Source organism: Oncorhynchus nerka, linkage group LG24, assembly GCF_034236695.1.
Source record: "Oncorhynchus nerka isolate Pitt River linkage group LG24, Oner_Uvic_2.0, whole genome shotgun sequence".
Classification (NCBI taxonomy): Eukaryota; Metazoa; Chordata; class Actinopteri; order Salmoniformes; family Salmonidae; genus Oncorhynchus; species Oncorhynchus nerka.
Genome location: NC_088419.1, coordinates 80,238,842 through 80,305,293, shown reverse-complemented (window position 1 = coordinate 80,305,293; position 66,452 = coordinate 80,238,842). Strand labels below are relative to the sequence as shown.

At 42.8% G+C, this 66,452-nt stretch overlaps 2 protein-coding genes and 2 long non-coding RNA genes across 4 annotated transcripts; 2 read left to right on the top strand and 2 right to left on the bottom strand.

The window, feature by feature from the left end:
* Positions 1-8,949: 8,949 nt before the first annotated feature.
* On the top strand, positions 8,950-10,849 carry LOC135564411 (uncharacterized). Its single transcript, XR_010460997.1, has 2 exons — positions 8,950-10,376; positions 10,467-10,849. It is a non-coding gene; the product is annotated as an uncharacterized LOC135564411 (long non-coding RNA).
* An 11,644-nt stretch (positions 10,850-22,493) lies between these two features.
* On the top strand, positions 22,494-24,615 carry LOC115108630 (uncharacterized). Its single transcript, XR_003860369.2, has 3 exons — positions 22,494-22,841; positions 24,106-24,213; positions 24,293-24,615. It is a non-coding gene; the product is annotated as an uncharacterized LOC115108630 (long non-coding RNA).
* Positions 24,616-24,981: 366 nt separating this feature from the next.
* Positions 24,982-45,287, bottom strand: aldh9a1a.1 (aldehyde dehydrogenase 9 family, member A1a, tandem duplicate 1). The gene is made up of 12 exons (XM_029633184.2): positions 45,123-45,287; positions 44,573-44,742; positions 42,345-42,490; positions 38,824-38,953; positions 38,377-38,511; positions 37,887-38,083; positions 35,711-35,851; positions 30,584-30,772; positions 30,086-30,173; positions 26,106-26,247; positions 25,744-25,856; positions 24,982-25,415 (listed from the first exon to the last, which is right to left on the bottom strand). The coding sequence occupies exons 2-12, from the start codon at positions 44,709-44,711 to the stop codon at positions 25,315-25,317; spliced, it is 1,521 nt and encodes a 506-aa protein (XP_029489044.2). The 5' UTR covers positions 44,712-44,742; positions 45,123-45,287; the 3' UTR covers positions 24,982-25,314.
* A 5,675-nt stretch (positions 45,288-50,962) lies between these two features.
* tmco1 (transmembrane and coiled-coil domains 1) lies at positions 50,963-56,066 on the bottom strand. Its single transcript, XM_029633183.2, has 7 exons — positions 55,864-56,066; positions 55,218-55,295; positions 52,265-52,324; positions 52,043-52,089; positions 51,837-51,904; positions 51,502-51,646; positions 50,963-51,241 (listed from the first exon to the last, which is right to left on the bottom strand). Exons 1-7 carry the CDS (start codon positions 55,994-55,996, stop codon positions 51,143-51,145), a joined length of 630 nt encoding a protein of 209 aa, XP_029489043.2. The 5' UTR covers positions 55,997-56,066; the 3' UTR covers positions 50,963-51,142.
* Positions 56,067-66,452: the final 10,386 nt, after the last annotated feature.

The following is a 66,452-nucleotide window of genomic DNA, read 5'->3' as shown; positions in this document are numbered from 1 at the left end:
ATCTTGTCCCACAGTTTTACGTGCACGGATCTACTTCATATAACTCGGCAAGGAGTCAGGTGAAAAAGAGACCTTATACAAAGGTTACATTCATTTTTATACATATAATAAAGTAGGTGGAGTCTTGTCGTTTTGGTCTTCTGACTGGTCACAAAGAGTTGGAGGCGGGCCTTGCTCTAGCCAGAGCGGGCCCCATTGGTGCATAGCAGAGTCTTGTTCTCTGAGCTCCCTGACCAGATAGAGATGGGGGGTAAGGTGTGTGTGTTCATGCAAGAAGGTATTTGTGTGTCAGAAAATCTGATACAGGAGAGCAGAGGGGGTCGTGAAAGAAGAGAACAGAGGGGGTCAGTTTTATGGCTGGGTGTATGTGTTCTTGATGGAATGTCTTTGTTTCCTGGGGTGGTAAGACAACAGAGCTGAGGGGGGTAGTTTTAGGGGGGTAGTGAGCTGGTTCCTGTTTTAGCAGGGGTAAGTAAGATGACTTGAGTCAGGCGGTTTGGCTTTGCGCTGTATAATATATGAGCTATGTGTATGAATGTTTACATATATATATATGACAGTTCCCTCATGTGCTTTATGTATTGATTTGTTGTTAATTTAAAAAAATCTATAAAAATCTATATTTTCAAAGTGTTTTGTGCGTAAAAGACAAATGCGGCCATTGTTTCTCTCTTTCCTACTAAGAAGCGACCTGTCCCGGTTGATATATTATCAAATAGATATTTGAAAAACACCTTGAGAATTGATTATAAACAACGTTTGCCATGTTTCTGTCGATATTATGGAGCTAATTTGGAATATTTTTCGGGTTGTCGTGACCGCAATTTCCGGTCGAATTCTCAGCCAAATGTGAACAACTAACGGAGTTATTTCGGCTACAAAAATAATATTTTTAGAAAAAAGGAACATTTGCTATCTAACTGGGAGTCTTGTGAGTGAAAACATTTGAAGCTCATCAAAGGTAAACGATTTAATTTGATTGCTTTTCTGATTTTCGTGACCAGGTTGCCTGCTGCTAGCTAGGCATAATGCTATGCTAGGCTATCGATAAACTTACAAAAATGCTTGTCTTGCTTTGGCTGTAAAGCATATTTTCAAAATCTGATTAACAAAAGACTAAACTGTGTTTCAATATATTTCACTTGTGATTTCATGAATATGAATATTTTCTAGTAATATTTATGTCCGTTGCGTTATGCTAATTAGTGTCAGTTGATGACAACGCTCCCAGATCCGGGATGGGTAGTTACAAGAGGTTTAAGGAAGACTGAATGTTCAAATGAAAGGTAGAAAATAAGCTTGTCTTGGAATTAGATAAACTGCTATACAGGTTGTTAAATTGCTTAACATTATAGTAATCACAAGTTACTTATTTCTGGATCAACACAATCATTATATTTATCATTCACTTCATTAATATATAATGGATTAAAGACCATGTTATCAGGGTTGATATCCTGCCCAACTAAGAGCGATACACAGTCAAAAGCATACAGAGTGGAACGAAACAAAATGCATGCCTCCCATGTCCAATACAACCATGTGTAGCTTGGTTCGTTCTGTGTTGTGTACTTTTAATTAGGACGCTGCCACAACTGGAGGTCTGCTAGTTTAATTATTTTTTATTTGCCCTTGCTAGCAGAAGGTCAGCAACTTTGGCAAACCTGAAGTATGATCAGCTGGTCGTTCACCCCCCCTCTTGTAGACCTATGGCAAGTGACTCCGCTATTATCCACTGATTGACACACGCACACACACCCAGACACATATTCACTCTACTTTGAAACACACTTGGCCCTCCTGAGAATCTTCTCCTTGTCTATGAACCTGAGTAGTTTCACCACTACAGATCTGGGCCGTCCATCGGGGAAGAAAGTACCATTCCTATGCGCCCTCTCCATCTCGATGAGTTTAGGGTTCAGTTTGAGTTGATCTGCCAGGAGTTTCTTGGCCTTGACTTCTGTGTCATGCCAAGTTAAATAAAAACAATTTTTAAAAGTTTCAATATTTACATCCTCAATTCCATCAATTAAAATGCTTTTGAGCCTTGATTGGTTTTCGAGGTAGTCTCCTTCGGAAGAGTGCTTGTTAATTCTTGTGACTCTCAAACCCGGATCCGGGAGCGTAATCATAGCCTCAAACGAATTAGCATAACGCAGCGGACATAAATACCCCTAGAAAATGTTCCTATTCATGAAAATCACAAATTAAATATATTAAGACACAGCTTAGCCTTTTGTTAACCAAACTGTCATCTCAGATTTTCAAAATATGCTTTACAGCCAACGCTAGACAAGCATTTGTGTAAGTTTATCATGGCATAATGCTATGCTAGGCTCTGCTGGCAGCAGGCAACATTTTCACGAAAATAAGAAAAGGAATCAAATTAAATCATTTACATTTGAAGAACTTCGGATGTTTTCACTCAGGAGACTCCCAGTTAGATAGCAAATGTTCCTTTTTTCCAAAAAGATTATTTTTGTAGGCGAAATAGCTCCCGTTTGTTCTCACATTTGGCTGAGAAATCGACCGGAAAATGCTGTCACTACAATGCCGAACTTTTTTCCAAATTAGCTCCATAATATCGACAGAAACATGGCAAACGTTGTTTAGAATCAATCCTCAAGGTGTTTTTAACATATCTATTCGATAATATATCCGTCGAGACAATTGGTTTCTCATAAGAAGCGATTGGAAAAAAGGCTACCTCAGTACTTTACGCAAGATTTTCTGCGGGAGACATGTGACCACTTGCTAAATGTGGTCCCTTACGGCTATTCTTCAACATAAATGCGTAAAAAGACGTCACAATGCTGTAGACACCTTGGGGAATACGTAGAAAACGTAAGCTCATTCGTAGCTCATTCACAGCCATATAAGGAGTCATTGGCACGAGGCGGTTTCAAAACATGCGGCACTTCCTGATTGGATTTTTATCTGGGTTTCGCCTGTAACATCAGTTCTGTTGCACTCACAGACAATATCTTTGCAGTTTTGGAAACGTCAGAGTGTTTTCTATCCAAAGCTGTCAATTATATGCATAGTCGAGCATCTTTTCGTGACAAAATATCTTGTTTAAAACGGGAACGTTTTTTATCCAAAAATTGCAGTCTGGCTGGTGACATTCGTGCCCTTTAGCTACTCCACCTCTGACTGCGTAAACTCCAAACTGTGTTTAAATTCCATTACATCCTTAAACAGATCATCAACCCTTTTGTTGGTAGAAGTTGCAAGAAGTACTTAAAGTTATTTTCCTGCAGATCTCTTACATCATTATAGAACTATTTTTGTTGATCGAGTAGTTCATGGAGTGTAGTTCTTGATACGTATTCCTCTTTCGCATTGCGGCGTTTTTCTGTCTAGTATTAGCCATGCTACAAGCTTGTGAGCTAAAATGAGTTTGCAAACACAACCCACACCCTGCCTCCCGAAAATATGTTTCCGCCAGTGAAGTGGCAAACACACAGACTTGATTACACATGCACTAGTACGATAAACAGAGAAGGCAGAGGACTTACTCACTGCACTTTACTAAATGAGAGGGAGATCACAACTCACAAATTAGTGCTGTGGATAGGCCTAAATTAAACATGGAATTACTAAAGTGCTGGGCTAAAGAACTTTCAAGGATTTTGAATATACATGGACTTCAATAAACAAATGGATAAGACTGTTCTATTCTCTTTGATTTAGTTCCCATTGAAACTCAGACAAATGACAGAATGGATGACATACTGACAAACTGAACTTAATGAAGGATGAATTAAATGTTCAAATATGTTGGAATGATGAGTTGCAGGCATAATGTGAATAGGCCTACTGTACAATAGGGTATAATGACTATGGCTGCATGCATACAGAAGGGCATCGCATGGTGCTATATGGAGATCACAAGCTCTTCAACTGGGAAGCAGTATGCGATGGAGGGGATAGACTATATGGAGACAACCTAAAACCACTGACACAGAGTTATTGTAAAGTGTGGGATTAAGCTTATGCCAGTCTTAGCCTACGTTTAACCTCTCCCTTGTTCATTTCAAAGTCCATATGTTCATGACCTGATTCATCTAAATGATATACAATTATTTTAAATTCATATTAACCCCGCCTACAGAATATGGCAAGATTGAGTGATGAAATATATTTCTAAATATTATATAAACAAAATTTTGAGTGGCAAAGACTCCAGTTACATAATTTATAGATTCACCAAACATCAAAATATGACTATTCAATATTTCACCCTCCCATTCTCTGGGCTCTGTCTGCAATCATAACCAGTAGCATATACCAGGAATAATGAAACGTAATAATAATAGATAAGGTGAATGCATGGGGATGTCCACATCAGCTAGAGATATGCCCATGCTGTAAAGATACACCTAGCGGACTGAAACGTCACTAGGACAGCGGAGTCAATCACCACCTTCCGGAGACACCTGAAACCCCACCTCTTTCAGGAATACCTAGGATAGGATAAAGTAATCCTTCTCACCCCCCTTAAAAGATTTAGATGCACTATTGTAAAGTGGCTGTTCCACTGGATGTCTTAAGGTGAACGCACCAATTTGTAAGTCGCTCTGGATAAGAGCGTCTGCTAAATGACTTAAATGTAAATGTAATATGTCACTGTTCTAGGCATAATACAGCTAGTGCTTTCTTAGACTTGCGCTGGCAAACAAATCCATTACAATAGCTACCTAAATATGAAGTAACCTCAACTGAGGAGTAATATAGACGTTTAACTTGAAAACCTCTATCCGGTTCCCCTGACTTCCGCTTTGGATATGTAAACGTTATTGAAGTGGCATTGTCTGACTCGTTGGTGACTCAAGTGAGTTGCAGTTAGCCGTAGACCTCTAATGAACAGTCCAGACAGTAGAAATCCTCAAACATTGCGCTGTCGGTCAACCACATTTGAACACAATCAGACCACAATGCGACTTTTATGCGTCTACACCCGTGTTTTCAATGCAATATTCGTATTCTGAAGGCAGAAATCGCATACGTTTCAAGAGTAGACGACATGAGCAGCGACAATCAAGCGAACAAGTTTTTCGCACTTGATCGTTTGAGATCCACACATCCATAATTAGTTCAACAGTCCTGATCCGGGAATCGGATTGGCTATTTGCACTTCAGGGAAACACTGTCACTACTGCTAAAGTAAACTGTCATTATCAGCACTCTCTTAATCTGAGTTTCTAGGCTATAGCCTACTTACTATTTGGGATGTAGAGTATCGCGAAAAGATATTCGCCGATATCACAACCAAGCTAGTCAATGCCATTTGATTTCGGCCATGACCAGAGGTGAAAAAAATATGTAATTTCTTCCCGTCATTTGACTGTGCAATGTGGAATGAAAACATGCAGACACGATGTTTTAATCTGATTGTCAAACACATCACTTCAAAAAGCAGGCTACTTGTGCACATTCATCCACTTTCAAATAATTCCAGCATCGGAATGGAAAGAGACGTCAATTAAAACACCAAAAGTGTAGGCCTAATGACATTCGGGGTTATGCGCATTTGTAGCCTGAAGGGATTGATGTGTCCACTGCTGGACGCGTTTCGTCTCAGCAGGTGACGTGACCGAGCAGCGGGCTTTTGTGCTGTTCCAAAAGTGCACGCCGATAAAAGGCAAACGTCTCTTGAAGTCTTTCCTTGAAGATGGTAATCAAATTGACCCCCGTTCTGTTGTAAAACGATCAACGCGTGCGCTCAATGAGGGGCTTTGATTAAACCTTACATTCATAGACGGTTTTGTTCACGCAGCAATATATAGCCCAGTGGCGATTTTAGCATGTAAATCTTGGTGGGCCCACCCCCAAAAAAGTGGGATGTGTGCCAGCAAAGCCACTATACATCACAACACTAAACAATATATTAATTACACTATAACGGTGACAAACGGTGCCCACAAACTGTTAGGGCCTACATAAAGCTGTCCCAACAGCAGAGTCCCAAACACCTTGGTTTCAGCAGAGCATAGTCTGGCAGCGAACCATGTTCATTCAGCCTCATTTACTGTCTTTAAAAAAGAACAGCTGATATGGCAGACTTGCTTAAACAAATGTGGTTTCTACTGACAATTGAGATGTACAAACTATGGCATAAATGGGACAACAATCGGATAAGAGGCCATCTGTAATTTTGATTAAGACATTAATGAGCAAGCGACAACGAACGTAGTCAATATAACTATTTGTTTAGCACTTTTGAAATGTACAGCGACAGAATTCAGAACATGGGCCATTCTTACAGTGCACTCCCTGTACAAGTCAGAACTGTAGGATAAATAAAGGGGGCATATAAACAGACAATGAAAGCTCTTACAATATTTAATGATTACATTTCTCTAAAACAGGTTATAGGCTATATGTGCACCACCAAGTTAGAACAGTAGGCGAAATTAAGAGGTGAAAATAGACCACATTTTTAGGGTGATGCACATTGAATGCCGTTTGGGTCTTTATGTGTCAAAAAAGATACATGTCATATAACACTATTTGACGCGTTAAATAAGCATTCAATTTGACATGTCAAATAACACAATAACATTATATTTTAGAATGTTGTGTGTGCTGAATTTGCACGTACAAGCCAAGCACCACTGTCAAAGCTGTACAAAAAAGTAGCCAAGCAAGCAAACACCGGGCCATGAACGATATGTGTTTACAATACCACGTTGGTGAAAATAGACCAAATTTATTAGGGTGAGGCACATGGGCTACTAACAGCTTACTACACAACATACACTTAGTATTATTTTCTCAGCTGCAGTAAACACATCTCCCTGGAATATTACATAATTTATGCAGCAGCATACAAGACATTTTTGGACTCACCTTGTGAAGGTGGCGCCAGCGGTCCTTTATGGGCAAATTTTGTCATCAAAGTCGGGCATTCTCTGGATTTATGGTGGGAACTCGGGGGGGACACACAGCCACTCCAATGAACAGCAGCTAACATTAGTGGTTTCTTTGCAATGCTCGCAGTTAGACACTGATTCCTTCCAAACGACTCATTGTTGAATTTGCGATTTCCAACTTGTTGTGTAATCTTCATGTCCAATGGCCGATGAGCACCAATTCGTTTCATCTATAATTTCTCTTAATTATTCATCTTCATATGACAAGGATTTAAAAGGATTTGCCAGTAGATTGTCTACTTAATGATGACTGCTAGCTAAGACTTTGAAAGTAAGATGTTGACATGATCAGTCCAATAAATGCTACTGTAGATATAACGTGATTTGACAATTTTATCTGTGGCCAATGACCTTAAGCCTTCTTGGAAGGGCACTTCTAATCTAAGTCTATGTGAAACGTTATATTTGTATTTTTGCAAAAAATGTGGGGCTCAAAGTGGCGATCCACTGGATAGACCTGTAGTAATAATGTAGACCTATTATTTAAATTGCATATAAGAGCAACGTCAACTTACCAACATTATGACTAGGAATATGACTTTCCCAAAGCGGATCCTTTGTTCAGACCTCCCCCTGGACATTGGAAATAATGCCAGAGGCCGACCCAAAACAACTTCGTCGCCACAGGAGAGGCAGACGGAGCGGCCTCCTAGTCAAACTGAGAAGGCGAGCACACAACCCACCACTTCCGAGCATATTAGTCACCAAAGTCCAGTCTCTCGACAACAAGGTGGACAAAATTAGGGCACGAGTTGCCTTCCAGAGAGACATCAGAGATTGTAACATTCTCTGTTTCATGGAAACATGGCTCACTCGGGATATGTTGTCAGAGTCGGTACAGCCACAAGGTTTCTACATGCATCGCACCGACAGAAACTAACATCTCTCAGGTAGGAAGAAGGGTGGGAGGGTATGCCTCATGATTAACGACTCATGGTGTAACAATAACAACATACAGGAACTCAAGTCCTTTTGTTCACCTGACCTAGAATTCATTACAATCAAATGCCGACCGCATTATCTCCCAAGATAATTCTCTCCGATTATAGTCACAGACGTGTATATCCCCCCCCCACCAAGCAGATACCTCGACAGCCCTGAAACCATATATCCTGAGGCTGCATTTATTGTACCTGGGGATTTTAACAAAGCTAATTTAAGACCAAGGCTACTTAAATGCTACCAGCACATTGACTGCTGCACCCGCTCGGGCAAAACACTGGACAACTGCTACTCTAACTTCCGCGATGCATAAAAGGCCCTTCCCCGCCCTCCCTTCAGGAAATCTGACTACGACTCCATCTTGCTCATACCGTCCTATAGGCATAAACTCAAACAGGATGTACCCATGAATAGAACCATTTAACGCTGGTCTGACCAATAGGAATCCATGCTTCACGATTGTTTTGATCATGTGGACTGGAAAATGTTCCGGGAAGACTCAGACAATAACATCGATTTATACGCTGACTCTGAGTGAGTTTATTAGAAAGTGCATTGGAGATGTTGTACCCACTGTGACTATTGAAACCTACCCCGACCAGAAACCATGGATAGACGGCGGCATTCGCGCAAAACTAAAAGCGCAAACCACCGCATTCAACCATGGAAAGAGGTCCGGGAATATGGCTGAACTTAAACAGTGTAGTATTCCCTCCGCAAGCCAATCAAACAAGTGAAATGTCGGTAGACACATGTGGCGGGGTCTGCAGGCAATTACGGACTACAAAACGAAAACCTGCCACGTCACAGACACCAACGTCTTTCTTTCAGACAAGCTTAACACCTTCTTTGCCCGCTTTGAGGATAATACAGTGCCACTGACGCGGCCCGCCAAGGACTGCGCCCCCCCCCTCCTTTTCCGTGGCCGATGTGAGTAAGACATTTAAACGTGTTAACCCTCGCAAGGCTGCTGGCCCAGACGGCACCCCTAACCGCTTCCTCAGAGCATGCGAAGACCAGCTGGCTGGAGTGTTTATGGACCCACATGCTTCAAGAAGGCCACCATTGTTCCTGTACCAAAGAAGGCAAAGATAACTGAACTAAATGACCAATGCCCCGTAGCACTCACTTCTGTCATCATAAAGTGCTTTGAGAGACCAGTCAAGGATCATATCACCTCCACCTTACCTGCCACCCTAGACCCACTTCAGGTTGCATACCACCCCAATAGGTCCACAGATGATGCAATCGCCATCACACTGCACACTGCCCTATCCCATCTGGACAAGAGGAATACCTATGTAAGAATGCTGTTCATTGACTACAGATCAGCATTCAACACCATAGTACCCTCCAAGCTCATCATTAAGCTTAAAGCCCTGGGTCTCAACCCCGCCCTGTGCAATTGGGTCCTGGACTTTCTGACGGGCCACCCCCAGGTGGTGAAGGTAGGAAACAGCCTCTCCACTTCACTGATCCTCAACACTGGTGCCCCACAAGAGTGTGAGGTCAGTACAGGTGCATCAAAGCTGGGACTGAGAGACTGAAAAACAGCTTCTGTCTCAAGGCCATCAGACTGTTAAACAGCCATCACTAACATAGAGAGGCTACTGCCAACATACAGACCCATATCACTGGCCACTTTAATAAATGGATTTAGTAAAGGTATCACTATTCACTTTAAACAATGCCACTTTAATAATGTTACATATCCTACATTACTCATCTTGTATGCATATACTGCGTTTCATACCATCTATTGCATCTTGCCTATGCCGCACGGTCGTTGCTCATATTACTGCACTGTCGGAACTAGAAGCACACACATTTCACTACACTCGCATTAACATCTGCCAACCATGTGTATGTGACAAATAACATTTGATTTGATTTATTTGTTAGGGACAGATGGCCTACATATCAACAGCTTTGCCCAATGGGTCCAGCCGCAGGTTCAGCCTGGAAAGCCTCTCCTGTACAATTTCTATAAGGCACAGCCTACACACACACCGCCAAGTTACCCGATGGAGCCTATACACATTGATCCTCCATACACATCCAGGTGGTTCATTGGGCTGGTGCCTAGTGGGAACAAAATTTCCTTTTCAGAGGGAAGCGAGATATACACTTTTCCAGATGTTGGTCTAAGATTTATCTTCACTACATTATCGGATAAAATATAGGCTATTATATTGTATAGGTTTACCTGCTGACAGCGTAGCCTACTGGCAATACCATTTTCCCATTGGAATAAAGTTTAGATCATTCCGGATATCGATGCTGGCTTGCAGTAACCTACTATTCGAACAAGTCACAACTTACCATAGATGTTTAGGTCTAGTTAGGACTAATTGTTTGTGAATAACACCCACTGTCTCCCGATCCATACAGGCATGTATCCTGGTCCATCTACTATCCAGCTTGTTCTCACCTCAGTGTCAGCAGTCTTGAACCGGGTGCGAGGATGCTGTGGCCATTATTGGAGACGTTACACCTCAGGTAAGTAGATGGTCAGCAGGCCAGAATTTGAAATTCTATAATTTTTTACCCTTCAATTTGGCATTCATTTTGTTCTACATCTGTTTTTAGAAGAGGATACGCTATCTCGTCCTGTAAGAGAAACCCAACCAGCACCTCTCTCCAGCTCTGTGAGATCCTGGGTTTGGGATGTTCATCATGACCTATGGTTGAACTGACGAAACTGAGCTCTGGGTTTTTTAGATAAGACAGTGAGTGCATTCCTAGGTTTTCTGTTAATTAGAACTGTCAGCTAAGTGGTGATCGATAATGTTGAGGGGTCAAAAGTTACCTGGGAGTGTGTTAGTAAGTTAGAATGAACTTTTCACCTCACTTTGTCCCTGTCGAGAGGAGGGGTTTCTGTTAAGCAATGAAATGACGTCATGTTTTGTATATAAACTGTTGCTCGTGATGAAGTGGCAGCACGCTCCGAGAATAAATTATGTTACCTATTATTGAAAAGACTGGTCTCCGTCTATTTTATGCAAACAAGAATCTTACAAATTCTCATAAAATAGATTAAGGGTTTTCAATTAATGAAAACACATTGGCATAATTAAATTACAGTAACAGGTAGTGGATTTAATATTGGTCCCACTCAGGCCAGTTAAGTACCATAGCTTATATGTGAATTATAATTCGTTGTGAGGTTTTTAAATTAATTTTATATTCTTAAGTATCAAACATCTGAAATGGAATACAATGTTGTGGGGAATAGGAAAACTGAGTATTACAAACTTTTATTCAAAATGTGAGAGATACATCTGCTAGAAAGTGACGGGGAAACGTTTGAACGCTTCTTCATATTGACTTTGGCTAGGATCACAGCTGAAATGGAAAGTATTAAATGTATTGATCAAGTGGGGGAAGACTAGGCTTTTTAGCACTTGGTGACATCCTCATACTTACACATTGTACAGACAGACCAGCCATGTTAGTTACTTGCTGTTATAAACTATCAATAACAATGCTACATTCCTCAGATGCACAAATACACCAAACGTCTCAAGGACAGTAGCGTATAGGTCTTGGTTTTCCTTGGCACTTAATTGGTAAGTTAACAATTAAAGTAATCGTCCACGTCTCCCATCTCCACAACCACAGTCTTCTGGCCAAGAAACAGTGGGGTTATGACAAGCTAACGAGGGTAGTCTCAGCAGCATGGGAAACGCAGGAGAGTCAATAAGGAAAAGACTCATTCTCTCCGTGTGACCCCCCTGCGTCACCATGCCCAAAGGAGCGGTGACCTCCCTAATTAACCCTGACCCTAATGGTCGACTATCTAAGGCGTGAACGGGGAAGGGCACATCTACGGGAACAATGGGGGTCCCTAAACTATGAGCTAACGCTCTATCAATGAAATTCCCAGCCGAGCCTGAATCTACGAGCGCCTTGTGCTGGGAATGCGGGGAAAACTCAGGAAACGTGACAGACACAAACATATGTGCAACAGAGGGCTCTGGATGAGAATGGTGCCGGCTCACCTGGGGTAACGCAAGAGCGCCCTGCCTGCTGCCTCGATTCCCAGAGGAACCAACCGAGCACCGACCGGCAGTGTGACCTCTGCAGCCACAGATGGTGCACGAGTAGGAACCCCCTCCGGTCTCCCTGCGCACCGCCCCTCCCAGCTCCATGGGTATCGGAGAGGGGGTGCGGGAGGATGGAACCACCAGACCCCGACCTGGAAGTCTGCGAGTAGCCAGCAGGTTGTCCAGCCGGATGAACAGGTCCGCCAGCTGGTCGAACGTGATGGTGGTGTCTGCAGGCCAACTCCCTACGGACGTCCTCGCACAGACTGCAGCGGTAATGGTCGATCAGGGCCATGTTGTTCCATCCCGCGCCGGCAGCCAGGGTCCTAAACTCCAGTGCGAACTCCTGGACGCTCCACGTCTCCTGCCTCAGATGGTAGAGGCGTTCACCCACCGCTCTACCCTCGGGCGGGTGGTCGAAGACTGCCCGGCAAAGGCGAGTGAACTCCTCAAACTAGTCCAACGCCGCATCTCCCTCTCTTCACACGGCGTTGGCCCACTCCAGGGCTTTCCTGGTGAGGCACGAGACGAGGGAGGACACCCTCTCACGACCCGATGGAGCCGTGTGGACGGTGGCCAGGTAGAGGTCTAATTGTAACAGGATCCCCTGGCAGTTCGCAGCCCTCCCGTCATACTCCTGGGGCAAGGAGAGACGAATCCCACAGGGTTCAGGTGGAAAAGGGGCGCTTCAGGGGAGACCCCGGTTGTGCTGGTGGAGGCGCTGGAAGAACTCCGTCTCTCCCATTTTCTGGACAATGGTCCATGGTGGTGCCAAGATGGTGTAGTATTGCTGCATGCTCCTGGACACGGTCCTCCACTCCTATGGCCGGGGTACCGTTTCCTGCTGACTCCATAGTTTGGGTCGGTGATTCTGTAAGGGTGATTAACTGGCGGCAGAGAAGTCAGACGCAGGAAAGAAATAACTGTTTCCAACGGCGCAGTTTATTTACAAAAAACCCACCGGAAAACATAATAATAAAAATCAATGGATAACATAACCCGACGCACACCAGTACAGACGTACACATACACTTACAGTAAACAATCACTGACATGAGGGGGAACAGAGGGTTAAAGGACATGAGGGGGAACAGAGGGTTAAATACACAACATGTAATTGATGCGATTGGAACCAGGTGTGATGGAAGACAAGACAACACCAATGGAAAATTAAAAATGGATCAGCGATGGCTAGAAGGTTGGTGACGTCGGCCGCCGAACACCGCCCGAATAAGGAGAGGGAACAACTTTGGCGGAAGACGTGACAGTGAGCAGAGTTGAGCGGTCGGAAATCCCGCTCATTGCTCTCCAAGTCCTTTCTTACTGCTCCACTAAAAACCGCCCCTCGCTCACATGAAAAAGAAACGCCACTCCAAATTCGCTACATTCATTAAAAATCACAATTTAACCAACACCTATCTATTTTTGTGACTGCCTGGACCTAATTTTCCGTTTTGAAGTATTGAAACCAAACCATATGATTTGAATGTAAAATTATTTTAATAAACATGACTATAAGGAGCGCTCATGGCCTCCCGAGTGGCACAGCGGTCTAAGGCACTGCATCACAGTGCTATAGGCGTCACTACAGATCCGGGTTTGATCCCAGGCTGCATTTAATCCGGCCGCGACTGGGAGACCCATGAGGCGGCACACAATTGGCCCATCGTCGTCCAGGTTAGGGGATGGTTTGGCTGGGCGGAATGTCTTTGTCTCTTCAAGCTCTAGTGACTCCTTGTGGCGGCCGGGCGCATGGACGCTGACTTTGGTCGCCAGTTGTATGGTGTTTCCTCCAACACGTTAGTGCGGCTAGCCTCCAGGTTAAGCGAGCAGTATGTCAAGAAGCAGTGCAGCTCGGAAGGTATGTGTTTCGGAGGACGAATGGCTCTCGACCTTCGCCTCTCCCGAGGCGTTGTCAATAAATTGGTGAATTGGGAGCTTTAGCAGTGTGCGGGCCTTCAGACAGGTAGCCTAAGAAAATGTATTATTTAGGCTATATTGTTAGCTTATTATTTCAAGGCTATAGCATTTGCGAGTGCGACACACGTGGCTGGCAGGAATATTAAGCGCTCAGCATTTAAACCCTCCTGTCTCAGCCTCCAGTATTTATGCTGCAGTAGTTTATGTGTCGGGGGGCTAGGGTCAGTTTGTTATATCTGGAGTACTTCTCCTGTCCTATTCGGTGTCCTGTGTGAATCTAAGTGTGCGTTCTCTAATTCTCTCCTTCTCTCTTTCTTTCTCTCTCTCGGAGGACCTGAGCCCTAGGACCATGCCCCAGGACTACCTGACATGATGACTCCTTGCTGTCCCCAGTCCACCTAGCCATGCTGCTGCTCCAGTTTCAACTGTTCTGCCTTACTATTATTTGACCATGCTGGTCATTTATGAACATTTGAACATCTTGGCCATGTTCTGTTATAATCTCCACCCGGCACAGCCAGAAGAGGACTGGCCACCCCACATAGCCTGGTTCCTCTCTAGGTTTCTTCCTAGGTTTTGGCCTTTCTAGGGAGTTTTTCCTAGCCACCGTGCTTCTACACCTGCATTGCTTGCTGTTTGGGGTTTTAGGCTGGGTTTCTGTACAGCACTTTGAGATATCAGCTGATGTACGAAGGGCTATATAAATAAATTTGATTTGATACAACATTTCATTGTATTAAATCATTATGGTCTAAATTGCACATATAGGCTGTGACTTACAATGCAATAAAAATGACGTGAAAATGCCTTATTAGGCTCAGTCTATAGTGCCTTTGAATTCACTTTTAAAAACACGAGTTTGGCCAGATGTGGCTTCAGACTCATGTGATGGTGCCTGGAGAGCAGGCCAGCAGTGGGGATGCTACACACCACGTCACTCTTGCAAGGCTGGGCAGGGATGCGGAGTTATTGTTTTTTTAGTTTTTTTATTCTATTGGTAGGCCTAAAGATCTTTAGGTAAAATAACCCTATCAAAATGGAAAGCTCCTTGAAAGAGGTAATATGTCAAGCCTATTGGCCCAAAAGCAAGCAATTGTATAGATAATATAATGAAAATGAGTGAAACTTTTAAGAGATCTAATTTTTTGTTTATAAATACTTCAATGACACACACTTAGCTAGCTAACCACCAGTACACCATCATACTTTCAGGATATGCGCCAAGTATCACGATACCAAGTAGTGGCCTATACTGTTCGCCCCCAGACGCTTGTTCACTTTTTCTAAACGTCCTCCAAAAACCTTTCACTTGAAAATCACACTTTTCTATGAAAAGAGATTAAACATCAATGTTATCAGATGTAAGTGCAGGTCCTCTCTTACAAAGAATTGAAAACGTTTATGAACAAAAATGATGTTCTAGAGTGGTGAATAATAAGGAGACATGTAATAAAGCAGGGTCATCTCTTCAAGTCAACCATGGTTTCAAGACTGAGAAGACAGATAATGAACAACATGGTCATGATTTTTAGGAAGACTGCAAACTTTCAAATGAAAGGTAGAAAATAAGCTTGTCTTGGAATTAGATAAACTGCTATACAGGTTGTTAAATTGCTTAACGTTACAGTAATCAGAGAGTGGAACGGAAACATAGAAATGCATGCCTCCCATGTCCTATACAACCATACATTTGTGTTAGTTTTATCAATAGGGGTGCACTTCCTATAGAATGCACATTGACACAGTCCACATAACACCACTGAAGACTTCAGAGCGTTATGACACTTAGAGCAACGTGTGTTTTTAGTCATGAAGTTAGGTGAAACACAAATAAAGTAAAGTAAATATGTGTGTGTCAAATCAGTGGATTATAGCTGAGTCACTTGCCATAGGCCTACGAGAGGGGGAGGGGGCTATGTGACACATTTTATTTGTCGCATGCGCCGAATACAACAGGTCTACACCTTACAGTGAAATGCTTACTTACAAGCCCTTAACCAACAATGCAGTTTTATGAAAAATAAGTGTTAAGTAAAAAATCTATAAGTTTAAAAGAAGAGCAGCAGTAAAATAATAGTAGCGAGGCTGGGTAACGGTACAGAGTCAATGTGCGGGGGGCACAGGTCAGTCAAGGTAATTGAGCTAATATATACATGTAGGTAGAGTTAAAGTGACTATGCATAGATAATAAAAAGAGAGTAGCAGCAGCATAAAAGAGGGGTGGGATAATGCAAATAGTCTGGGTAGCCATTTGATTAGCTGTTCAGGAGTCTTATGTCTTGAGGGTAGAAGCTGTTAAGAAGCCTTTTGGATATAGACTTGGCCCTCCGGTACCGCTTGCCGTGCGGTATCAGAGAGAATAGTCTATAACTATGGTGGCTGGAGTCTGACAATTTTTAGGGCCTTCCTCTGACACCGCCTGGTATAGAGGTCCTGGATGTCAGGAAGCTTGGCCCCAGTGATGTACTGGGCTGTACGCACTACTCTCTGTAGTGTCTTGTGGTCGGAGGCCAAGCAGTTTCCATACCAGGCAGTGATGCAACCATGCTCTCGATGGTGCAGCTGTAGAACCCCTATAGGCTGTCTCATCATTGACGGTGATCAGGCCTACCACTATTGTGTCGCAAAATGAATGTGTTGGAGTCGTGCTGGCCATGCAGTCATGGAGTCATGGGTGAACAGGGAGTACAGGACGGGACTGAGCACGCACCCATGAGGGGCCCCTGTGTTGAGGATCAGCGTGGCAGATGTGTTGTTACGTACCCTTACCACCTGGGGGCGGCACATTAGGAAGTCCAGGATCCTGTTGCAGAGGGAGGTATTTATTCTCAGGGTCCTTAGCTTAGTGATGAGCTTTGAGGGCATTATTTACATTTTTTACATTTAAGTCATTTAGCAGACGCTCTTATCCAGAGCGACTTACATTATGTTGTTGAACGCTGAGCAGTAGTCAATGAATAGCATTCTCAAGTAGGTGTTCCTTTTGTCCATTTGGGAAAGGGCAGTGTGGAGTGTAATAGAGATTGCATCATCTGTGGATCTTTTGGGGCAGTATGCAAATTGGAGTAGGTCTAGAGTTTCTGGGATAATGGTGTTGATGTGAGTCATGACCAGCCTTTCAAAGCACTTCATGGCTACAGACGTGAGTGCTACGGGTCGGTAGTTATTTAGGCAGGTTACCTTAGTGTTCTTGGGTACAGGGACTAAGGTGGTCTGCTTGAAACTGTCACATTGTATACATGATTGGAGACATGCGCAGGAATACATAATAGGGGTTTTTAATACTCCACCCAAAAAACAACATGCCATGAAAAGGCACGGGGATGAAGCCCAAAACAAACACATATACAAAACACAGGGATGTAACCCAAACAAAAGAGCAAGGTTAAACCTCTAATAAATACATGGGACGAGAACCGTAATAACAATACAGGGGACGAGACCGGTAATAACAAGTGCACTACAATACACAGGACGAGACCCGTATGTCACGACTTCCGCCGAAGTCGGTCCCTCTCCTTGTTCGGCGGGCGACGTCACCGGCTTTCTAGCCATCGCCAATCCACTTTTCATTTTCCATTTGTTTCGTCTTTGTTTTCTACACACCTGGTTTCTATTCCCAAATGACATGTTCATTATTTAACCCTCTGTTTCCCCCATGTTTTTATGCGTGTTTTTATTTTTTATATATTTTATTTTATTTCACCTTTATTTAACCAGGTGGGCTAGTTGAGAACAAGTTCTCATTTGCAACTGCGACCTGGCCAAGATAAAGCATAGCAGTGTGAACAGACAACACATAGTTACACATGGAGTAAACAATAAACAAGTCAATAACATAGTAGAAGAAAAAAAATCTATATACATTGTGTGCAAAAGGCATGAGGAGGTAGGCAATAAATAGGCCATAGGAGCGAATAATTACAATTTGGCAGATTAACACTGGAGTGATAAATGATCAGATGAACATGTGCAGGTAGAGATACTGGTGTGCAAAAGATCAGAAAAGTAAATAAAATAATAACAGTATGGGGATGAGGTAGGTAAATTGGGTGGGCTATATACCGATGGACTATGTACAGCTGCAGCGATCGGTTAGCTGCTCAGATAGCAGATGTTTGAAGTTGGTGAGGGAGATAAAAGTCTCCGACTTCAGAGATTTTTGCAATTCGTTCCAGTCGCAGGCAGCAGAGAACTGGAAGGAAATTAGGTTTTGGCTTTAAGGATGATCAGTGAGATACACCTGCTGGAGCGCGTGCTACGGGTGGGTGTTGCCATCGTGACCAGTGAACTGAGATAAGGCGGCGCTTTACCTAGCATAGACTTGTAGATGACCTGGAGCTAGTGGATCTGGCGACGAACATGTAGCGAGGGCCAGCCGACTAGAGCATACAGGTCTCAGTGGTGGGTGGTATAAGGTGCTTTAGTAACCAAACGGATGGCACTGTGATAAACTGCATCCAGTTTGCTGAGTAGAGTATTGGAAGCTATTTTGTAGATGACATCGCCGAAGTCGAGGATCGGTTTGTTTATAATGTTCAGATCATTACTTGTCAGCTGGTATTGTTTGCCGGGTTCGTTATTACGCCCGTTGTTTACGAGTAACCTGTATTTCACACACATTTAGTATTTGTTTTATACTGGTGCTGTTCGTGGAATAAATGACCTTGTACACTCATCTCTGCTCTCTTGCGCCTGATTCTATGCACCAGTTACCCACAGCCTGACACCGTAATAACGAGTACACAATACACACAGCACGAAAGCCGAAACAACAAAGCACAGGTGCTCACAAGACCAACGGACATGGGAACAATAACCGACCAAGACAATGATGAAAAGACAGCACACATATACAATGACTAAATCAGGGGGAATGGGAACCAGGTGTGCGTAATGAGACAGTTCAGTGACGCCTAGTGGCCGGTAACGTAGACCTCCGGAACTGGTGCATGGAATGAGCAGCAGTACCAAGGGGATCCGTGACAGAAACATGTTAGTATTACAGACTCGGCCAGGGACAGGTTGAACATGTCAGTGAAGACGGCCACGTCGACCAGCTGGTCAGTGCATGCTCGGAGTATACGTCCTGGTTATCCATCTGGCCCTGTGAATGTTGACCTGTTTAAAGGTCTTACTCACATCGGCTATGGAGAGCGTGATCACACAGTCATCCGGAACAGCTGATGCTCTCATGCATTCTTCAATGTTGCTTGCCTTGAAGTGATCATAGAAGTGATTTAGCTCATCTGGTAGACTCTTGTCACTGGGCAGCTCGCGGCTGCGCATCCCTTTGTAGTCTGTAATAGTTTGCAAGCCCTGCCACATCCGAAGAACGTCGGAGCCGGTGTGGTACGAGTCAATCTTAGCCCTGTATTGACGCTTTGCCTGGTTGATGGTTCGTCGAAGGGCATAGCGGGATTTCTTATGAGCGTCCGGGTTAGTGTCTCGTTTCCTTGAAAGCGGCAGCTCTAACCTTTAGCTGTAAGTCTGTAATCCATGGCTTCTGGTTGGGGTATGTACGTACGGTCACTGTGGGGACGACGTCATCGATGCACTTATTGATAAAGATGATGTGATGTATTCCTCAATGCCATTGGATGAATCCCGGAACATATTCCAGTCTGTGCTAGCAAAACAGTCCTATAGTGTAGCATCCGCGTCATCTGACTACTTCATTATTGACAGAGTCACTGGTGCTTCCTGCTTTAGTTTTTGCTTGTATGCCAGAAACAGGAGGATAGAATTATGGTCAGATTTGCCAAATGGAGGGTGAGGGAGAGCTTTGTACACGTCTGTGTTTGGAGTGAAGGTAGTCTAGAGTTTTTTCCTCTGGTTGCATATTTAACCTGCTGGTAGAAATTAGGTAAAATGGATTTACGATCCCCTGCATTAAATTCCCTGGCCACTAGGAGCGCCGGCTCTGGATGAGTGTTTTCCTGTTTGCTTATGGCCTTATACAGCTCATTGAGTGCGGTCTTAGTGCCAGCATCGGTTTGTGGTGGTAAATAGACAGCTACGAAAAATATAGATGAAAACTCTCTTGGTAAATAGTGTGGTCTACAGCTTATCATGAGATACTCTACCTCAGGCGAGTGAAACCTCAAGACTTCCTTAATATTAGATTTTGTGCACCAGCTGTTGTTTACAAATATACAGACTGCCACCCCTCGTCTTACCGGAGGCAGCTGTTCTATCTTGCCGATGTAGCATAAACCCCGGCAGCTATATGTTATCCATGTCTTCGTTCAGCCACGACTCGCTGAAACATAAGATATTACAGGTTTTAATGTCCCGTTGGTAGGATATTCATTATCGTAGCTCATCTATTTTGTTATCCAATGATTGTACGTTGGCTAATATGTAGTCACCTGGAAAAGTGAATTTGTGGAATTTCTTTCCTTCTTAATGCGTTTGAGCCAATCAGTTCTGTTGTGACAAGGTAGGGGTGGTATACAGAAGATAGCCAGCCTATTTGATAAAAGACCAAGTCCATATTATGGCAAGAACAGCTCAAATAAACAAAGAGAAACGACAGTCCATAATATCTTTAAGACATGAAGGTCAGTCAATACGGAACATTTCAAGGACTTTGAATGTTTCTTCAAGTGCAGTCGCATAAACCATCAAGCGCTATGATGAAACTGGCTCTCATTCGGACCACCACAGGAATGGAAGACCCAGAGTTACCTCTGCTGCAGAGGATAAGTTCATTAGAGTTACCAGCCTCAGAAATTGCAGCCCAAATAAATGCTTCACAGAGTACAAGTAACATACACATCCCAACATCAACTGTTCAGAGGAGACTGTATGAAGCAGGCCTTCTTGGTCGAATTGCTGCAAAGAAACCACTATTTAAGGACACCAATAATAAGAAGAGACTTGCTTGAGCCAAGAAACACGAGCAATAGACATTAGACGGGTGGAAATTGGTCCAAATTGAAGATTTTTGTTTTCTAACCGAGACCCGGTGTGGGTGAACGGATGATCTCTGCATGTGTATTTCCCACCGTAAAGCATGGAGGAGGAGGTGTTATGCTTTGCTGGTGACACTTTCTGTGATTTATTTAGAATTCAAGGCACACTTAACCAGCATGGATATCACAGCATTCTGCAGCAATACGCCATCCAATCTGGTTAAGGCTTAGTGCTACTAAATTTGTTTTTCAACAGGACAATGTTCCAACACACCTCCAGGCTGTGTAAGGGCTATTTGACCAAGAATGAGAGTGATGGACCACTGCGTCAGATGATCTGGCCTCCACAATCCCCAACCTCGTCCAAATTGAGATAGTTTGGGATGAGTCGGACTGCATAGTGAAGGAAAAGCAGCCAAACAGCAGTCAGGATGTGGGAACTCCTTCAAAACTGTTGGAAAAGCATTCCAGATGAATCTGGTTGAGAGAATGCCAAGAGTGTGCAAAGCAGTCATCAAGGCAAAGGGCGGCTACTTTAAAGAATGTAAAATATGAAATATATTTCGATTTGTTTAACACTTTTGGTTACTACATGATTCCATAAGTGTTATTTCATAGTGTTGATGTCTTCACTATTATTCTACAACGTAGAAAATAGTAAAAATAAATTTAAAAAACCTTGAATGAGTAGGTGTTCTAAAATGTTTGACCAGTAGTGTATATATCATTTATAAGTCCAAAACTGGATGTAGAAACTACAAATGGCCTGTTAAGTATATCAAAAGTGTGCGAGTTTGAACATGTGTCCATTAGGCCTATCGATTAAAAAAAATATCAGCATGAATTAGATTGAGCAATAAAAGCCCCGCTTTTATTCCATGGGCCGGGATCCGCACTGGGTAGGTGTTACAAGAGCTCATTTTTCTCTGGCTGTCCACCGGTTTCAAAAACAATGATTGATAGGCAGTTTAAACTGCTTGAATTCAACCATTGTTGGGTTCAAATTCACATTTAGATTTGTGAACAGCCATCCACAACATCCACAATCCGTAAGGCGCAAATAGCTAAATGAGAGAGCAGCGGTGTGAGTCACATCAATGCACTATGTAGATATCAATACGTGATATCCGTATCGCCGAAGACTATACCACTGCTGTCATCCTTACCTCCAAGCGTTTATTTAAAAAATGGGATAATCTTTGAATGCCTACAGCAGTCGTACCATTGGAAGACACAGCTCGGACTGTAGACTACAAATGCCTATTCCTGCTCTTTGCAATCCATCAAACCCATTTGGTGTGTCATCATAGTGTTCACTGATTTGTAGTCAGACTCGCTCAAGTGGAACAAATTTAAATTTGCGCCTTCATTCAATGTTGATTTGAATGTCATTGAGAAAACATAGGTGTCAAATATGTTTTATTTTATTTTTACAAACCTTTCTGAATTTAAAAGTAATCTTCGAAGTAATCACCTAGTTTTCAAAAGTATCTGTAATCTGATTACAATATTTTTTACTGGTAATGTAACGAATTACAGTTACTGGGTTTATGTAATCCCTTACCAACCCTGGTTGTAGTAAAGCTTTTGCAATCCCTTTATTTTTGCTTGCTAGATTTCTGCTGACTCATTACGGACTCAAACGAACGAAACCTCTCTATATCCACAACTCTCAAGTCCCAAAACTATTTTTATTCTGATTGTGGGCGGTGTTCGATGACGTCGCCCACTGTATGCGCTTTCAGTAGAAGTCAGAGGTAGGCCTATAATGAACGGTCCAGACAGTAAAAATCTGCATACATTGCGGAGATGGTCAACCAGATTTGAACACAATCAGATCACAATGCGACTTTTATGAGTCTACACCCGTGTTTTCAATGCGATATTTGTATTCTGATGGCAGAAATCGCAAAAAAATTCAAGATTAGACGCGACCTGAGCAGCGACAATCAAGCGAACAAGTTTTTCGCACCTGATCGTTTGAGATCCACACATCCATAATTAGTTGTTAAACAACAGTCCTGATCCGGGAATCGGATTGGCTATTTGCACTCCAGGGAAACACTGTCACTACGGCTAAGGTAAACGGTCATTATCAGCACTCTCTTAATCTGTTAAGAGTTTCTAGGCTATAGCCTATTTACGATTTGTGATGTAGAGAATCGCGAAAAGATATTCGCCGATATCGCAACCAAACTAGTCAATGTCATTTGATTTCGGCAATGACCAGAGGTGAAAAAAAGTTGTAATTTCGTCACATATGTTATTTAACTGTGCGATGTGGAATGTACACAAGCAGGCACGATGATTTGATGAACCCCCTCCAAGGAAAGTCTGCCTTTTATCAACGTGCACTTTGGGAACAGCACAAAAGCGCGCTGCTCTGTAACCTCATCTGCGGCAGCGAAACGCGACCATCTGTCATTATTCCTACACTTTTTGGTGTTTTAATTGACGTCTCTTTCCATCATCATGGCGGGTACACAGGCCTGTAGTGATGATAATGTAGACCTATTATTTATTTGATACGGACAAATGGCCCACATATCAACAGCTTGCCCAATGGATCTAGTCGCAAGTTCAGCCTGTAAAGCCTCTCCTGTACAATTTCTATAGGCACAGCCTACACACACGCCGCCGAGTTACCCGATGGAGGCAACAGCCCAATGAACCACCTGGGTGTGAATGGTGGATCAATTGATCTAGGCTGTTGCCTAGTGGGAACAAAATAGCATTTTCAGAGGGAGGCGAGATATACACTTTTCCACAGATGCATCTTCATGACATCATCGGATTAAATATAGACTATTATATAGGTTTACCTGCTGACAGCGTAGCCTACCAGCAATACCATTTTCCCATTGGAATAAAGTTTAGATCAGCCCAGATAACGATGCTGGCTTGCAGTAACCTACTATTTTTATTTAACCAGGTGGCGGCAGCGTAGCCTAGTGGTAAGAATGTTAAAATCCCCGAGCTGACAAGGTACAAATCTGTCATTCGGCCCCTGAACAAGGCAGTTAACCCACTGTTCATAGGCCGTCATTGAAAATAAGAATTTGTTCTTAACTGACTTGCCAGGTTAAATAAAGGTAAAATAAAATTTAAGTCAGTTAAGAACAAATGCTTATTCACAATGACGGCCTAGGAACGGGCAGAACGACAGATTTTGACCTTGGCAACTCAGGGATTCGATCAACCAACCTTTCGGTTACTGGCCCAACGTTATAACCACTACGCTACCTGCGGGCCCTATTCGAACAAGTGTCAACTTTCCATACATGTTTAGGTCTAGTTAGGACTAATTGTTCGCGAATAAAACCCACTGTCTCCCGATCCATACAGGAATGCATCCTAGTCCATCTACTATCCAGCTTGTTCTCACCTCAGTGTCAGCAGTCTTGAACCGGGTGCGAGGATGCTGTGGCCATTATTGGAGACGTTACACTCCAGGTAAGTAGATGGTCAACAGACCAGCATTGGACAATTCTAGGATTTTCGACCCTTCAATTTGTTCTACATCTGTTTTCAGAAGAGGATACGTTATCTTGTCCTGTAAGAGAAACCCAACCAGCACATCGCTCCAGCTCTGTGAGACCCTGGGTTTGGGATGTTCATCATGACCTGGCCCCGGCATATGGGAATTCCAATTACCTGCACTGAAGAGAAAATGTGAAAGACTCTTCTTTACTCCGTTTTCATTTTTGTTTATACCCCATTCTCAGCCTACTGGTAGATGATGGGTCTGTTTCAGCCAGATCCTGTTGAGCTCTTGCCAAATAAAACCTACATATAACTCATGAAACCAGGGTATGTACAGTAAGTCTTGTGTATAATAAATGATATTTAATGAAATGTTTTGTCTGGCTAATATCTATGGAGTCTATTTTACTGGGTTGGTGTCAGTAGGTCTGGTCTTAGCTGTAAAGGTCACAACCTACCTCTTTACCTCTGAAGTGTACGTGCATGGTAATCATTATTCCATCCAGCTTTCAACTTCACACACATTACACATCTTAGAATCTGTGGTGAGGTTGTACACATCCCCATGTGCTAGACTTCTGAATAGGGTAGTGGATTTAATATTGGTCCCACTCAGGCCTGTTAAGTACCATCACTTATATGTGAATTATAATTCGTTGTGAGGTTTTTAAATTAATTTTATATTCTTAACTATCAAACATCTGAAATGGAATACAATGTTGTGGGGAATAGGAAAACTGAGTATTACAAACTTTTATTCAAAATGTGAGAGATACATCTGCTAGAAAGTGACGGGGAAACGTTTGAACGCTTCTTCATATTGACTTTGGCTAGGATCACAGCTGAAATGGAAAGTATTACATGTATTGATCAAGTGAGGGAAGACTAGGCTTTTTAGCACTTGGTGACATCCTCATACTTACACATTGTACAGACAGACCAGCCATGTTAGTTACTTGCTGTTATAAACTATCAATAGCAATGTTACTTTCCTCAGATGCACAAATACACCAAACGTCTCAAGGACAGTAGCGTATAGGTCTTGGTTTTCCTTGGCACTTAATTGGTAAGTTAACAATTAAAGTAATCGTCCACGTCTCCCATCTCCACAACCACAGTCTTCAGCTGGGAGTAGTACTCGATGGTCACCTGGCCATTCTCCCTGCCAAAACCTGCGGAGAAAGAGAAGAGAACAATGAGCACCACATAGAACACATCCATCTAATGAGGAATATGTAATGTCCTGTTATCCCCATCTGCTCTCTTGCTTTCTATTTGTGTTGTTATTCCTTTGTTGCAAAAGTGCTGTAATGTTAACAAAATCTGATTATTATTCCTTCATTTCATATTACCGTTATGGCATTGTTACAACATCAGATCTGCTGACATATTCGAACCAATAATATGTGACAATAGTGTCTCTCTTTTCCTATGGGTTCGTAAGTAGGGTCCTGACAAACATTAATTACATTGAATGGATTATTATTATCATCATCATACCAGACTGCTTGTACCCTCCGAAGGGTACTTCCACAGGGCTGATGTTGTAGTTGTTGATGAAGCAGGTTCCAGCCTGCAGGTTCTCAGCCACCCGGTGGGCCCGGGATATATCCCTAAAGGGAAACGAGAACAGGAAGAGACTCAGTGTACGAGACAAGTTAGTGATTCGAAGTCTCCATCTCAATTCCCGCTATTCCTTGAATCTTATTTCCTCACCTCCTCAACCTATTTGGAGGAAAAAGTCCAATACCCCTCCCATCAGACCTTATCCAATACATTTTGAGGAGCCAAGGAGAGAGGATGCAAGGAATCGAGGAAAGATTATTGTAGAAGGTTATATGTGTATGGGTCTGGTACTGTACCTGGTAAAGACTCCAGAGGCCAGGCCAAATGTAGTGTTGTTGGCCCTCTTCAGCACTTCCTCTTCTGTGTCAAAGGGCATCACTGACATTACAGGCCCAAAGATCTCCTCCTTCACACACGTCATGTCGTCTGTGCAGTTGTCTGTGTTGGAATACATGGATGTGGAGTTACATATAAAGTTAGATACAAAATGTGGAGTTACAGTCATAGCTCCAAATATAGACTGGACAGTCACTACCAGAGCTCCTTGCTCTCCACGTCCTTTCCAACTGCTCCACGAAAAACCGCTCCAAATTCACCCCATTCATAAAAAAAAAAAATCACAATTTAACCAACACCTATCTATTTTTGTGACTGCCTTGACCTAACTTTTGAAGTATTGAAACCAAACCATATGATTTGAATGAAAATTATTTGAATAAACATGATTTTAAGAAGCACTCATGGCCTCCAGAATGGCGCAGCGGTCTAAGGCACTGCATCGCAGTGCTATATGCATCACTACAGACCCGGGTTTGCTCCCGGTCGCAACTGGGAGACCCATGAGGCGGCGCACAATTGGCCCAGCGCTGTCTGGGTTAGGGGAGGGTTTGGCTGGCCGGGATGTCCTTGACCCATCACGCTCTAGCGACTCCTTGTGGCGGGATGGGTGCATGGACGCTGACTTCGGGCAACAGTTGTATGGTATTTCCTCCAAGACATTGGTGTGGCTGGCCTCCGGGTTAAGTGTGTCAAGACGCCGTACAGATTGGCAGGTTCGTGTTTCGGAGGACGCATGGCTCTCGACCTTCACCTCTCCTGAGTCTCTACGGGAGTTGCAGCGATGGGACAAGACTAACTACCAATTGGATGTCACAAAATTGGGGAGAAAAATCATTTAAAAAAAAAAAATCATTTCAAATAGTATGTGTATGTGAGCACAGGGGTGCAGAGCATGCCCAATTTGACTGGAGCGCGGTGCATCCTGTCAGTCAGGAGAAAACACTGCATAATGATCTGCATGTTATTGTGTCAGTCAGGAGAAAACACTGCATAATGATCTGCATGTTATTGTATCAGTCAGGGGAAAACACTGCATAATGATCTGCATGTTATTGTATCAGTCAGGAGAAAACACTGCATAATGATCTGCATGTTATTGTATCAGTCACGGGAAAACACTGCATAATGATCTGCATGTTATTGTGTCCGTATGTGGAAAACACTGCATAATGATCTGCATCTTATTGTATCAGTATGAGGACAAAACACTCCATAATGATCTGCATGTTATTGTATCAGTCAGGGGAAAACACTGCATAATGATCTGCATGTTATTGTATCAGTCAGGGGAAAACACTGCATAATGATCTGCATGTTATTGTGTCAGTATGAGGACAAAACACTGCATAATGATCTGCATGTTATGGTGTCAGTATGAGGACAAAACACTGCATAATGATCTGCATGTTATGGTGTCAGTATGAGGACAAAACACTGCATAATGATCTGCATCTTCTTGTATCAGTATGAGGACAAAACACTGCATAATGATCTACATGTTATGGTGTCAGTATGAGGACAAAACACTGCATAATGATCTGCATGTTATTGTGTCAGTATGAGGACAAAACACTGCATAATGATCTGTATCTTATTGTATCAGTATGAGGACAAAACACTGCATAATGATCTGCATGTTATTGTGTCAGTATGAGGACAAACACTGCATAATGATCTGCATCTTATTGTATCAGTATGAGGACAAAACACTGCATAATGTCATGTTAGTGTCAGTATGAGGACAAAACACTGCATAATGATCTGCATCTTATTGTATCAGTATGAGGACAAAACACTGCATAATGATCTACATGTTATGGTGTCAGTATGAGGACAAAACACTGCATAATGATCTGCATCTTATTGTATCAGTATGAGGACAAAACACTGCATAATGATCTGCATGTTATGGTGTCAGTATGAGGACAAAACACTGCATAATGATCTGCATGTTATGGTGTCAGTATGAGGACAAAACACTGCATAATGATCTGCATGTTATGGTGTCAGTATGAGGACAAAACACTGCATAATGATCTGCATCTTCTTGTATCAGTATGAGGACAAAACACTGCATAATGATCTACATGTTATGGTGTCAGTATGAGGACAAAACACTGCATAATGATCTGCATGTTATTGTGTCAGTATGAGGACAAAACACTGCATAATGATCTGTATCTTAAAGTATGAGGACAAAACACTGCATAATGATCTGCATGTTATTGTGTCAGTATGAGGACAAACACTGCATAATGATCTGCATCTTATTGTATCAGTATGAGGACAAAACACTGCATAATGATCTACATGTTATGGTGTCAGTATGAGGACAAAACACTGCATAAATGATCTGCATCTTATTGTATCAGTATGAGGACAAAACACTGCATAATGATCTGCATGTTATTGTGTCAGTATGAGGACAAACACTGCATAATGATCTGCATCTTATTGTATCAGTATGAGGACAAAACACTGCATAATGATCTGCATGTTATTGTGTCCGTATGGGGAAAACGCTGCATGAAACCTTTACTATTCAGTTAAAACACACACCTTTTAAAACGTTAGGCACCAAACAGATTAAGGAGCACCAGAAATACATAGATTTTGACATAGTTTAGGCTTACATTAGGCCTATATGAATCCTACCTTTTGAAGAACATCTCATGAGTAGCAGACCCTTTTCCTTTCTTCCTGTGCAAATCAAATTTGCCTAAACCTACTGTCAAGTTACCAGGCTGTTAGCTAGCTAGGTATCATGACTGAACGTTGTTAGTTATCAAACCAATAAATTAGAGACCCAGGATTAGTTTAAAATGGCTCGCTAAATGGTTTGTGAAATCATATAAAAAATGGGCACGAATCCGGATAGAAAGAAAAGGAATCTCCGGTAATAGGGGTCATATTCTTTAACAGTTTAGACTGGAGACAAAAGCTGCAAGCATGCCTGTTATGAAACGGTGCTCAATTTCCCTCCCGGACAATCAGCGGCTGCATGACAGGGAACTTGCAAAGTCTACGCAGACTGGCCTGTGCTCTCCGTTATAACTGGGGAGGAAATTATACAATGCATCAACACTGCTGCTTTGCACAGTGCTCCAATGTAACAAATGTACAAATCTAACAGAAGACTCATCAGGGTCTGGGTCTGTATCCCCGCTCGCCATCACGGTTAAATTATATATATATTTTTTAAAGGCCAGAGAAATAGACAAGTGTGAAGAACGTACGGAGAGAAGCAGATGAGTGAGGGCTGGTAATGAGTTGGTTGGCTGATTACAGCTGGATATTATTGGACCTGCGCATACAAAAGACTAATGGCTGTTGCTTAAATTCAACTGACTTTATAAACATTTTGCAACAGGCGTCCTTACGAAAAAGACTGCAGTATTACTACAGTATGCTGAAAATACTGCATTCAAATTTTTTTTTTTTTTTTACTGCAGTTATCCCGCAGTACACTGCCGTTATCCTGCAGTACACTGCCGTTATCCTGCAGTACACTGCCGTTATCCTGCAGTACACTGCCGTTATCCTGCAGTACACTGCCGTTATCCTGCAGTACACTGCCGTTATCCTGCAGTACACTGCCGTTATCCTGCAGTACACTGCCATTATCCTGCAGTACACTGCCATTATCCTGCAGTACACTGCCATTATTCTGCAATCGGTGCATCCAAAATAACAGTCAACTGCAGTTACTGCACTTTTAGAACACCAAACCTTTTTTGTAAGGACGCCAGCAGTTTCTTTAGATCAGTAGGGCTGAAAGTCAGTAGTATCATATGAAACGGTACTACAGTATTCTAAAATATTGGCATCATAAGTATCGTGATGTTTTGGTACCATGACATTACTGCAGTACCGGTATACCATTCAACAGTGTTATGGAGCATGACAATTGGTGTAATTATGATTAAACAAGACCCACCCAGGACACAGGGAGACATGTAGTAACCTCCCTTCAGTTTGGGTTCAATCGGGGTAAAGGCTTCCCCTCCACAGAGAACCGTTGCCCCCTAAAGGAAAACAGATTTGTATTAGACAAAGGCTGACAAAAAAATTACATTGCAGATCACAACATGATGATTTGGGTTAGGTACAAAATTCAGACAAACAGTAGACTGAAGGATGGGGTAGACATTATTTTAAGGTACCCACTGTCCTGGGGGGGGGGGGGGGGGGGGGGGAGTTCAGTTTTGTGCCCGACAGGATACAGTCAGACCCGGAACCCCGAAGACGGTATCCCGGAGAGGGTCTCATGGGCGAAACCTATCCTTTTTGATCTATTATTTAAATAAACACCCTTGAAAATGAGCTAATCCTTCACTGGCAGTGTCTGATCTGGGTACACGCCTTGACCAAACCCCCTGGTCTGCCACAGTACCCTACTGAACACAATCCAGGTTGCACATTCATTTACTGATACCTCTTTCTTGGCCTGGCTGACAAAGCCCAGCACCTTGTCCAGGTGTTGCCTAGTGATCAGGGCTCCCATGCGGGTGTTCTCCAGGAGAGGGTCCCCTATTCGGATGGCCTTGGTCCTCTTAACCACCTCCTCCAGGAACACAGGCATGATCTCCCTCTGCACGTACACCCGCGTCCCGTTACAGCACACCTAAACAGGGGAGACCAGAGGTAGGCGGTTGGTGAAGAAGGTTGCATGTCAACATGATAGTAAGTCAATAGAGTTCAACTCAATAGAAACCAAGAGTGGAAGAAGATACATGTATCACAAGTTCAAAGGGTAAGGAAAGCCAAGCTTCACATATGCTTAAATCAAGGTCAGAAAAATTATCAAATCAAATTTTATTGGTCACATAACATCAGCTAAACATGTGTATTGCAGGTGTAGCGAAATGCTTGATTCCAGCTCAGACAGTGCAGTAATATCTAACAATTCACACAAACCCAAAAGTTAGAGATGGAATTAAGGAATATATAAATATTAGGATGAACAATGTCGAAATGGCATAGACTAAAATACAGTAGAATAGATTACAGAATATACATATGAGTGTAAAGCAAAAATGTAAACAATAATGGAACACTAGTCACTTTCATAAAGTAACCAGTGATTTCATGTCTATGTATATAGGGCAGCAGCCTCTAAGGTGCAGGGTTACGTAACTGGGTGGAAGCCACCTAGTGATGGCTATTTAACAGCCTGATGGCCTCGAGATCAAAGCTGTTTTTCAGTCTCTCGGTCCCAGCTTTGATGCACCTGTACTGACCTTGCCTTCTGGATGGTAGAAGGGTGAACAGGCAGTGGCTCGGGTGGTTGTTGTCCTTGATGATCTTTTTGGCCTTCCTGTGACATCGGGTGCTGTGGGTGTCCTGGAGGGCAGGTAGTTTGCCCCTGGTGATGCGTTGGACAGACCGCACCACCCTCTGGAGAGCCCTGCAGTTGCAGGCGGTGCAGTTGCCGTACCAGGCGATGATACAGCCCGACAGGATGCTCTCAATTGTGCATGTGTAAGAGTGTGTGAGGGTTTTAGGGTGCCAAGCCAAATGTCTTCAGCCTCCTGAGTTTGAAGAGGCACCGTTGTGCCTTCTTCACCACACGGTCTGTGTAGGTGGACCATTTCATATCGTCAGTGATGTGTACACCGAGGAACTTGAAGCTGTCTACCTGCTCCACCGCTGTCCCGTCGATGTGGATTAGGGGCGTGCTCCCTCTGCTGTTTTCTTAAGTCCATGATCAGCTCCTTTGTTTTGTTGACATTGAGCAGGTTATCTTCCTGGCACCACACTCCCAGGGCCCTCACCTTCTCCATGTAGGCTGTCTCGTCATTGTTGGTAATCAGGCCTACTACTGTTGTGTTGTCTGCAAACTTTATGATTGAGTTGGAGGTGTGTGTGTGGCCACGCAGTCATGGGTGAACAGAGAGTACAGGAGGGGCCTGAGCACGCATCCTTGTGGGGCCTGTGTTGAGGATCAGCGAAGTAGAGGTGTTGTTTCCTACCTTCACCACCTGGGGACAGCCTGTCAGGAATTCCAGGACCCAGTTGCACAGGGCGGGGTTCAGACCCAGGGCCCCGATCTTAATGATGAGCTTGGAGGGTACTATGGTGTTGAATGCTGAGCTATAGTCAATAAACAGCATTCTTACAGCATTCGTGTCCAATATCCATGCATGGAGAAGGTAATACAGTACTCCTGTACATACTACATCATGGATGGGCAACTGGCAGCCCGTGGCATCAATTTAAAAAAATTTGGAACTCAGTCGGGGTCTCAACTTAAGTTGAGAGTTAGTTAGAATACTCCTTGTGCAATTTAGATGTGGTTGTGCATTGGTTTCTCATTATGTCAGTCACTAACCACGATTCCATCCAAAGTTAACGCAAGTAAAGTCAAAAATTAAAATTAATTATGTGAGAAATGGTGGTGGTGGAAACACCTTTATATGTGCAAATATTGATATAATAAGTATTATATCGAAGTGAACTTGGAGTCACGCAAAGATATGGTGTGTGGTCCGGTCCTCCCACTAGGACTTGGGAAACAATGCAGTTTATTAGGCTACAGATGAGAAGTTACATTAATTTTATTATTTAATAAAAGGTAAAAAAATAAATAGAAATATATATATTTAATGTAACCTTTATTTACTAGGCAAGTCAGTTAAGAACAAATACTTATTTACAATAACGGCCTACCCCGGCCAAACCCTAACGACACTGGGCCAATTGCGCGTCGCCCTACAAGACGACCAATCACAGTCGGGTGTGATACAGCCTGGAATCGAACCAGGGTCTGTAGTGACGCCTCTAGCACTGAGATGCAGTGCCTTAGACCGCTGTGCCACTCGGAAGATCCCAGTTATGAACTTCAGAGTTGTGAAAATCCACAGTGACCTTGGTCCTTTCCAATAAATATTGAGGGTATTATTCTGGTGACATGATTGATGCTTGACTGCGGTTTAACAAATACTCTTGCTCTTATCCACCCTAATGTCATCATGTAGACCACCCTAATGTCATCATGTAGACCACCCTACCTGCAGTCTACCCACACTGTATCTGCAAGCTGTTGGCTAGAGCGCATGTGCCAAGACCAAAGTAGGCACATTTGCTATTTAACGCAACAGTTTGACAAAACTAAATCTGTAGAGTAGAAAATGCAATTGAAACACATTGAACTTTATCCGATTCATGAAAAATGTGCATATTTTCTTCATGCAAATATTCTAAAATCTGCATAAAGATTCACCAATTGGATGGAAACCTAACTACTGACAGTCAATTAGCCCATGTCAGCTAAAATTATGGAAAGATTGGGAAGTTAGCTAACTTACCAATCTAAACTCGTAGTAATTATGTTGAATTATCGACCGAGTGGCTCCCATTGATTGTTAGTCACTCACTCAAATATCATATTAGAAAACCGCAAACATTTCTCTCCACCCTATGACAAAATGTGTAGAATTTGCAGGACATTAGCTGTAAAACTGCAAATTATTCTCTCAGCCCCATAGCAAAATGTATAGAATTGCAAGAAATGACTATGAAACTATAAAAAAATGTCTCTCCACTGCATATGTGGGTATGGATGAGGGCTAGCAGACGTGCGAGCCACTGGGCCCCTCTTGATGAATTCAGATTTTTTTTAAATGGCACCCGCACCCATCAAAGTTGCTTATCCCTGTGCTACATTCAGTGTTTCCCACAAGTCCCCAAAATATTTCACAAAACAACCTATATTTTGGTTGCCTCTGGTACATTCTAATGCCTCTATTCCAGCCGAAATACACAGCAAAATGATTGAATTATTGATCAAATTTACCTTCCAGATTGGAAAAACATGTGGTAAATTACCGATTTTGGGTGAGCAGTGGTAACGGCTGAGATTCTCTGACATCACCTTGCTAGTAGCAGTTTAGAAAACTCAAACTAACATTGAACAACAACCTAGTGTGTGAACAAAACTATGTAAATATCCAAGAAACACAAGGATAAAGTCACTTTAGTAGACTTTTGGGTAAATTCGACCAACTTCTATGCTTGTGCGCTTCTACAAAGGTATCTTTCAGCACTTCACTCAATGCGCACAGCACCCCATGCACTGTTGCAAAGTAGTTATTTGCATAGACATAAGAAATCATTCTTATTTATATGATCCTTGTGTTATTAGCTACCAGCTATTAAACAAAATGGCAGTAAGACAAAAAAAAGAAAAGATTTGTAGCTATAAATTAGTTTTCAATTCGCACATCAATTTTTAGCCGCATATGAAAGTAAAATGGTAGCACTCTATAGCCCTGAAATACACTGAGAGACAATAAAGAAGCATCCTCTCCACCTCTGCAGAATTTCTTTACACAACCAACCACAGCACACACAAATCACACTACCCACAGGAGGCGGGACAGACAGCAGATTGTCAAACTAGTAGCGTTTCCCTGTCATTGATCGCTTTGTTACTGACAGGCACCTAAACGATCAATAGATTGCTAGAAGATGCACATTGTTCATTCTAGTGTGAGGGAGACAGCTTGGCTGTTTTTTTTTTTTGACTAGCAAATTGAAAAGTAGCCTAGTTAATTTAAGTGGAAAAAGAAGCAGGCTGAAAATGTGTCTGTAATTGGCTGTTTAGACGACAGCCGGCGCTAGTAGAAGACACTGTAAATCAATCGAGAGCATCCTGGCGGGCTGTATCACCGCCTGGTACGGCAACTGCTCCGCCCTCAACCGTAAGGCTCTCCAGAGGGTAGTGAGGTCTGCACAACGCATCACCGGGGGCAAACTACCTGCCCTCCAGGACACCTACACCACCCGATGTTACAGGAAGGCCATAAAGATCATCAAGGACATCAACCACCCGAACCACTGCCTGTTCACCCCGCTATCATCCAGAAGGCGAGGTCAGTACAGGTGCATCAAAGCTGGGACTGAGAGACTGAAAAACAGCTTCTATCTCAAGGCTATCAGACTGTTAAACAGCCACCATTGAGTGGCTGCTGCCAACACACTGTCATTGACACTGACCCAACTCCAGCCACTTTAATAATGGGAATTGATGGGAAATGATGTAAATATATCACTAGCCACTTTAAACAATGCTACCTTATATAATGTTACTTACCCTACATTATTCATCTCATATGCATACGTATATACTGTACTCTACATCATCGACTGCATCCTTATGTAATACATGTATCACTAGCCACTTTAACTATGCCACTTTGTTTACTTTGTCTACATACTCATCTCATATGTATATACTGTACTCGATACCATCTACTGTATGCTGATCTGTACCATCACTCATTCATATATCCTTATGTACATATTCTTTATCCCCTTACACTGTGTATAAGACAGTAGTTTTGGAATTGTTAGTTAGATTACTTGTTGGTTATCACTGCATTGTCGGAACTAGAAGCACAAGCATTTCGCTACACTCGCATTAACATCTGCTAACCATGTGTATGTGACAAATAAAATTTGATTTGATTTGATCAATACAGACAACAGTATTGGGACATTAAGTAAGAAGTCAGTCAGCACTGAAAGTAAAGTAAGAAGTCGGTTAACATTGAGAGCTCACTTCTCCCTGAGTCAGGAAGTTAGCCATGAGCGCCCCCCTCACTGCGTTCTCCAGCTCACAGTCCTTAAAGATGATGAGGGGTGATTTCCCTCCCAGCTCCAGAGTCACCTGCTTTACAGTCTTCGCAGACATCTCCATGATCTGAAAGGAAGAGAGAACATGATTGTAGGAAAGGTCCAATTAGCCAATGAGAACTGAAATAAATTAATACTGACCAATAATCATATCAATAGTGTTAAAAAAGGTATGGCCATGGGAATAGTACTTCCCAAATGAATGTTTAATGAACAAGTCTTGTCTGACAGATGTTTTAGACAATTGCAGGACTACACTGCCTCCTACTGACCATTACATTGTATGATAAATAAATACCTCTAGATGGCAGTGTTGTCCCTAACATTGATCGTGGTGATGGTGACAAAGAATATGGGTCATAAATCAAAAGTTATTTGTCACATGCACCCAATACAATAAGTGTAGACATTACCGTGAATTGCTTACTTACAAGCACTTAACCAAAAATGCAGAAAGAAAATATTAAGTAATCTAAAAGTTAAAGAAACACAATTAAATAACAATAAAGGAGGCTATATACAGGGGGTATATGTACATGTAGGTAGGGCTAAAGTGACTATGCATAGATAATAAACAGTAAGTAGCAGCAGTGAAAACAAAACCCAAAGCAAATGGTCTGGGTAGCCAATGTATTAATTTCACCTTTATTTAACCAGGTAGGCCAGTTGAGAACAAGTTCTCATTTACAACTGCAACCTGGCCAAGATAAAGCATAGCAGTGCGACAAAAGCAACAAATAGTTACACATACAGTCGATAACACGATAGAAAAATCTATATACAGTGTGTGCAAATGCAGTAAGATTATGGAGGTTAGGCATTAAATAGGCCATAGTGGCGAAATAATTACAATTTAGCATGAACACTGGAGTGATATATGTGCAAGTAGCGATACTGGGGTGCATAGGAGGAAATAATAATAATATGGGGATGAGGTAGTTGGGTGGGCTGTGTACAGGTGCAATGATCGGTAAGCTGCTGACAGCTGATGCTTAAAGTTAGTGAGGGAGATATAAGAATCCATATGAAAGAGAGGTTGAACAGGCTAGTAATAGGTGTTGCGAAAATTTTGGCTAATCATTCTAGAAAGAGATTGTCTAGCCCAGCTGATTTGTAGGGGTCCAGATTTTGCAGCTCTTTCAGAACATCAGCTATCTGGATTTGGGTGAAGGAGAAGTGGGGAGGCTTGTACAAGTTGCTGTGGGGGTGAAGAGCTGTTGACCGGGTTAGGGGTAGCCAGGTGGAAAGCATGGCTAGCCGTAGAAAAATGCTTATTGAAATTCTCAATTATCATGGATTTATCGGTGGTGACAGTGTTTCCTAGCCTCAGTGCAGTGGGCAGCTGGGAGGAGATGCTCTTATTCTCCATGGACTTTACAGTGTCCCAGAACTTTGTGGAGTTTGTATTTGGAAAAGCTAGCCTTTGCTTTCCTAACTGCCTGTGTATATTGGTTCCTAACTTCCTTGAAAGGTTGCCTATCGCAGGGGCTATTCAATGCTAATGCAGTACGCCACAAGATGTTTTTGTTCTTTACGGACACAGGCAATGAGGCAGTGATCGCTGAGATCCTGGTTGAAGACAGCAGAGGTGTATTTAGAGGGCAGGCTGGTCAGGATGATATATAGGAGGGTGCCCATGTTTACAGATTTAGGGTTGTACCTGGTAGGTTCCTTGATAATTTGTGTGAGATTGAGGGCATCCATCTTAGATTGTAGGGCGGTCGGGGTGTTAAGCATATCCCAGTTTAGGTCACCTAACAGTACAAACTCTTGTTCAGCGGTCTTGCCATTGATGAGCAGAGAAGCAATTTGGTTTCTCAAGTTACTCTCGTTATCAATAGATCCAGAGAGGTCAATTACTGGCTGTGAGTTTCAGTGAGACTGAGATTATGAACATAGAGGTGACTGAAGGCTTGCCATGACAAGAATTTAGGATTGTACTCAGAGGACACAGTGGCAAAATCTTTTACAACTGAAACAAGCATTTCTTATTGGACTAGTTTAGGTAGTCCCTCCCTGTTTCAGTCTGTTTTCTTATGTTTGGTGCCTAATGATTACGACCTTGGTAAACACGCAATAAAGTATTTTGTTTCAGTCTGTACCTTCTTCCCAGTTGGGACACTGCCAGTGAAGGACACCTTAGCCACGCCGGGGTGATTACAGAGCAGGGTGCCGGTCTCCGCCCCACCCTGCACCACGTTGAAGAGCCCATCAGGTACCCCAGCCTCTTTGTAGATCTCAGCCAGAATCACAGCGGTCACAGCAGTGAAAGGAGAAGGCTTGAACACCATGGCATTACCTGGGGATAAAGAGAGACACGGAAATAAATAAATAAAATACTTAGTATCACTCACAGTACAATCGGTCTCTAAAAGACAGAGATACCGGTTCAAAATCTACTATTCCTCTTCATATGCATAGTTAATTTAAATTTCCATGAAAAGAACAGATACATTCATTATACAAAATAATGAAATATGTATTGATTAGTTTTATGTCATCTAATCATAACTGAAATGTGAAGCAAAAAAAAACAACATTCCACAGGGTGATGGTAATGCATATGAACGCTGGAGTTCATGGCAAACGTACCACAGGCCAGGGCAGGAGCAGACTTCCAACAGGCGATCTGGAAGGGGTAGTTCCAGGCCCCAATGCCCACACATACCCCCAGGGCCTCCCGTCTGGTGTAAGCAAAGGATCCTCCGGGCAGTTGGATGTGCTGGCCTGAGGTGAATGAAAGGTCAACTGTAACATTGCTATGAATGCTATTGCAGATATATTGTAGTTGTGTGATTCATTATTAGGGTGCAACAAATTTGTCTGTGTTATGCATCATTCAGTAAAAGTTAAAAACCTGTCACTATGCCCATAAGCATAAAAGACAAAGAAAAGTGAAGAATACATTGTTTAAAGAGAAGAAAATAGTCAGGCCTATAAGAATACAATGTATATGTGTTTAAGAACCACAATAGCATAAGATAGTAATTGGTCAAAATCATTTTGTTTATAGATGTCTTCCACAGAGTGTGTTCCTACCTGCCAGTGTGCCAGCAATGCCAGCGTAGTACTCTAAGGTCTGCCAGGAAATATCAATGTCCACCCGGGCCTCTGTGATAGACTTCCCATTGTTGATCACCTCCAACTTGGCAATGTTGTCTCTTCTCTCCTGTTAACAGCATTGGGAATAGTGGTCCTTTGTAGCTTAGTTGGTAGAGCATTGCGCTTGTAACGTCAGTGTAGTGGGTTTGATTCCCGAGATCACCCATTTCTTTTCTAAAATGTGATCACTGAGGTACAGCACACTGTAAACCTCTAGTAAGTTGAACTGAGTCAATGAAAAATCATTATTACCTCAAATGTTTGTGGTACTGACTCAAAACTAAATGAGAATTCACAACCACATTTTTTAAACAAATGAACTTTTACCCAGCATGCTCTACTGCAGGTTGACTTTTTGGAATTGTTCTTCATATCTGTGTTTTTGTATGTTTTTTTATTTAACCAGGTAGGCCAGTTGAGAACAAGTTCTCATTTACAATTGCAACCTGGCCAAGATAAAGCAAAGCAGTGTGACAACAACAGAGTTACACATGGAATAAACAAGCGTACAGTCAATAACACAATAGAAAAAAAAGAAAGTCTATATACAGTGTGTGCAAATGGCGTGAGGTGGTAAAGGCAATAAATAATAGTGAAGTAATTACAGTTTAGCAAATTAACACTGGAGTGATAAATAGCAGATGATGATGTGCAAGCAGAAATACTGGTGAGCAAAAGAGCAGAAAAGTAAATGAAAACAATATGGGGATGAGGTAGGTAGATTGGGTGGGCTATTTACAGATGGGCTATGTACAGCTGCAGTGATCGGTTAGCTGCTCAGATAGCTGATGTTTAAAGTTAGTGAGGGAAATGTAAGTCTCCAGCTTCAGCGATTTTTGCAATTCGTTCCAGTCATTGGCAGCAGAGAACTGGAAGGAAAGGCGGCCAAAAGAGGTGTTGGCTTTGGGGATGACCAGTGAGATATACCTGCTGGAGCGCGTGCTACGGGTGGGTGTTGTTATCGTGACCAGTGAGCTGAGATAAGGCGGAGCTATACCTAGCATAGACTTATAGATGACCTGGAGCCAGTGGGTCTGGCGACGAATATGTAGCGAGGGCCAGCCAAATAGAGCATACAGGTCGCAGTGGTGGGTGGTATAAGGGGCTTTGGTGACAAACGGGTGGCACTGTGAGACTGAGACTGCATCCAGTTTGCTGAGTAGAGTATTGGAAGCTATTGGCCAGGGCAATGAAGACGGCTGCACAGTACTGTCTTTTATCGATGGCGGTTATGATATTGTTTAGTACTTTGAGCGTGGCTGAGGTGCACCCGTGACCAGCTCGGAAACCAGATTGCACAGCGGAGAAGGTACAGTGAGATTCGAAATGGTCAGTGATCTGTTCCTTGCCTTGGCTTTCGAAGACTTTCGAAAGGCAGGCAGCATAGATATAGGTCTATAACAGTTTGGGACGAGTGTCACCACTTTTGAAGAGGGGGATGACCACGGCAGATTTAAAATCTTTAGGGATCTCGGACGATGCGAAAGAGGTTGAACAGACTGGTAATAGGGGTTGCAACAATGGCGGCGGATCATTTTAGAAAGAGAGGGTCCAGATTGTCTAGCCCTGCTGATTTGTACAGGTCCAGGTTTTGCAGCTCTTTCAGAACACCTGCTATCTGGATTTGGGTGAATGAGAAGCTGGGGAGGCTTGGGCAAGTAGCTGCGGGGGATGGGGAGCTGTTGGCTGGGGTTGGGGTAGCCAGGAGAAAAGCATGGCCAGCCGTAGAGAAATGCCCCAAAACTTTCTGGAGTTAGAGCTACAGGATGCACATTTCTGTTTGAAAAAGCTAGCCTTTGCTTTCCTGACTGACTGTGTGTATTGGTTCCTGACTTCCCTTAAAAGTCACATATCGCGGGGACTATTCAATGCTAGTGCAGTCCACCAAGGGAGTCAATGTACATTGAGTGATTGATTAATTAATCAATAACAATTTTTTCTAAACTAATCAAATTATTTAGAATTTTTACACCCATTACTGGAATGGTTATCCCAGTTGAAATGGTTTAGGTAGTCTCCTCACAGTTCCTAACCCTGGCAGTCATTATGAATGCAGGTTGCAATTGAGTAAAAAGTCTAACTGTTGTATATCCTAACTCTAGTTGGATTTAAATAGGAATTACATTTGACTTTGCAAGCCAGCATAACATGATTTGCAAAATTCTGGTAAATTTCCCAGGTTTTCCAGAAATCCCGATTAGAAGATTCCTGGAAATCCTCCTCCCAGCATTTTTATAAATCTGGGAATTTTCGGAAAGATACCGGAATTGTGCCACTTGCAGGTGTGAGTGGCCTCTAAACTGTAAAGCTAGGCCTCAAAATAAGGCCTCACGAGAAATGTAATGTCCTAAAGAGTTTAATTATCGCTCTCTCACTAACCTTTATTTAACTAGGCAAGTCAGTTACGAACAAATTCCTATTTACAATGACAGCCTACCGGGGAACAATGGGTTAACTGTCTTGTTCAGGGACAGAACTTTTCCCTTATCAGCTCGGGGATTTGATCCAGCAACCTTTCGGTTACTGGCCCAACGCTCTAACCACGGGGTCGGCAGGTAACGATAATATTCACCCAGGAACTCACATGGTGAAGGCCACAGGACTGAATATGAACGAACTCAACAACCATATCTCAGTTACAATAAAATACAGTCATGGATGGTAACTCAACAATTCCTCAAAAAGGCAAAGAACTCTTAGGGAAATTATATTGGAGGCGTGGCTTCGTAGGGGTATTACAAAAATGTTTCAAGCTTATACAACTCAAAACTGTTTGAGTAATGACCACAAAAGATCTGAAAGTAACTGTACTCATAAAGTGAAACAGATTTCCTCCGAGGTTTTGAGTAGACAGCACATTGGAGTTTACAGTGTACTATTCCTGTGCATTTAATAAATAACTAGGATTGCACATTTTCAACCAAGTTCAATTATGTTGTGTAACATTTTCAAAACTTTCCTGGCACTGTTCCCAGAAACCTTTAAAGCAACTTCAGTTCACCACTAATATTTGGGATGATGCATAACAGCAAGAATGTTCCAATCAGCAATTTATGTCCTCAAATCAAACAAAAATTGGATTGGTCACACACATATTTAGCAGATGTTATTGCGGGTGTAAAGAAATGCTTGTGTTTCAGTTCACAAAAACACGAATCTAAAAGTAAAATTATGGAATTAAGAAATATATAAATATTGGATAGAGCAATGTCGGAGTGGCAATCACTTACAAAGACTCCTTGGTACAGAGCTAACTCGACAAAAAGGGCCTCAGATTCATTAAATGTAACTCCACACCCCTGCTGTACACTGTAAAGAGGTATGGAATGCAATGCACTCATGAAAAGTCTGAAATTATTTAAAGATAAATATAATTTCTCTGTTCAGTAGCTTATATTCTAATTCTAACAGCAATGTTATGAAATTATGCAGCATTCTGCTCACATGACATGTCTCACCCTGATGATGCGAGCAGCCTCCAGCATAACTCGGGCCCTCTCCATGCCTGCCATCTTGCTCCACTTTAGGTAGGCAGTATGTGCACTTTGGATGGCCTGGTCCACCTCCTCTTTCCCACATGGAAACATGTCACACAGCTTACGCCCTGCAGACACCAGATGAAAAAGACAAATAAACACTTCAAACATCTAACCGGCAAACAGAATCTTGGAGGGGGAGGGGGCATATTGCAAATTGGTCAGTGAACTTTTGCTGACCCCAAATAGTGAGGTAATACTTTGTCCAAAAATTATGCAGAAAAATTAATCCATGCTTTTGTTACTTCTAGGTTAGACTACTGCAATGCTCTACTTTCCTGCTACCCGGATAAAGCACTAAATAAACTTCAGTTAGTGCTAAACACAGCTGCTAGAATCCTGACTAGAACCAAAATATTTGATCATATTACTCCAGTGCTAGCCTCCCTACACTGGCTTCCTGTTAAGGCAAGGGCTAATTTCAAGGTTTTTACTGCCAACCTACAAAGCATTACATGGGCTTGCTCCTACCCATCTTTCCGATTTGGTCCTGCCGTACATACCTACAAGTACGCTACGGTCACAAGACGCAGGCCTCCTAATTGTCCCTAGAATTTCTAAGCAAACAGCTCGAGGCAAGGCTTTCTCCTATAGAGCTCCATTTTTATGGAACGGTCTGCCTACCCATGTGAGAGATGCAGACTCAGTCTCAACCTTTAAGTCTTTACTGAAGACTCATCTCTTCAGTGGGTCCTATGATTGAGTGTAGTCTGGCCCAGGAGTGTGAAGGTGAACGGAAAGGCTCTGGAGCAACGAACCACCCTTGCTGTCTTTGCCTGGCCGGTTCCCCTCTCTCCACTGGGATTCTCTGCCTCTAACCCTATTACAGGGGCTGAGTCACTGGTTTACTGGTGCTCTTTCATGCTGTCCCTAGGAGGGTTGCTTCACTTGAGTGGGTTGAGTCACTGAAGTGATCTTCCTGTCTGGGTTGGCGCCCCCCCTTGGGTTGTGCCGTGGCGGGGATCTTTGTGGGCTATACTCGGACTTGTCTCAGGATGGTAAGTTGGTGGTTGAAGATATCCCTCTAGTGGTGTGGGGGCTGTGCTTTGGCAAAGTGGGTGGGGTTATATCCTTCCTGTTTGGCCCTGTCCGAGGGTATAATCAGATGGGGCCACAGTGCCTCCTGACCTCTCCTGTCTCAGCCTCCAGTATTTATGCTGCAGTAGTTTGTGTCAGGTGGCTAGGGTCAGTTTGTTATATCTAGAGTACTTCTCCTGTCTTATCTGGTGTCCTGTGTGAATTTAAGTATGCACTCTCTAATTCTCTCTTTCTCTCAGGGAACCTGAGCCCTAGGACCATGCCTCAGGACTACCTGGCATGATGACTCCTTGCTGTCCCCAGTCCACCTGGCCGTGCTGCTGCTCCAGTTTCAACTGTTCTGCCTGCGGCTATGGAATCCTGAACTGTTCACCGGACGTTCTACCTGTCCCAGACCTGCTGTTTTCAACTCTCTAGAGACAGCAGGAGTGGTAGAGATACTCTTAATGATCAGCTATGAAAAGCCAACTGACATTTACCCCTGAGGTGCTGACTTGCTGCACCCTCGACAACTACTGTGATTATTATTATTTGACCATGCTGGTCATTTATGAACATTTGAACATCTTGGCCATGCTCGGTTATAATCTCCACCCGGCACAGCCAGAAGAAGACTGGCCACCCCTCATAGCCTGGTTCGTCTCTAGGTTTCGTCCTAGGTTTTGGCCTTTCTAGGGAGTTTTTCCTAGCCACTGTGCTTCTACACCTGCATTGTTTGCTGTTTGGGGTTTTAGGCTGGGTTTCTGTACAGCACTTTGAGATATCAGCAGATGTACGAAGGGCTATATAAATACATTTTATTTGATAATAATATTCTAATGGAAACTAAACAACATAAAAAGGTCAGTGAAACTTAACACTTACATTCCAGATACTGGATAACTAGGAGATCTATGTCTGGTCAACTGTGCGCCGAGATACCTTTTTACTACAATACAGTAACGTATCTAAATATATTCAATGCATCTGAGATATAGGCCTACAGCTCTATTAAATCAGAAAGCCTACGAGTAAAAGCATTTCACTGTTAGTCCACGCCGGTTGTTTACGAAGCATGTGACGAATAACATTTGATTTAGTAAACGGTCTAGTGTTTGTAGTATGCTACAAACCAGTTGCAGGTTCGTGGACGGGCTCCGCGTTAATTCCATCCTTGGGTTTAACTCTGCACCCGCCCCAGAAATTTAAGTGGTCTGTCACCACGACCTGTCCAGTGGAGGCACCTGACATAGACTCTAGAAGCTGGGCCATGTTCGACAATGTCCAACTGTGTGTGAATCACCTGTAAGGACAAATAAAATAGGAGTGATCAGACTGCAACATTATTCAAATGGAAGAGTTGCGGCAGTTTCAGGCAAACAATAGCGCATGGGCAAAAGATTTAGTTAGCTAAATATGTATCTACATGCATGTAGACTTTTACTCATTTAGTTAGTTAAATATGTATCTACATGCATGTAGACTTTTACTCATTTAGTTAGCATGCATTCGTACGTATTTGCAGAAGAAAAAGTCCTCCAGACAGTCAGCAACAATATAAACACGCCCTTTCACAAGGCAGCAAAAACGCAGGCTTCAGGCCTAGCCTAGCAGCGAGCTAAAACGAATTATTCTGCATATTTAATCAAAATCACACTTATTTAATCATTTGTGTGTTCCTACCGTCGTCTGTTCCGTAAATCGAAGCTTTCGTCCTGCTTTGGATTTGACGTTTTATTGATGCAAGTCAGCAGATATCGTATCAGACAGACGCACTTCGCCCCTCGTAAACAGGGAATGTGTAAAATATTAGCCACTAAACCAGTGTGGAAATACTGTATGAATATGACCGCAGTTTAAATCTTCAGCAATTACACAATATGGGCGGGATTAGTTTCAGGGTGTCTGATAGCTTGCCTTTCACATATACATGGACTGTATCATCCGGATACTTGAGCATTTGAAATAAGTGTTTCGACGTTTATTCTAAAACCTGGGCAATTGAGTTGGCCCCTTACATTACAGTTTAGGTCATGAGGACACAAGTGTCAATAACCGGGTCATTCCTACAATGGGGACACAGTGCCTCCTGACCTCTCCTGTCTCAGCCTCCAGTATTTATGCTGCAGTAGTTTGTGTCAGGTGGCTAGGGTCAGTTTGTTATATCTAGAGTACTTCTCCTGTCTTATCTGGTGTCCTGTGTGAATTTAAGTATGCACTCTCTAATCTCAACATTTTTGAAAAAATAAATATATATACAGTACCGGTCAAATGTTTGGACACACCTACTCATTCAAGGGTTTTTCTTTATTTTTCTTTATTTTTTCACTATTTTCTATATTTCTACATTGTAGAATAATAGCGAAAACATAAAAACTATGAAATAACACATATGGAATCATGTAGTAACCAAAAAAGTGCTAAAAAAAATTCTAAACGTTTTATATTTGAGATTCTTCAAAGTAGCCCCTCTTTGCCTTGCTTTGCCAACTCTCGACATTCTCTCAAACAGGTAGTCAACTGGAATGCATTTAAAGTAACAAGTGTGCCTGGTTAAAAATGTATTTGTGGAATTTCTTTCCTTCTTAATAAATTTGAGCCAATCAGTTGGTTTGTGACAAGGTAGGGGTGGCATACAGAAGATCAAATCAAATGTATTTATATAGCACTTCGTACATCAGCTGATATCTCAAAGTACTGTACAGAAACCCAGCCTAAAACCCCAAACAGCAAGCAATGCAGGTGTAGAAGCACGGTAGCCCTATTTGGTAAAAAACCAAGTCCATAATATGGCAAGAACAGCTCAAATAAGCAAAGAGAAACAACAGTCCATCATTACTTTAAGACATGAAGGTCAGTCAATCCGGGACATTTCAAGAACTTTGAAAGTTTCTTCAAGTGCTACCGGACAACGTAATAGTTTTTACTTTTTAATTACCCTTTATATTTTTTGTTTTTCCCTCACTCATTTTTTGTTTCTTCCATTCAACCTTTTCGCCCCGGACGCTTTATCTGGACGTGGTTCGTCAGGACCTCCACCAGTCGAAACTAAGTAGTAACATTAGCATGATGCCTTCTTATTCCAGTCGCTGTACTCATAATATACAGGAGAACGATCGCCTTGCGGCGAGGATAGCTGTGCTACAAGCTAGGCTTCAGACGCAATCGTTAGGCAAGGGTAATTTCAGTGTAGGAAAGGATGAAACAGTGTCTGTGCCACCAGTAAGTACGGGGTCTGAGACGCCGAAGCCTCCCACCATTAGCTCTGACAAAATGAAAACCCTAGTCATTGGCGACTCCATTACCCACAGTATTAGACTTAAAATTAATCACCCAGCGACCATACACTGTTTTACCAGGGGGCAGGGCTACCGACGTTAAGACTAATCTGAAGATGATGCTGGCTAAAGCTAAGTCACTGAGTCACTGGTTTACTGGTGCTCTTTCATGCTGTCCCTAGGAGGGTTGCGTCACTTGAGTGGGTTGAGTCACTGACGTGGTCCTCCTGTCTGGGTTGGCGCCCCCCCTTGGGTTGTGCCGTGGTGGAGATCTTTGTGGGCCATATTCAACCTTGTCTCAGGATGATAAGTTGGTGGTTGAAGATATCCCTCTAGTGGTGTAGGGGCTGTGCTTTGGCAAAGTCGGTGGGGTTATATCCTCCTGTTTGGCCGTGTCCTGGGGTATCATCGAATGGGCCACAGTGTCTCCTGACCCCTCCTGTCTCAGCCTCCAGTATTTATGCTGCAGTAGTTTATGTGTCGGGGGGCTAGGGTTAGTCTGTTAAATCTGGAGTATTTCTCCTGTCTTATCCGGTGTCCTGTGTGAATTTAAGTATGCTCTCTCTAATTCTCTCTTTCTTTCTTTCTTTCTTTCTTTCTTTTTCTCTCTCGTAGGACCTGAGCCCTAGGACCATGCCTCAGGACTACCTGGCATGATGACTCCTTGCTGTTCCCAGTCCACCTGGCCGTGCTGACCTGTTGCACCCTCGACAACCACTGTGATTACTATTATTTGACCCTGCTGGTCATTTATGAACATTTGATCATCTTGGCCATGTTCTGTTATAATCTCCACCCAGCACAGCCAGAAGAGGAATGGCCACCCCTCATAGCCTGGTTTCTCTCTAGGTTTCTTCCTAGGTTCTGGCCTTTCTAGGGATTTTTTTCCTATTCACCATGCTACTACACCTGCATTGCTTGCTGTTTGGGGTTTTAGGCTGGGTTTCTGTACAGCACTTTGAGATATCAGCTGATGTAAGAAGGGCTTTATGAAATACATTTGATTTGATTTGAAAACCATCAAGCGCTATGATGAAACTGTCTCTCATGAGGACCGCCACAGGAAAGGAAGACCCAGAGTTACCTCTGGTGCAGAGGATAAGTTCATTAGTTACTACCAGCCTCGGAAATTGCAAGTAACAGACACATCAACATCAACTGTTCAGAGGAGACTGGGTGAATTAGGCCTTCATTGTCAAATTGCTGGTAAAAAAACTACTAAAGGACACCAATAAGAAGAAGAGACTTGCTTGGGCCAAGACACATGAGTAATGGACATTAGACCTTTGGAAATCTGTCCTTTGGTCCAAATGTGCGATTTTTGGTGTCTTTGTGAGACGCAGAGTAGGTGAACAGATGGTCTTTGCATGTGTTTACCACCGAGAAGCATGGAGGAGGAGATGTGATGGTGTGGGGGTGCTTTGCTGGTGACATGTTCAGTGATTTATTTAGAATTCAAGGCACACCTAACCAGGATGGCTATCACAGCATTCTGCAGCGATACGCCATCCCATCTGGTTTTCGCTGTTAGGTTCTAATTTTCAGAGTAAATAACTCACGGACACTAGAGAAGCTTAACCAAGTGTAATTCTTCCCAATGGGTCTATACAGCTTCATTCAGACATCACGTTTCCACCACCACAAGTATATATACTCCAATTTAGACACTCCTCCTTCTCTCCAATCCTTACATCTTTTATGGTCTGACAGGAAGACGAAGTGATAGGATAATAAACCATGGTTTCTCCCTTAAGGGAAACTGACCTGACCTCAACCCCCTTGAGGCCTAATCCAAAGATCTCCACCCGTCTCCCCTCATCCAACAGCCATCTGTCTCCTACAGATAACCATTAACTTCTGATGTAAAACCAGTCTCTTTCACTCATTTATATGCTATGCTTCTGGGTATAACAATGTCTCTAGTATAGCAATGTTCAAAATTTCACCCCGAACCCAACAGCACTTAGTGGGACTATCATTTGTTTTTCAACAGAGCAATGACCCAACACACCCCCAAGCTGCATACGTGCTATTTGACCAAGAAGGGGAGTGATGGAGTGCTGCATCAGATGACCTGCCCTCCACAATCACCCAATCTCAAACCAATTGAGATAGTTTGGGATGAGTTGGACTGCAGAATGAAGGAAAAGCAGCCAACAAGTGCTCAGCATATGTGGGAACTCCTTCAATACTGTTGGAAAAGCATTCCAGGTGAAGCTGGTTGAGAGAATGTTAAGAATGTGCAAAGCTTTCATCAAGGCAAAGGGTGGAAAATGTTGAGAATAGTAAAAATAAAGAAATACCCTTGAATGTGTTGCCAAACTTTTGACTGGTACTGTATATCAGAAAAGGGACATGTTTGACTTTCAGAAAAACGTATTGGTCAAGCTCAGGCACTTAACTGTTTGGGTGCATAATCCTAACTGGGTGGACATGTTGAGCCTAAATTAGCGATAGCTCTGTGAGTGAGCAAGATTGAGCTAGCATAATGGTGAAAACTTGAACAGAATTTTAACTGCTCTATCAAACATATTTTAACATTTTAAATGTTCTCTATAATTTAGCCTAACAGGGTGGACATTGATGAGTAGGACAACAACCTGAAACATGGACATATAGATATAACTGAGTGTTTACATTTATGTAGCTTTGCACCATAGTTTTCCCACACTTCCTGAATGTGGGGTCATTATAGGAAGGTGTTTTCTTAAATGAAGAATTACAACAAACTAACAGACTGGAAAGTGGTATCAGGGACACACAGAATATTTTAAAATAATAAATACAATAATCATGAAAAAAACATTATTGATGAAAAATACTTAACTTAGGACGATAAAATAGTTAAAGGTTTGGTATATTTTATGTCACGCCTTGGTCATAGTGTTTTGTGTTTTCGTTATATAGTTGGTCAGGCCAGGGTGTGACATGGGTTTATGTGTTGTGTTTCGTATTGGGGTTTGTATTATTTGGGATTGCGGCTGATTAGGGGTGTGGTATAGGTTTGGCTGCCTGAGGCGATTCCCAATCAGAGTCAGGTGCTTGTCGTTGTCTCTGATTGGGAACCGTATTTAGACAGCCTCAGTTTCGCTTTGTATTTCGTGGGTGTTTGTCCTGTCTCTGTGTTATAGTCACCAGATAGGCTGTAATTAGTTTCACGTTCCGTTTGTTGTTTTGTATGATATTGAGTTATTTCATGTACGTATTCTTTCATTAAAGTCATGAGTAACCTACACGCTGCATTTCGGTCCGACTCTCTTCTTTCAACAGACGAACGCCGTTACATTTTATTATTATATGGCTTAAATTTATTGTAGAAGTTGATAAATATCACCTGGGGACATGGAAAAAAACACAGATAGCCACTGACAAAAAAAGTGTAATAACATGAATACAATTCCCTTTCAGGATCCGTGTTTTTGTGTTAAAGTAGACACCTGACCTTAAATTGAAAGCCTTTTGGAATCCACATTTTACACTAAATAAGAACAGATCATTCCTGGAACAAAAAAGGCACTGTATCATAGGAATGACCCTGCCAATTAATTTAGCAGTCCTCTCGATCTGTGTGTTCTTGGCCCCAGCCCAGCTCCAATAGTGTAGAGTCTACACTGTAGACTATAGAGTAACAATTTTCTGCTGACTCATTAACCCACTTATGGCTTTCTAAGATAGGAACCACCAAAGTCATGAATACTTGTTTTACTTATGATATTCTGTGGTAGCAGACATAGATCACACAAAATTGCAAAGAAAGAAAAGTAAACAGCATCAAACAGGCTAAAATTTGATAAAACATTTATTCATTAAGTAAGAAATGAAATACTACAGAGCCAGGCAATCACATAATGTACTGATGAACCAAACAGCCAATCCACTCCCAGGTCTGCTTAATTTATTCCAATCTCATACGATTTTTGTTTAGCATCTTATCACAATGTTTATCTGAATATAAACAGGATATATTTCACACTTTTGTAACATTTTGTAAATCATTAGCACTCACAATCATAGCTACTTTAATGTCAAACTAATCAAACTAAAACTTAAAGCATCAAAATAAGGAAAATGGGTCAAACCAGGTACACTACAAACTTCAATGAAATAATGGGTACAGGTAATGAATGAATGATACAGTAGCTGCTGATGGTATTCAATGTATACAAAGAGTCGTCCCATCCATCGTTGTGACAGCAATGTCATTCTCTGTACAGATGAGGGGGCTGTCCTCTCCCTTCTCTCTGTGGCCAGACAGTCACAGTGTAGAAATAGGACTGAAGACGCGTTCTAAGCAGACTACATTGCAAAAATCACATCATCTGATATAGGATCTGATGCTCGGCTGCACACTCGATGACATGGTACACAACCATTGGACTGTAATGTAATGTAGTCAGCCTGGAAGGCCACCCATATGCTTGGTTCTTAGGAGAACTTAGCTGCCTGGGGAGGGGGTCCCAAGAAACCTCCAGCCTGCTTGGTGGCAGCTCTGGAGGGGGCCAGACCCAGCATCTTCTGGATGTTCTGTGGATGGATAGAAACAATATTTACATAGCAAGTAGACAGAAACCAAGGATATTTATGAGAAGTCCCAGTTCTGGAAAGTTGTGAACCATAAGCTGTTGAATGTGGAATCATATTTTAAGAGATTGGGTCTGTGGAAACCTTCAACTTCAAATCCATAAATGTATGTCCTTAACTCTTTTTTGTTAGCCGAGTATTTGCTACTCTTGTCAATATACTGCAACCCATGACAGGTGGTAAAATAGTGTCAGTTGAGTTACCTGTCTGATGGACATGGTGCAGAGAATGTACAGGAAGATGAATGAGCAGTCAGTGAAGTCCTCGCCCAAAAGGTTGCGATGGGAAAGACCCTGAATGTAGGACAGTGGGACGAATGGCAGTTTGGCCACCACCCTTCCATCAAAGCTAAAACCAGACAATGATATTAGCACGTGGTGGGTAAGGAGGTGCATTGAATTACTAACTTTGAGCTGAGAGCGATTGCTTAACAAAAAAAACTCACAATGAACACAGTGAGTTGTTTGTCATCATAACAGAGTAGCCACCCGTGCCACTAGATCTAACAGATAGCATTTGTCATTGTCTGTACACTCACATGGAGTTGAACATTCCCATCAACGCTGTGAAACAGAAGCCAATGGCGAACATGGACTTCATTCGTACCTGTAACACAAGACGGGAGGACAGTCAGATGAAATGTGGTCACCCCTTCATCAATGAAGCTAGATAGCAAATGAGGAAGGAATACACAGGGCGTTGGCTTGTTTAATTTGTATGACAAAAAAAACACATTTCTCTCACCATGGATAGATCTCTGTTGTTGTTCTTCAGTTTCTCCTCTTGTCTCTCTGAAGTTGAAATTAAAACATTGTGTATGGGGACCACATATTATTTTTATATACGCCAACTGTCATATCTATTATCGTAATAGTCTTGTCAAAATTACGATGAGACGATAGCTATGGTCCAGGAAAGCTTTGGTCCAAATACATACTGTATAAACACATGACTCTTCTTTCTTACCAATCTTCTTCTTCTGTTGACGTCCTGCAGATTCTGTAATGGTTTCCTTCTTCTTCTCCACTGAAATATTCAAATACATATACACTGCTCAAAAAAATAAAGGGAACACTTAAACAACACAATGTAACTCCAAGTCAATCACACTTCTGTCAAATCAAACTGTCCACTTAGGAAGCAACACTGATTGACAATACATTTCACATGCTGCTGTGCAAATGGAATAGACAACAGGTGGAAATTATAGGCAATTAGCAAGACATCCCCAATAAAGGAGTGGTTCTGCAGGTGATAACCACAGACCACTTCTCAGTTCCTATGCTTCCTGGCTGATGTTTTGGTCACTTTTGAATGCTGGCGGTGCTTTCACTCTAGTGGTAGCATGAGACAGAGTCTACAACCCACACAAGTAGCTCAGGTAGTGCAGCTCATCCAGGATGGCACATCAATGCGAGCTGTGGCAAGAAGGTTTGCTGTGTCTGTCAGCGTAGTGTCCAGAGCATGGAGGCGCTACCAGGAGACAGGCCAGTACATCAGGAGACGTGGAGGAGGCCGTAGGAGGGCAACAACCCAGCATCAGAACCGCTAACTCCGCCTTTGTGCAAGGAGGAGCAGGTGGAGCACTGCCAGAGTCCTGCAAAATGACCTCCAGCAGGCCACAAATGTGCATGCGTCTGCTCAAACGGTCAGAAACAGACTCCATGTGGGTGGTATGAGGGCCCGACGTCCACAGGTGGGGGTTGTGCTTACAGCCCAACACCGTGCAGGATGTTTGGCATTTGCCAGAGAACACTAAGATTGGCAAATTCGCCACTGGTGCCCTGTGCTCTTCACAGATGAAAGCAGGTTCACACTGAGCACATGTGACAGACGTGACAGTCTGGAGACGCCGTGGAGAACGTTCTGCTGCCTGCAATATCCTCCAGCATGACCGGTTTGGCAGTGGGTCAGTCATGGTGTGGGGTGGCATTTCTTTGGGGGGGCGCACAGCCCTCCATGTGCTCGCCAGAGGTAGCCTGACTGCCATTAGGTACCGAGATGAGATCCTCAGACCCCTTGTAAGACCATATGCTTGTGCGGTTGGCCCTGGGTTCCTCCTAATGCAAGACAATGCTAGACCTCATGTGGCTGGAGTGTGTCAGCAGTTCCTGCAAGAGGAAGGCATTGATGCTATGGACTGGCCCGCCCGTTCCCCAGACCTGAATCCAATTGAGCACATCTGGGACATAATGTCTCGCTCCATCCACCAACACGTTGCACCACAGACTGTCCAGGAGTTGGCGGATGCTTTAGTCCAGGTCTGGGAGGAGATTTCTCAGGAGACCATCCGTCACCTCATCAGGAGCATGCCCAGGCATTGTAGGGAGGTCATACAGGCACGTGGAGGCCACACACACTACTGAGCCTCATTTTGACTTGTTTTAAGGGCATTACATCAAAGTTGGATCAGCCTGTAGTGTGGTTTTCCACTTTAATTTTGAGTGTGACTCCAAATACAGACCTCCATGGGTTGATACATTTGATTTCCATTGATAATTTGTGTGTGATTTTGTTGTCAGCACATTCAACTATGTAAAGAAACAATTATTTAATAATAATATTTCATTCATTCAGATCTAGGATGTGTTATTTTAGTGTTCCCTTTATTTTTTTGAGCAGTGTATAAAAAAATCGTTTTCACTACAGAGCCGTCACCCAAACAACAACAGTAAGGGTAGGTAACAACACATCTGCCACGCGAATCCTCAACACGGGGGCCCCTCAGGGGTGCGTGCTCAGTCCCCTCCTGTACTCCCTGTTTACTCATGACTGCACAGCCAGGCACGACTCCAACAACATCATTAAGTTTACTGATGACACAACAGCCTGATCACCGACAACGATGAGACAGCCTATAGGGATGTCAGAGACCTGACCAAGTGGTGCAAGGACAACAACCCCTCCCTCAACGTGATCAAGACAAAGGAGATGGACTACAGGAAAAGGAGGACCGAGCACACCCCCATTCTCATCGACGGGGTTGTAGTGGAGCAGGTTGAGAGCTTCAAGTTCCTTGGCGTCCACATCACCAACAAACGAACATGGTCCAAGCACACTAAGACAGTTGTGAAGAGGGCACGACAAAACCTATTCCGCCTCAGGAAACTAAAAAGATTTGGCATGGGTCCTGAGATCCTCAAAAGGTTCTACAGCTGCAACATCGAGAGCATAGTCTGGGTAGCCATTTGATTAGCTGTTCAGGAGTCTTATGGCAACCCGTCAGGATGCTCTCGATGGTACAGCTGTAGAACCTTTTGAGGATCTCAGGACCCATGACAAATATTTTCAGTCTCCTGAGGGGTAATAGGCTTTGTTGTGCACTCTTCACGACTGTCTTGGTGTGTTTGGACCATTCTAGTTTGTTGTTGATGTGGACACCAAGGAACTTGAATCTCTCAACCTGCTCCATTACAGCCCCATCGATGAGAATGGGGGCATGCTCGGTCCTCCTTTTCCTGTAGTCCACACTCCTCTCCTTAGTCTTGGTTACATCGAGGGATATGTTGTTATTCTGGCACCACCTGGCCAGGTCTCTGACCTCCTCCCGATAGGCTGTCTCGTCGTTGATCAGGCCTGCCACTGTTGTGTCGTCTGCAAACTTGGCGTTGGAGTCGCCATGCAGTCATGGGCACGCACCCCTGGGGAGCTCCAGTGTTGAGGATCAGCATGGCAGATGTATTGTTACCTTCCCTCACCACCTGGGGGTGGCCCGTCAGGAAGTCCAGGATCCAGTTGCAGAGGGAGGTGTTTAGTCCCAGGATCCTTAGCTTAGTGATGAGCTTTGAGGGTACTATGGTGTTGAAGGTCTACCTGTTGTATTCGGTGCATGTGACAAATACAATTTGATCCAAGAACTGAACAATGTCGTCTGTGTGTAAATTGTGAAAAGCAAATGAAAATGTATTTAAAGACTCACATTTCTTGCTTTGCTTTTCCACCTCTGCCTTCAGACTCTTGTACTTTGCAGTACGATACACCAACACCCATGTAATTCCTTAGGATGGAGATGTTTAAAGGTGAGGCAAATACTACATTTAGAGCAATCAATACATCAACATATCAATGAATGTGCATATAAAATCATGCATGTGTATTAGATGATGCCCCAATTATCTCCTGATGAAACATAAGCTCTGTCACTAACTACAAATAAGTATGCAGTTATTATCATTAGTACACCAATGGTGACAATCAATCACATGTATTTCATAAAGTCATTTTAACATCAGCCGTTGTCACAAAGTCGTTTACAGATACTCAGTTACCTGGCCGAGAGCTCGCAATTCTTAGATCTGATGGCTGTAGCTTCATAAAGACAGACGCCCACCCAATGTTGTGTCCCAAAGCTAAGAAGCGTCGTGCTACTCATGCCCCGGATTAAACAGGTTTCCAAATGACAAAACATCTACAGCACTCAGCTTTAACCAAATAAAATACATCACGAATATGTTTGATGGTTGCTAGCCAAAATTAGAAAGTCAGTATCAGGTAGCTAGCTAAAGTCAGCCAGATAGCTTACCTAAAATGAACGTTGGCTAGCTACTGTAACGTTAGTTACTTACCCTCAGCTAACAGAGCTGTGCAAACAGAGATGAACACAATAAGAATAGTGTCTGCGAACATGGTTGTCATTTTTGTAGGTCGTATCACGATCCCTTTCCTATGGTACTGAACGTGTCTATAATAATTTATCATAATTTATAACTCTCGCCGCATTTGAGTATGGAATTTGATGTCAGCAGCAACTGAAAATAGTAGTTACAAGTACACGTCACGAATACGGGAGCAACTTCCGGCTAGCGCTTCCGGTTGGTAAATCAACATACATCAACGCAGAAGAGGCGAAGCTAGGCAGTTGTGTGCAACTGCTTGTAAGTGTATGTATGTCCCTTAAGGTCCTTGTGTAATTGTAATGTGATATTGTACCCCCTAGCTCGATTGCCCATTGTTTATAATCTATATATACTTGTGTTCCCTCATGTACTTTCTGTATTGATTTGTTGTTAATATATATATATATTTTAAGTAGTGTGCAACTGCAGCCCAAAATTCGTGGCGTTCCTGCATCTGCATGAACCCCCACCCCCCCTCGAGCACCCCATTGGTTCCTGCATGAATCCCCCCCCTTCCCGCTTGTGTTGTTGGAATGTGGGTCAAAAGGGAAATAAAAAGTATTATCTGAGTTTTTTCACCCACCTACCTGTCATCCCTGCCTCCCGCTAGCACTGCAGTTTAGCCAGGTAGTCCTAAGGATGACACAGGGACACAGCAGGTGGAAGGCGGCACCAGCTAACTAGCACATGGTGCTGCTAACTAGCGAGCTATCTAGCTAGTTAGCACACAGTGTTAGGACTAGCTGGCTAAGCTAGCACACAGTGTTCTTTTCTCCCACCTGCCAAACACCTGCCCTCTCCGTTGTTAACAAAACTGCGGGAAAACAGTGCCCGCCAGGTGGGGCGTAGGACACTGTCTACCGGTCCAGTGTATGGCAAGCTGGCTACCCTCTCGTCCGCCATTCAGCAAATCAGATCATGACTCCATACATACTCCTGCTACTGTTTAAAAGCAGAAGCTCAAACGGGAATTATTTGTGACTCGTCCTTTGAGAAATGCTCTGGAATCAGAGATTATACTTCAGCCTGCTTTGCTAGAGCTGATAAAAATATGTTTTGGGACTCCGCGGATAACATCGGCGACTTGTCCCCACAGATTCGCTGCTTCCCAAATCAAAAACCCTGGATTAACACTGAAGTTGGCACTAAACTAAAGGATAGGGCTACCACACACAGGGCTATTGCAGACAACCCTGAGGCTACGGCTGAGGACAGGATCAAGGTCAAGAGGTCCCACAATGACCTCAGCAGAGTCATCAAACGAGCAAGAGAACAATATAGGAATAGGGTGGAATCATATTACACAGACTCCGATGACTGCCACATGTGGCAGGGGCTATAGTCCATTACAGATGACAAAGGAAGAGCCAGCTTTGACAATAACACCATTGTACCGGGTGTGGGTGATCTCGCACTCCGAGGCCGAAGTGAGAAGTTTTTAATCAGGTCAATACCCGCAAGGCCACGGGGCCTGATGGTATTCCAGGGTGCTTTCTCAGAGCATGCCCCGAACAGGTGGCAGGTATATTCACTGTAATTTTCAACCTCTCCTTGTCCCAGTCTGTAATCCCCACATGTTTTAAGATGACCACCATAATTCTTGTTCCCAAGAACTCTAAGGCTTCATGCCACAATGACTACCACCTTGTAGCACTCACATCTGTAATCATGAAGTGCATTGAGAAGCTGGTTATGATACACATCAACTCCATCATCCCAGAAACCCTAGACAAATCAAATTTGTATACCGCCCCAAAAGATCCATAGACGACGCAATCTCAATTGCACTCCACACTACCCTCACCCACCTAGATAAGAGGAATACCTATGTGAGAATGCTGTTCATTGACAGCTCAGTACTCAACACCATTGACCCCTCCATACTTCCTGATGGGCCCCAGGTGGTGAGGGTAGGCAACATCACCTCCGCCCCGCTGACCCTCAACATGGGTGCCCCACAGGCGTGTGTGCTAAATCCCCTCCTGTACTCCCTGTTCACCCATGACTGCGTGGCCACGCACGACTCCAACACCATCATCAAGTTTGCTGACGACACGACGGTGGTAGGCCTGATCACCGGCAATGATGAGACAGAGTACAGGGAGGAGGTCAGTGACCTGACAGTGTGGGGCCGGAACAACAACCCTCTCCTTCAACATCAGTAAGACCAAGGAGCTGCTCAAGGAGCTGAACCTTGAAAAGGGTTGGCATGGGCCCCCAAATCCTCAAAAAGTTCTACAGCTGTACAATTGAGAGCATCTTGACTGGCTGCATCATGGCTTGGTATGGAAGTAGCACTGCCCTCGACTGCATGGCGCTACAGAGGGTGGTGTTGACAGCTCAGTACATCACTGGGGCCGAGCTCCCTGCCATCCTGGAACTCTATGTCATGCGGTGTGTAAGGAAGGCCTGGAAAATCGTTATAATCCAACCACTCAAGCCATAGACTGTTCTCTTGCCTCCGCAGGGGAAAGCGGTACCGGTGCCTTAAGTCTGACACCAACAAGCTCTTGAACAGCTTCTATCTCCATGCTATAAGACTGCTAAATAGCTAACTAAATACATAACAAAATGCTTACACAGACTAACTGAGTTGACCTTTGTTTTTATTCTGGCCAGTTCCTCTCAGATCCTCTCTAGTTTTCTTCTTAGGTTCCTGCCGTTGAAGGGAGTTTTTCCTATTCACCGTGCTTCTACATCTGCATTTCTTGTTGTTTGGGGTTTTAGGCTAAGTTTCTGTATAGCACTTTGTGACATCGGTTGATGTAAAAAGGGCTTTATAAAATACATTTGATTGATTGACAAAAGTTCCAAAAGAATAGACACATTTCAAATGTCATATTATTGCTATATACAGTGTTGTAACGATAGGCAAATAGTTCAAGTACAAAAGGGAAAATAAATTCATCTGAGGGAAAGATGTGTCTCTAATATGTCCATACATTGGACAGGAGGTTAGGAAGTGCAGCTCAGTTTCCACCTCATTTTGTGGGCAGTAGCCTGTCTTCTCTTGAGAGCTAGGTCTGCCTACTGAGGCCTTTCCTTAATTTTTAGTCAGTCACAGTGGTCAGGTAATCTGCCACTGTGTACTCTGTTTAGGGCCAAATAGCATTCTTGTTTGCTCAGTGTTTTTGTTAATTCTTTCCAATGGGTCAAGTAATTATATATTTTTATTTTTCTCTTGATTAGGTTGGGTCTAATTGTGTTGCTGTCCTGGGGCTCTGTGGGCTATTTTTGTGTTTGTGAACAGAGCCCCAGGACCAGCTTGCTTAGGGGACTCTTTTCCAGGTACATCTCTCTGTAGGTGATGCCTTTGTAATGGAAGGTTTGGGAATCACTTCCTTTTAGGTGGTTGTACAATGTACAGTTGAAGTCAGAAGTTTACATACACTTAGGTTGGAGTCATTAAAACTCGTTTTTCAACCACTCCACACATTAAAACTTTGTTTTTATTGTAGGAACACAAAGAAATTACAAATAAAGTCAAATAAAATAACAACAAAACAAAAAAAGATCTGGCAGTTACAGTGCACTTCATACCTTCATCATCATATTAGTTACATTGACATCTTTGAATTAGTCCTTTTCCAAGTACGAAACCCATTTTTCCCAGTATTCTTAACCTCTCTCCTGTTGAGTTCTTAAAGCAAAGGTCATATGCTCCATGTGGTGTATTTCTTCTACAATGTCTATCCATTGTGTCACTGTGGGAGGGTCTTTTTGTAGCCATTTCCTAGTGATAGCCTTTTTACTGGCTGCCAGTAGGACCTTCAAGAGGTACTTTTCTCTATTGTGTAAGTTATCAGGTATTTCACCCATGTACAAAGTATGTTTGTTCTATGTCAAATCCCATTATTTTTCCAATGTTAGATCTTATTTCTCCCCAGTAAGTTTCGATTGCGGGGCAAGTCCAAAAGTTATGAGAGTGGTCCACCCTCAATTGACTGCAATTGACTGCATTCTCTCCAACAAGGGTGTAGTTGTTTTGATTTCAGTTTCTGTGTTATGAAGAAACGTATAACATTCTTCCAACAGAATTCTCTCCATGACCTTGAGTTGGTGGAGCTATGTTGAGTCTCTAATATGTTCAACCATGTTTCATCAGTTATTTCAATGTTCAGTTCCTCCTCCCATTTCTTTTTAATATAGTTTGTAGAATGTTTCTTTGAGGATTGAATACCCAAGTAGAGATTTGAAATAGTTTTTTTGTTACTCCCCAAGTTGTATGGGTTAGTGAATACTTGGATTAATTTTGGAGGTGCTCGGGGGTCAGTCACTTTTATCTCCCTTAAGAAATAGTGTCGAACTTGTAGGTATCTGTAAAAATCTTGTTTATCCAAGCCATGTTTTTTACTTAGATCCTGGAAGTTATCTAGGTTCCCATTCCTTATAATTGTACTGAATGATGTGATGCCTTTCTGCATCCATTGTTTAAACCTGCTGTCCTGAGTTGCATGGTTGAAGCTGGGGTCGTATGCGGGCCAACTAAGCAGTTTGATCTCTCTGTCTAAATTATTTAGCTTAATTACCCTAAACCATGTCTTCAGAGAGAAATGAATCCACTGATTTTGTCTATTGTATATTTCTTTTACCATCTCCTTATTTCCCAGTACTGACTGTATGGATATTTCTGTCAGAGTAGTCTCCATGTCTTTCCATTTGGATTTGTATTCTGAATTGCACCAACACACCAGGGGTCTCAATTGGGCTGACACATAATAATCTTTTAGGTTTGGTAAGGCCATACCCCCACAGTTTTTTGGTAACTGTAATGTTGTATATCTAGTTCTTGGTCTCTTACTGTTCCAGATTAACCTTGATATCCATTTATCCCATTCCCTAAACTGTTTAGGCGGGATTTCTATGGGCAGTGATTGGAACAAATACAGTAACCTTGGCAGGATGTTCATTTTGATTGTTTCAATTCTACTACTAAGATCTAAGGGAAGTGAATTCCACCTGTCTAGGTCATCATATATTTTCTTGTTAATGTAATCGTAATTCATGCAATAAAGTTTGGGTATATCTTTTGGTACATTTACTCCCAGATATTTAATGGATGAAGAGGTCCAGGTGAAGTTACACCTACTCTTCAGCTCTTCCTGTGGGGTATAATTATATACTAGGGTTTGGGTCTTGTGTACGTTAAGCACATACCCTGAATATGTTCCAAATGTTTGTAAAACATCCATCAATCTAGGTACACTTGAGCCTGGGTCTTTAAGGAATAACAGAACGTCATCAGCATACATGCATATCTTATGTTCACTGCCTCGTATTGTTATTCCCTCTAATGTTGGGTCCTGTTTTATTGCCTGTGCTAATGGTTCTAGGTACAAGGAGAAGAGCGTGGGTGAAAGATTACAGCCTTGTCTTGCCCCTCGCTCTAATTTTATCATTCGTGTCAAATGTCCATATATCTTTATTATAGCGGTCGGACATGAATACAGTGTTTTGATGCACTGTATCACTTTGTTGAAACCAAATCTTTCCATAACTTGGAATAGGTAATCCCATCCCACTGAATCAAATGCTTTTTCTGCATCTAGGCTGATTAATATTGCACTTGTCTTATTCTGAGTAATGTGGTCCGTGACATGTAGTGTTCTCCTTATATTGTCCTGTGTCTGCTTATTTGGTATGAAACCAGTTTGATCTCCGTCGATCAATTCTGGGATTATGTTCTCCATTCTTTTGGCTATTATTGATGCATATAGTTTATAATCTGTGTTAAGAATTGCGATAGGTCTATATGAACGGCATTCGTTCTTATCTTTACCCTCTTTTGGGATTACTGATATGATGGCCTCTCTCCATGACGGTGGGAGACCCCCCTCCCTCAGAGTCCAGTTAAAACAGGCCTTAAGTAGAGGTGCTAATTGTTCTCTGAAGGTCTTGAACCATTCTGAAGGGAAGCCATCAGTGCCTGGAGACTTGTTGGCTTTTTGCTGAGATATTGCTTTATTAATCTCTTCGGTGGATATTTATGAAGTTAGTCTATCATTTTGCTCTGTCCCAATTGAGGGGAGATTGAGTGAGTTCAAAAAGTGCTCTATTGTCTGTGCATCTGCCTTCTCTGGTTGCTTGTACATATTTTTGTAATATGATTCAAATGCATTCCGTATTTCATCTAATTTGCATGTGATCTTTTATTGTTTTGGGGTCTTTTATTTTGAAAATGGTATTCTGTGCTTGTTGTTTCCTGAGTCTCCATGCTAGTAATTTGGTTGCCTTTGAGCCTGCTTCATAATATTGTTGTTTCAGGAACCTAAGCTTTTTATCTACTTCTTCTCTATAAATCTGTTTAATTTCCTGTTTTACCTTTTGAATCTCTCAGGGGTGCGTATACATTAAATAATGTAACTTCCTTGTTATCCAGTTTACATTTAACAAGTATGAATCTACCCTCATTGTCTTTTATTTCTGACATAAACTCAAAATTAACTGAATTTGGGATCAAGATTTCAACTCCCCTTCTACCCATTTTGTAAGAAGAAAAAAAAGTGTTCCTATATCCCATTTTCTTGAGTTTCTCGTGTTCAGGTGTGGAAAAGTGAGTTTCCTGCCAGAATAGTATGTCACCGCCCTCCCGTTTCATCTTTGCTATGACCTTACTTCTCTTGATGTCACTCCCCAGTCCGTTTACATTGAGACTGATGACCTTACTTCTCTTGATGTCACTCCCCAGTCCGTTTACATTGAGACTGATGACCTTACTTCTCTTGATGGCACTCCCCAGTTTGTTTACATTGAGACTGATGACCTTACTTCTCTTGATGGCACTCCCCAGTCCGTTTACATTGAGACTGATGACCTTACTTCTCTTGATGTCACTCCCCAGTCCGTGTACATAGAGACTGATGACCTTACTTCTCTTGATGACACTCCCCAGTTTGTTTACATTGAGACTGATGACCTTACTTCTCTTGATGGCACTCCCCAGTCCGTTTACATTGAGACTGATGACCTTACTTCTCTTGATGTCACTCCCCAGTCCGTTTACATTGAGACTGATGACCTTACTTCTCCCTCCCCAGTCCGTTTACATTGAGACTGATGACCTTATTTCTCTTGATGGCACTACCCAGTCCGTTTACATTGAGAGTGATGACCCCTCTTGATGTTTGTTTACATTGAGACTGATGACCTTACTTCTCTTGATGGCACTCCCCAGTCCGTTTACATTGAGACTGATGACCTTACTTCTCTTGATGTCACTCCCCAGTCCGTTTACATAGAGACTGATGACCTTACTTCTCTTGATGACACTCCCCAGTTTGTTTACATTGAGACTGATGACCTTACTTCTCTTGATGGCACTCCCCAGTCCGTTTACATTGAGACTGATGACCTTACTTCGCTTGATGGCACTCCCCAGTCCGTTTACATTGAGACTGATGACCTTACTTCTCTTGATGGCACTACCCAGTCCGTTTCCATTGAGAATGATGACCTTACTTCTCTTGATGGCACTCCACAGTCCGTTTACATTGAGACTGACGACCTTACTTCTCTTGATGGCACTCCCCAGCCCGTTTACATTGAGACTGATGACCTTACTTCTCTTGATGGCACTACCCAGTCCGTTTACATTGAGACTGATGACCTTACTTCTCTTGATGTCACTCCCCAGTCCGTTTACATTGAGACTGATGACCTTACTTCTCTTGATGGCACTCCCCAGTCCGTTTACATTGAGACTGGTGACCTTACTTCTCTTGATGTCACTCCCCAGTCTGTTTACATTGAGACTGATGACCTTACTTCTCTTGATGGCACTCCCCAGTCCGTTTACATTGAGACTGATGACCTTACTTCTCTTGATGGCACTACCCAGTCCGTTTACATTGAGAGTGATGACCTTACTTCTCTTGATGTCACTCCCCAGTCCGTTTACATTGAGACGTATGACCTTAAATTCCCGATGATGCATCGATATAAACAAAAAAACCTGTGCACCATGTCTGTCTGCTTATCATGAACCTAAAAATGAACAAAACATCAAGAACGATAATAAAGTAAACCAAAGTTGGAAAATACTTTGGTATTTGGACTCACATGTCAGAGGACTGTCTCTTGCCTCTGGGGTTTGAGGGGATGAGCCTGTCCGCAGGATAGGCCCCTCGCTCAGATATGAAAATGCGTGATGTAGTCACAAACAAGACCTGGTGGAACCGAAAATAATAAGGGCGCCTATTTCGTAGCTTATACACATCGGTTAATTACAAGTGAAAACTATATCGGTCATGCTTTCAAATCATGAACCCTCCCCTTGATATGCCCTTCTGTCACCCCATTGTCAATGTGTCATTAATCCTTAGCTAATATTTATGTTATTAATGTGACGCTACTTAGTGTGTTCGTAAAGAACACATGCTTTTGGCTACTCACCCTTGTTCAGCATTGGGGGAAAATAGGGGACATATTTGACCTATTGCAATGTCAACCGTAACAACCCAAAGTCTTAACAGCTTGTGGTAATTTTTAATTATGTTAAATCCGGTTCAGTGTCTTACATCTTCCCGTTGGAAATGCCTGAGTCTCTCTCGGATGTGAACGTCCTCTCGCCGAGATGGTTTCCCTCTTTCTCCATGACCCTGCTTGTCAACAATGATCCATGGGAGAGCTTGCTCGAGTCTTTCCACTGGTGATGTCGCCTTTCTCCTGGCGGTATACTCCACTGGGAAGCCCCTTGACTTCAGGTCCTCAGCCGCCTCGTCTGCATGCTCGTATGTAACCGGGCCATTTTCCAGAAATACATGCATTTTTGCCGGGAATGGTGTTTGGAAGCGAATACCCTTCTCTTTAAGTGCTTTCTTAATGGGGGCGTATTCTTTCCTTCTTTTCAGTACCTCTCCCGCGTAGTCATGATCAAACACTCCTTGGCCTTGGAAGTTAACAGGTTTTTTCCAGGTTGCATGTAAGACTTTCTCTTTGACTGAGAATTTTAGGAACCGTACTACTATGGATCTTGGTGGGGCGCCGCTGGGGAGGGGGTTTGAGGCCAGAGCTCGGTGTGCTCTCTCGATTCCCAGGTCAGTGTCGCATTCAAGTATGCCCTTGAATAGACCCTCCACGAAGTTGGGCATAGAGTCTTTTTCTACGCCCTCAACTACGTTATAAAGTCTAATGTTGTTTCGACGTGAGAAACCTTCAAGTTCTGTCATTTTTGTCTGTAGTGCGTGTTGGCTTATCAGTGACTGTTCAAGGATTTCTTTGACTGCGGAGTTCCATGTTTCCGTTTCCCCAATGCGCTGTTCTGCGCCCCCCATTCTTGTAGATATGCTGTGAAGTTCTAATTTGTTTTCTTCCAGTTTTTGGTTAATGTCCTTCTTGAACTCATTTAGTTATTTTCTTAGATCTTCTTGAAGTTCCTCTCGTAGGCCTGTGAGTGCTTCGCGCAATTCCTCCTTCATCACCTCACGAAATTATTTTGCTGCTGCTATCTTATTTGCGTTAGCATTATCCATTTCGGGTTCATCAACGATTATATCTTCTGCTGTCTTGTTACGGGCTGTTGTTGTAGCTCTGCGACCTTTTCCTATTGTTCCCTTTTCCATTTTGCATAAGTTATTATAATGCTCAGAGTAAATACTTGAAGGTGAAGGTGGTAAATGACCTTTTAATGGCATCAGACCGAGGCTCTCCATCTGTCCTTGTGCTCCTAGACCTTAGTGCTGCTTTTGATACCATCGATCACCACATTCTTTTGGAGAGATTGGAAACCCAAATTGGTCTACACGGACAAGTTCTGGCCTGGTTTAGATCTCATCTGTCGGAAAGATATCAGTTTGTCTCTGTGAATGGTTTGTCCTCTGACAAATCAACTGTAAATATCGGTGTTCCCCAAGGTTCCGTTTTAGGACCACTATTGTTTTCACTATATATTTTACCTCTTGGGGATGCCATTCGAAAACATAATGTTAACTTTTACTGCTATGCGGATGACACACAGCTGTACATTTCAATGAAACATGGTGAAGCCCCAAAATTGCCCTCGCTAGAAGCCTGTGTTTCAGACATAAGGAAGTGGATGGCTGCAAACTTTCTACTTTTAAACTCAGACAAAACAGAGATGCTTGTTCTAGGTCCCAAGAAACAAAGAGATCTTCTGTTGAATCTGACAATTAATCTTGACGGGTGTACAGTTGTCTCAAATAAAACTGTGGAGGACCTCGGCGTTACTCTGGACCCTGATCTCTCTTTTGACGAACATATCAAGACTGTTTCAAGGACAGCTTTTTTCCATCTACGTAACATTGCAAAAATCAGACATTTTCTGTCCAAAAATGATGCAGAAAAATGTATCCATGCTTTTGTTACTTCTAGGTTAGACTACTGCAATGCTCTACTTTCCGGCTACCCGGATAAAGCACTAAATAAACTTCAGTTAGTGCTAAACACAGCTGCTAGAATCCTGACTAGAACCAAACAATTTGATCATATTACTCCAGTGCTAGCCCCCCTATACTGGCTTCCTGTTAAGGCAAGGGCTGATTTCAAGGTTTTACTGCAAACCTACAAAGCATTACATGGGC

What these genes read in the sequence shown, in the direction of transcription:
- aldh9a1a.1 (XM_029633184.2), bottom strand. Translation starts at nt 44,711, where the DNA reads ATGGCCCAGCTTCTAGAGTCTATGTCAGGTGCCTCCACTGGACAGGTC. An exon ending in ACTTCCTGACTCAGGGAGAA is followed by an intron (nt 30,773 to 35,710) that starts GTGAGCTCTCAA and finishes TCCCCTGTTTAG; the next exon opens with GTGTGCTGTAACGGGACGCG. An exon ending in CATGTCTCCCTGTGTCCTGG is followed by an intron (nt 26,248 to 30,085) that starts GTGGGTCTTGTT and finishes ATTCCAACACAG; the next exon opens with ACAACTGCACAGACGACATG.
- tmco1 (XM_029633183.2), bottom strand. Translation starts at nt 55,996, where the DNA reads ATGATAAATTATTATAGACACGTTCAGTACCATAGGAAAGGGATCGTG. An exon ending in TCAACAGAAGAAGAAGATTG is followed by an intron (nt 52,090 to 52,264) that starts GTAAGAAAGAAG and finishes TTTCAACTTCAG; the next exon opens with AGAGACAAGAGGAGAAACTG. An exon ending in ATGGGAATGTTCAACTCCAT is followed by an intron (nt 51,647 to 51,836) that starts GTGAGTGTACAG and finishes GTCTGGTTTTAG; the next exon opens with CTTTGATGGAAGGGTGGTGG.